This window comes from Vulpes lagopus, chromosome 1 (genome assembly GCF_018345385.1).
Source record: "Vulpes lagopus strain Blue_001 chromosome 1, ASM1834538v1, whole genome shotgun sequence".
Taxonomy (NCBI): domain Eukaryota; kingdom Metazoa; phylum Chordata; class Mammalia; order Carnivora; family Canidae; genus Vulpes; species Vulpes lagopus.
The window spans coordinates 70646449-70717361 of record NC_054824.1 but is presented as its reverse complement, the minus strand read 5'-3'; the positions used below and the strand labels follow the sequence as shown (position 1 = coordinate 70717361).

At 42.7% G+C, this 70913-nt stretch overlaps 3 protein-coding genes across 10 annotated transcripts; 1 reads left to right on the top strand and 2 right to left on the bottom strand.

Annotated features, from left to right (window-relative positions):
• Positions 1-25344: 25344 nt before the first annotated feature.
• LOC121501638 (HLA class II histocompatibility antigen, DM beta chain) lies at positions 25345-33992 on the bottom strand. The gene is made up of 6 exons (XM_041773928.1): positions 30696-33992; positions 29750-30031; positions 27789-28073; positions 26245-26361; positions 26054-26089; positions 25345-25703 (listed from the first exon to the last, which is right to left on the bottom strand). Exons 1-6 carry the CDS (start codon positions 30748-30750, stop codon positions 25687-25689), a joined length of 792 nt encoding a protein of 263 aa, XP_041629862.1. The 5' UTR covers positions 30751-33992; the 3' UTR covers positions 25345-25686.
• A 5490-nt stretch (positions 33993-39482) lies between these two features.
• On the bottom strand, positions 39483-56250 carry LOC121498409 (HLA class II histocompatibility antigen, DM alpha chain). Of its 3 annotated transcripts, none has more exons than XM_041768384.1 (5): positions 56015-56250; positions 41363-41647; positions 40464-40742; positions 40106-40232; positions 39483-39748 (listed from the first exon to the last, which is right to left on the bottom strand). In XM_041768384.1, coding segments are annotated over exons 1-5 (735 nt in total). In that variant the 5' UTR covers positions 56058-56250; the 3' UTR covers positions 39483-39747. The 3 variants fall into 3 exon arrangements, with proteins under 3 accessions (XP_041624318.1, XP_041624319.1, XP_041624317.1); XM_041768385.1 differs by lacking the exon at positions 56015-56250 and adding an exon at positions 55781-55965; XM_041768383.1 differs by lacking the exon at positions 56015-56250 and adding an exon at positions 42930-43105.
• Positions 56251-56272: 22 nt separating this feature from the next.
• On the top strand, positions 56273-68031 carry BRD2 (bromodomain containing 2). 6 transcript variants are annotated; one of them, XM_041768258.1, is made up of 14 exons: positions 57661-57908; positions 58047-58119; positions 59035-60344; positions 61936-62239; positions 62845-62982; positions 63468-63606; positions 63699-63913; positions 64006-64380; positions 64877-65005; positions 65202-65453; positions 65558-65823; positions 66432-66736; positions 67051-67173; positions 67284-68031. In XM_041768258.1, the coding sequence occupies exons 3-14, from the start codon at positions 60316-60318 to the stop codon at positions 67418-67420; spliced, it is 2412 nt and encodes an 803-aa protein (XP_041624192.1). In that variant the 5' UTR covers positions 57661-57908; positions 58047-58119; positions 59035-60315; the 3' UTR covers positions 67421-68031. The 6 variants fall into 6 exon arrangements, with proteins under 6 accessions (XP_041624185.1, XP_041624192.1, XP_041624201.1 ...); XM_041768251.1 differs by lacking the exons at positions 57661-57908; positions 58047-58119 and adding an exon at positions 56273-56494; XM_041768267.1 differs by lacking the exon at positions 58047-58119.
• The last annotated feature ends 2882 nt before the right edge of the window (positions 68032-70913 follow it).

Genomic DNA, 70913 nt, shown 5'->3' with positions numbered 1-70913 from the left:
GAGCTGTTTTTTTGAAGTGACAGTCTCACTTTGTTCATATTCAAGAAAATGTCTCCCATATACCCAAGTCTGAATAACCAATTTTCTGTCAGTTGTTTGTTTTTCCAAATGAAAAAAAAAATGTGTTACATAAAAAAAGTAGCTAATTCAGCTTGCAACTCAAAGTTTTCTCTGGATACAACCACCATATTTTAGTATATAGCAGAAGAGCTTGATGGGTATTTCTTATTTCATCACCGAATATTTCTTAAAATGTACTCAAGAGTTGAGATTTAATAGAAGTGATAATTATTTTTCCTTCATCAAGAACATTCTCTAGTGAAACTGACTTTTTAAAAACTGTGGGTGTGTCATAATAAAGAATATAATGAGTGCTAAAGCAATCTGATGCTCTTATCTTGATTCATGCCAAGGCGCTGGTAGTATTATCCACCATTGTTCTTACACTGTCAGTACACATGTGAATACAGGTGTTGCAGGAAAAACCATGAGGGTCAAAAAAGGTTGTACAACACTGTTAATGATTTAGCACCCCTGTGTCTATTGTCAAGCATTCACATAAAAAAAGGTCAATGATTAGTTAGCAATGATACCAAATGAGTACAAGCCGGACAGCATGTTTAGACACATCTATAGATCAGTCCATTTATGTTTGCAGTTAAATCATTAACTTGACAGGTTACTCTATCATTGGAAAGTGGTAGTACTATGCTTTCTTATACTGTCTTTTAATCAGGCAGGCATTCGTGAAACAATGCAACTGTTCAAGGCTTTATTGGTCTCTTTACTAGTATGTAAGCTCCTCTAGCCAATGTAATGTTATCCTGTAAGAGGCTTTTACAGAGCTTGAAACATCTACATTTAAAACATTTAAGTCCCTGCCCAGGTGAGCTTTGGACTCTTGATCTCAGGGTCTTGAGATCAGGCCCTGTGTCCAGCTACATACTGGGCATGGAGCCTACTTAAGATTCTCTCTCTACCCCACCCCACCCTCCACCACATGCAAGCTCTCTCTCTCTCTCTCAAAAAAAGAAAAATATCCTCTGATATATTTTTAAGCCATCCTTAAGTCCAAGAAAATGTATTATAAATATATTTTGTTTTATTTTAGAATAAAATATTCAATTCTAAAATAATAAATTTCATACAAAATTTTGAAAATTAAAAGTGGTTTTGGAAAATATTTTAATATTATTGCAAAACAAGATAAAATTAATTCTCATGTTTATGTATAGGTGCAGGAAAATCTTTGAGATTTAATAGTTATGATTTCCTGGAAGATAATGACATTACAGAGTATAGCTGATGTAACTGAAAAGAGCTGGTTGGAGCACAGGAGTAGTGAGAACAAATTGAGTTAATTTTTTAAAAAATATATGTATTTATATCCTAAACTCACTACCTTAGAAAATCCTTGAAAGTACAGTACACAATGTATTAACTGTTAGAACAATGATGTCATCCCATGCCTTTGGGAAACGCTACTGTTCACTCATGAGAGTGAAAGTGAAAAAGACAAAAAACATCTTTGTATTATAAATAGTTTTAACCTTGTGGACCTTATAAAAGAATCTCAGGAATCTCTCCTCCCCAGAGAGCCTCTGGCCATAATTTGAGAACTACTGCACAAGTCAGTTAATGGTGCTAAGAAAATTGGCTATGTCCACAGGAGGCGAAAATCAGAAGCCAATTTCACACCATACAAAAATAAATTTCAAATGAATTAAAGGTCTAAATGTGAATAAGTAAAGCTGTTGGAAGAAAATATAGAAGAATATCACTTTATTATCTCAGTGTAGATAGTCTGACAACAGCAAGTGCTGAAGGAGAGATGGAGAGAAATTAGAATTTGCATACACTCCTGGTGGAAAAGTTAAGTAATTTTCCTGCTTATTTCAACCACTTATTTCACATATGCAATACTGAATAAATTTTAAGGGTATGAATATCCTATAACCCAACAATTCTACTTCAGTTTATATGACCCAGAGCCTTAGAGAATCTTTCATCTATGTGCACAAGGAAATATGCATAAGGATGTTCATTGCAGCCTTGTTTATATTTAGTAGTCAGAGGATATCCATCAGTGGCTAAACAAGTGAATAAAATTGTGTTGTATTCATACAATATAAATTTCACAACCATTAAAATAAACTAAATGTACATGTATCATGAGGACAAGTCTCAAAACGTAATGAAGACTGATATGCACTCATTTTAAACCAGTAATTGCACTGAGGAGAGAAAAAAAAGGTAGCACTGAAGTCAGGTGGAAACAACACAACTGTGTTTGGGTAGTAGGTGCATTGGTATTGTTCCCCATATATTCTGTATTTGAAGTGTTTAATGTTAATTATAACAACATAAAATGTACCCCAGGTCCTTTGTGCTGTCAATTACAGAGTATCTGCTTCTCTTATCAAACTTTTTATTCTTATAATTGCTTTACAGGTAATAAAATAAGTTTTAAATTAATTCTGTCTAGTAACATAATCAGGTTTGTTAATTATGTCTAGTTCTTTGGGCAATAACAATTGACTTTGTTTCAGTGCTTAGTATTTTTTAAAATTCATTAGTTTGCTCATCTCTTTGATTTTTATTTTAATGTACCTTAATCATGACCTATTTTAAACATAAAGATTAATGGATATCCATTGCCCAAGCACCCAACTTTATTAAATCTTAATATTGTGCCTTGTTTCAAATCTATTTTTTAAGATGTTAATGTCTATAATACAGTTGATGTCTCTGGACCCTTCCATTTCTTTTTCTCCTTTGTCAGATGTGACGACCCAGCATGAAGTCGATTTTGTCATTACTATGCATGTTTTAATACTTCCACTAAATATTTGTGAATCCTTAGACATTATAAAGTATTGTTTTATATAGAGTTTTAAGTTTTATAAATTGGTATCGATGTGTATTCTACAGCCGTTTTTTTGTTGTTGTTGTTAACATATTTTTTAGTCTTATGTAGGTTGATCAGTGTAGTTCAGGTTTATCCACTTAAAGTGCTGTAGTGTGTACTATTGTATGAGTATGCCACAATTTATTAATCCATTCCAATCCTAATGGATTTTAGGTTGGTTTCTGGATTGTGGTTTGAGCGTGTGTTTGTCTTGCTTTGGCTTGGTCTCACTTGTTTTTGCTACAATGGACATTTATGTACATGTCGATTTGGGTATAAGAGTTTTATTAGGTTAAGTTTTGTTAAACATTTTTCTTAAATTTCAAGGATAATTTAGAAGCTAGTATTATCAACAGCAAAGAAACATTTATCTGGATTTTGGCAATTCTTTAGTGCCATTCCTTTTTTTCTTCCCGTTTGAGTAACAAACTTTTATCCCATTTACTTCCATATCTATATATCCATCCCTCATTTCACTTAGGAATTGGGAAATGCCTGGAATAATAGTCACCTTTTCAAGTAATAATAGTAACAATTTAACAATAGTTGTTTCTGAGTGGAAGAATTCAAGGGGAGTATTTCCTCTTATCTTGATACTTACCCTGTGTTGCTTGAATTTTTAGTTAACAGGCAGGTATCGCTTTTTTATAAAAATAGTACATTATTTCAAAAACTAAATCCATGAGTCTGAGTTAGAGTAAGTGATATGGTAGCTGGGCTGAACTCCTAAGTGGTGGCAAAAATGAGGGAGCTGAAAATTCAAAAGGATAGAGGAAAGGTAGGAATTTTCTGGACCCTGAAATCAATGGCTATTGCCACACTTCTCTAAAAGTTCTATATGAACATATAGGAAAAGAACCCTGGGAACTTTGGTAACTGTTCCAGAGAGAGGCTTGTTGTTTTATGAAAACCTGTAATAACTCCTTATGGAAAAGAATAATCACATATCATTTGCTATGTATTGGACTAACTGCCTCTACATAGTGGTGTGGTCTTGCGCAAGCCTTTTCTAGTTTGTCTAAGCTCTAGCTTTCTTTATCTATGATAGGATATGAGACTATATCTGAGGTGACTTCCATATGTAAATCTGCATTGAACCATTCTACTCAGATACCCCATTGGTTTGCTTAAAGGATAATTTTGTCCATTATTAAAAGCTTTGTTTCACCAAAATAGTAATTTACTGAATATTCATTGGTTTTAACTTTATTAACTTTAGTAAATGGTTCATCACAGAGTTCCTTTAAATGCTAAGATTTTCAAGTATATTTCAACCATTCAGAAGACATTTTTGAATATCCACTATGAATCTGATGCTATTTGAGTTGCCAGAGATACAAGAATGAGCAAGACAGATGCAGTCTCTTTATCACAAAGCTTATAGTTGAATGCATCTTATTTAAAATATGATTCAAGCGCCCCGCCCCGTGGCTCAGCGGTTTAGCGCCGCCTCCACCCCAGGGCGTGATCCTGGAGACCCAGAATTGAGTCCCACATCAGGCTCCCTGCATGGAGCCTGCTTCTTCCTGTGCCTGTGTCTCTCTCTGCCTCTCTCTCTCTCTCTCTCTCTCTCTCTCGAATAAACAAATAAAATCTAAAATAAATAAATAAATACGATTCAAGACTTTAAGGAACACAGCCAATCCATAAATCAATAAAGAGAAAAATTTCCAATATCATGTCACTGACAAACAGAGATGAATGTATATACATCTAAATTTTAAAACTTTTTTTTAAAGTAGACGGAGGTAGGGGGGTTGGGGGGTGTGGGGGGTGGGGATAAGCATAGTAAAATCCTTAAATTATTTTTTTAATCCTTAAATTAAAAAAAAAAATCATGGCAAATTTTAGCCCATAGATGTCAGCAAAGACCCACCTGTGGGCAGGAAAACATTTTGCCAGAGGAGATAGTGTTTAAATTTGTCTTATGTTTCTTTCCCTTCTGTTATATTCATTTTTGTGTTCACTGTAACTTTTTTTTTAAGATTTTATTTATTTATTTGACAGAGAGAAAGAGAGCACAAGTAGGGAGAGTGGCAGAGGGAGAGAGAGAAGCCCCCCTCAGCTCCCCACTGAGCAGGGAGCCCAATGAGATGCAAAGCTCGATCGGAAGGTAGATAGATGCTTAACTGACTGAGCTACCCAGGCACCCTGCCCTATTCTCTGTATCTTAATAGCCTATAGCATGTACCCAAAGCAATGTTTCCTATTATTTCATCTATTTATTGAAAATATATCGTTTTCTTAATTTCATTCAATTAATTTACTAGTTCTGGTAATCTAGGTTTGCTCTTCTCTCTACTTTAAAGGACCTTTTGTCTGTAATATGAAACCTAGTGCTTGATTGTATACAGGCACAAATTGTTTCCTGAAACACTGGTTTCCAAAATGGAGTATGCACACTACAGTGAATGCGCACAAAATCCTTCAGAGTATGAAAAGGAAATATTAGGATTTCTATTTATATATATTTGGCAACTTTTAAGCTTTCTATTTGTGTATGTTATGGTATGTATAATCAAGTCATATTACTAGTACATACGGATAAGTTATGATAATTTATAAATAAACATATGGACATAAGTACCAAAATATTTTTTACTGAGAGAGCAGTCTTAATCCATTTGGGTTGCTATAACAAAATACCAGAGACTGGGTAGCCTATGAACAACAGAAATTTATTTCCCATTGTTCTGGAGACTGAGAAGTTCAAGAGCAGGGTACCAACATGGTTTCATTCCAGTGAGAGCCCTCTTCCTGGTTAATAGCCAGCACCTTCTTACTGTGCCCTGAAATGGTGCAAGGGCCAAGAGAATTCTGGGAAGGCGTCTTTCACAAGAACACTCATTCAGGAGGGCTACATCCTCATGACCTAAGCACCTCCCAAGGGCCTCACTTCTTAATACAATCACATCAGGCAAAAGGATTTCAAGGTGTGAATTTGGGAAGACACACACTTATAGACTAGGAAGGGCTTTATGCTTAAAAAACAATGTGAACACCATAGTGCAAATGTGTGTTTTGTCTTGCCTACATAATCAGAGTGTGGGTTCTTCCAGTGAGTGATAGTGTCTTCTCTTACCTTTTCCAAGGGACCTTGTGCATGTAAATGCTAATATTTATGGGACTCCACTGACATACAATTCAGTTCTTCAAACCATCAGTCTGAGGACCATCCTCTGAACATGCTTTGGAAGCATTTTCATTAAAGCTAAGGCTATCTTAGAAAATGTTAATTAAAAATTAAAACGAGGACACCTGGGTGGCTCAGCGGTTGGCTCAGGTCATGATCCCCAGATCTGGGATCAAGTCCTGCATCGGGCTTCCTGCAAGGAGCCGGCTTCTCCCTCTGCCTGTATCTCTGCCTCTTTCTCTCAGTCTATGCCTCTAATGAATAAATAAATAAATCTTTAAAAAAATAAAAATTAAAACGAAAAGTATAACAAAGACATTTTCCTTTGTACCAGCAGAAAGAAGACTTAACGAAAAACTTCATTAGTAAAGGTAGAAGTCATACTGTAAGATAGCAGGGCACCTGGAAAGGATTAGATAAAGCGGTGCCAGCAGCCTTAAATCAAAGAATGTCTGGTTGCCCAGTTAATTCACGTTTGGTGTAATTTTTCGTTGATAAGAATAACTCATAACGAACCCAACCAGCTTACCTTTGATTTTTACACCTCGGTGTACAAAGGAATTTCTAGGATATAGCTTAGGTGCAAATTCAGTCTCACCCCCAGGGATTCTGAGTCAGCAGGTCAGAGGGTCCAGCATTTTCATCAAGTACCCCAGAAGACTCTAAGCTGGTTATCGGAGATGCCACTTCAAGGAAATGTCCTAGACAAGCGCATTCTTCCTTCTCAACCAGCCATGAGAATTTGATTTAAAAAAAACAGATCTAAGGGGCTCCTGGGTGCCAGCTAAGCATCCAACCATTGATCTCAGCTCAGGTCTTGATCTCAGGGTCATGAATTCAAGCCCCACATGGAATCAAAAAAAAAAAAAAAAAAAAAAGGCAGATCTAAGAATTCATTTAGCAGTCTGTTACTCTCACCACCTCTTATTGCCAACTATGATCAGAAGCATGAAACACAATTTGTTCTTCTTTCAGAGGTTATCACATTGCTAGCTGTGAGATGGTCCACATTGCTAGCTGTGAGATGCCTCGGGACTCGGCATGGCCTATGATCCTGGCACCCCAAGGCCAATCGCTGTTCCTTCGTGTGTCAGCTGGGCATTTTATGATATTTACTTAATAAATCATTACTCCGTCCTGAGCCTCCTTTCCTTCTGACCCAATTCATGTGGTATGGTTGATCCATTAGGTAGCCCATCTTCTGGCTTTCCTGTTTTCCCAATGGATGTGGACAAAGGAAATCCTGGAGCAGAGTGAGATGCCTCTCTGTGAAAATAGTAGAGACTCTCCTCTCCTAAGATCTTTAATAAAACATGCCCCAAAAGCCCTTCCCCTATATTTCCCCTTTCAGTGAATTAAACCACTGTCCACCTATTGTCCAAACCAGAAACCTAAGTCCAATCAGTTTTCAAGTCCCATCAAGTCTTTTGCTTTGAGTCATTTCATTGATTTTTATCTCCTTTGCTTCTAATTGTAATGGCATACATGAGTACTAAGTAGGGGGTTCAAAATTGGAGAGATGGAATTTGAATGAATGTTTTTGTAGGTATAATAAAAGCCATGATAGATTAGAGGAGAGAAGATAGAGGGAAAGTAGGACAAAGTAAAAAAAAATGTCCATGAAAGCACTTCGGAAAATTCAAAGCATTACACAAATGTAACATTTTATTATTAACCATGATTTAATTTTTGTTCCAATTCTGTCCTGAGAAATTTGGATGCTGTAAAAGAATTTTAAGGCTTTGGTCAAAAAACACTCTATGGTCTTCTAATTACTACTTGTTTATTTATAATAATTTCAGCAACAAAGTAAAAGTTATCTTACAGGAAAAAAACCTGCAATGCCCACCCTGTATAACTCAGCTATGGTGTTGGGTTCAAATTAATATGCACACTCAAAAAGCCATATGAGGGCAGCCCCGAGTGGCTCAGCGGTTTAGCGCCGCCTTCAGCGCCGGGCCTGATCCTGGAGACCGGGGATCGAGTCCCATGTCGGGCTTCCCGTATGGAGCCTGCTTCTCCCTCTGCCTGTGTCTCTGCCTCTCTCTCTCTGTGTCTCTCATGAATAAATAAAATCTTTAAAAAAAAAAAAAAAGCCATAGTGAATACTAGACCAGAACTTAGAAGGGTATAGGACATAAAACAGCATTCTTGTTTATCAGCCTGATAGCATTAAACATGTCTTCTCAGGAGTCTTTACAATAATCTAGGTATTGATTATTGTCCCCATTTTGTGTGGACATGCTTGGCTGTAACAGACAAAACCATAGGGGTGGATAGGAGGCATCCCAGGATAGAAAATCCTCACAAATTACAGGAACCACATGGTATAAGCCTGTGAATTCACATTCAAGCCAGCAAGCACATTCAGTTTCAAGAAACACCATACACAGAATCCAAGTTCTGTGTTTCCTGACAGGTTTTTATACATTTTTTTTGTCACATAAGCCCACAAATTTAATGCCTACTCCATCTTCCTCATGCAGATATAGTTCACCAAAAGGGGTCATTTCTACATTTAAAAGTGTTGCTTTGTAACACAATTGACATTCCTTGTTTATCTAAACCCAAGACATTCCAAAGAAACAGTAAAGATAAGATAAACTCGAGTTCATCTTCCTGTGGGAGAAAAAAACTGGTCTAATATTGCTGTTAACCCTTGGGCCCCCCAACAAACCTGGTTTGTTCCCCCTCAAAAGCTTATTCCAGTGAAGGCACTTCGTGGTAGCAGCTACTGAGCAAGCAGGGGGAAGAAATGAAATGGGGGTGCCCAGACAGGGAAAAACCTATCTTTTTTAACCTTCAGATACAAAGAATACAATGAATTCAACAAGCATTTGATGTAGATCTTGTGCCAAACATTGCCACAGAGGAAGATTCATCTGCATCCAAGATAAACTGAGGAGAAGAATGGGAGCAGAGGCCAATGGGAAGATAGGAAGCCACAGGACCAGCTAGAGATGGCTGCAGCAAATTGCTTGGAGGGCTCTGATATGTGCTAGGGAGACTTAAAAGAGCTAATTTGAAAGAATTCATAAATTCTACAGACGCTTCTAAGTTACAGAAAAGGAAGACACAGCCAAATACATCTTAAAGACCACGAGGCTAATACCATCTATCGGTGCTGTCGCCTCATCATACAGCTTCCCTCAAAACTAACCAGTATCTTCCTAGAAAGGAATTGCTGAAAGTCTTTGTCCTGAATTCTGCAAAGTAAAACATCCCTGAAGATGCACCCAGAAAGGGCTCAATGGAGTACACAGTCAGTGCTCAAACACATATCTCTCTCCTACTCGATGCCACACATACTCTTACCTCATGAATCTCCACATCTCCTTTCTCTCCTGCCACTGGAGCAGAGACAAATCAGAATTCCCACTCACCAGCCCATTTGGCACCAGGAAGAGAGACTCTTGGCACAGGCATGACAGCACACTAGTCCTGGCCACAGGTGTAAGACTCTGGTGATCAGGAAGCTTCTGACTGCCAGCCATTGGACGTCACCTGTCACTTTGAGAGCCAGAAATGAAACTTCTATTTCCTACTGAGATGGCAAATAAATAGGTTCAGGCTCTCCCTCACCCAAAATTAATTTTGCTAAAGCTATAGAAGCAAAGGGAAGCAAGCATTTGGAGAACCAGAAACAATGGCCACAACAAATATAAAATGCTTAGAACTTGCCAAGAAAGAGAGAACTGCCATCTTGAAACTGTGTGTAGGGAGTGGGGAGGGCTGCATTCAGGGATAGAAACAGCATTAGGAGGACAGACTGCAGGAAGATCTAAATTTTAGAATATTTTATATTCAACTCATATCTCCTTCACAATTGCCTTGAGACATCACTGCCTCCCCTTTACACATAAACAGAAATTAGAGCAGCACCTGTGCCTTGCTAAGTCAAGGAACTAAAGAAAATAGGTGTTAGCCTGGGGTATTCACTTCTCCATTATTTGCTACCATGGCCCCAGCTCCCAGAAAGCCTGCGTGTTCCCAGTTGTGCGATCCCTTAGAACTGACTAGTAGAGTGTCTGCAACCATGGAGAGTCACAGTGTTTCTGAGTTCTCTGCCAGGACTGGATCTGGAAGGACACAGACCTTCATCCTTTCCCCACTACACATCAACCCTACAAACTAACTGTTATCCCCACGGAGACATAAGCTCACAGACCAACAGAATTAGACCACTAAGGACTAAACCCGCTATAAAACAGAAATAAATCAAACACCATATACTGTCTAATGCAGAAGTGAGAAAAAGATGAAACAAGAACTTAAAATTAGATGGTAAATACACCAGCGCCTGGGTGGCTCAGTTGGTAAGCATCTGGCTCTTGATTTCAGCTCAGGTCACAATCTGAGGGTCATGAGTTTGAGCCCTCGACAGGCTCAGTGCAGAGTCAGCTTGAGATTCTCTCTCTCCGCCCCCCTACTCATGTGCACAATAAATAAACAAACAAATAATCTTTGGGGGCACCTGGGTGACTCAGTCAGTTAAGCATTTACTTTTGGTTCAGGTCATGATCTCCAGATCCCGGGATTGAGCCCCACGACAGGCTTCCTGCGTTAGTGGGGAGTCTATTTCTCCCTCTGCCTCTTATCCATCCCTCCTGCTCTTGCACACACACTCTCTCCCTCTCTCTGTCTCAAATAAATAAAATATTTTTTTAAAAAGTAAAAATAAATAGGGGTACCTGGGTGGCTCAGTGGTTGAGCGTCTGCCTTCAGTTCAGGTCATGATCCAGGAGTCCCAGGATCGAGTCCCACATCAGCTCCCCACAGGGAGCCTGCTTCTCCATCTGCCTATGTCTCTGCCTCTCTCTGTATGTCTCTCATGAATAAATAACATATTAAAAAAAGTAAAATAAATAATTTAAAAAAAATAAAGAAGTGTGTGTCTGTGTCTGTGTGTGTGTGTGTGTCCAGATTTTAAAATCTTCACTTGGTTGTAGGATTGGTATTTGGGTGAGAGAAGGAAGAAAATCAAAAAGACATGGCTCAGCGGTTTAGTGCCACCTTCGGCCTAGGGCCTGATCCTGGGGACCCAGGATTGAGTCCCAGTCAGGCTCCCTGCATGGAGCCGGCTTCTCCCTCTTCCTGTGTCTCTGCCTCTCTGTGTCTCTCATGAATAAATAAATAAACTCTTTAAAAAAAAAAAGGTCATGTAATGGATGTGTTAACCAATTTGATTGTGGTAAACATTTTGCTATGTATACATATATTAAATCATCACATTGTACAGGTTTTTATTTTTTTAAGCAGGCTCCACACCCAATGTGGAGCCCAACATGAGGCTTGAACTCACAACCCTGAGATCCAAGACCTGAGCTGAGATCAAGAGACAGAGGTTCAAATAACTGAGCCACTCAGAACCCTTATACTGTATAGTTTTTTTTAAAGTTACACACTGTAAGGGTCATCTGGGTGGTTCAGTCTATTGAACATCCGACTCTTAGGCTCAGGTCATGGCCTCAGGGTCATGAGATCAAGCCTGACATCCAGCTCCATGCAGAAAGTGGAGTCTACCTGAGATTCTCTCTGTTCCTCTCCCTTTCCCTCTGCCCCTCTCCCTTGCTCATTCACTCAAATGTTCTCTATAAAATAAATAAATAAAGTCTTTTTAAAAATATTACACTGTGGGGATCCCTGGGTGGCGCAGCGGTTTGGCGCCTGCCTTTGGTCCAGGGCGCGATCCTGGAGATCCGGGATCGAATCCCACGTCGGGCTCCCGGTGCATGGAGCCTGCTTCTCCCTCTGCCTGTGTCTCTGCCTCTCTCTCTATCTCTCTGTGACTATCATAAATAAATAAAAATTAAAAAAAAATATTACACTGTGCAGCTTAAATATATGTGATCTTTGTCAATCATATCTCCATAAAGCTGGAAGAAAAATTTAAAAATAAATGCATTAAAAGAGAAAATCAGAAGGACATAGAGTATGCTAAAGAATCTGGAGTCGGGGCAGCCCTGATGGCTGAGTGGTTTAGTGCCACTTTCAGCCCAGGGCCTGATACTGGAGTCCCAGGATTGAGTTCCACATGGGACTCCCTGCGTGGAGCCTGCTTCTCCCTCTGCCTGTGTCTCTGCCTCTCTCTCTCTCTGTCTCTCATAAATAAATAAATAAAATCTTAAAAAAAAAGAATTTGGGGTCAATACATAAATATTAAGATATTTAAGAAATTTATAAAGGCAAGTAAACATGAATATATGTCTTAAAGCCAACCATCATAAGAACTAAATCAGTAAATGTAACTTCCAATCTAGCAGGAAAAAAATCAGTCTATCAAATGGAAAGTGAGAAAAAGAAGGAAACAATATACATTAAATACAAACTCTGAAATGAGTTATAAAAATAAGTCTCAATATATCAGCAGTTATAAAAAGAATAAACTATATATATATTAAAAAAAAAAAGAACAAACTACGAGTCATTTAAATAAATGCACTTAAAGTGGGAAGATATGTAAAGGTTGAAATTAACAGGAGGAAAAGATTTACCAGGTGGCAAATATGACCTCAAAAAAGTTGGGCAACAATCTCAATACACAACAAAATACATTTCAAGGTTTTAAAAAAGTGCTTTGATAAAGGACCAAAAAAAGATTCTTATATAATTAAAAAGAAACAAGGAACAGTAATCATAAATGTATATAAAATCAAAAATACAGCCTCCAATTTATATAGCAATAACTGAAAGAACTACAAGCAGAATTGATTTTTTTAATTGCAGTGGTAATTTTAACAAACCCATGTCAAAAACGGATACATAGAAAAATAAGCAAATATCTTAAAGACCAGAACAATACAAGTATTTAAGCTCAGTTATTAATCAAGCCTTAACAAATAAGAAAATGAATTCTTCCAGATTACAAATGACTAAAGTAACAAAACAAGTGGCTGGAATGATTCTGGATTGCAGGGCAGGAAGCAAAGGGAGCGGGGAGACTATGAGGATCTTTACTGAGAAAGTTACTGAAATTTGAATATGTATTGTGGCTGAGATAATCGTATTATATCAAAGTTTAATTTCCAGGGTGTTACCATTCTCCTGTATTTATACAAAAGAATGTCCTTGCTAAGAGCAAGAAACACACTGAAATACTTAACAGGAGAGGGGTTTGATGTCTGCTACTCTGAAATAATTAGAAAAAAACATTAGAGAAACAGAAACAGAAAAAAAGACAGCAAACATAGAAAAATAGTAAAAATTACTGAATCTAGACAAAGTGTCATAGGAATTTTTTGTACTGTTCTTGTAATTTTTCGTAAATTTGAAATCACTGCAAAATTAAAAGTTTTAAATTTTCATAAACAGCGTTTGAATTAAAACCAGAATTATAAAGAACATAATAATTAGAACTGACCAGAAATTAAAACACTAGCTATCAAAATTTGTTAGATACAATTAAGGCAGAACTTAAAGGAAAACTTTTTACCTTTAAATATACTTTTCAACGGGATCCCTGGGTGGCACAGCGGTTTGGTGCCTGCCTTTGACCCAGGGCGCGATCCTGGAGACCCGGGATCAAATCCCACGTCAGGCTCCCGGTGCATGGAGCCTGCTTCTCCCTCTGCCTGTGTCTCTGCCTCTCTCTCTCTCTCTGTGACTATCATAAATAAATAAAAAATTAAAAAAAAATTTTAAATATACTTTTCAGGAAACAAACAAACAAAAAAACCTACGTAATAAAATTAGCTAAGCATTCAATTCAAAATTTAGGTAAAGAGGAATAGAACAAACCCAAAGAAAGGAGGAAGGAAATAAAAACGTTAAGAATATAGATAACAAAATTGAGAGCTAAAGGCAATTAATTGAAACAGAAGCTTGCCTTTGAAAAGATATATATATATATACACATATGAAAAGATACATATATCTTTATATATACATATATATATGTTGTATGTGTGTGTGTGTATATATATATGTTGTTCTGGAAAAGAGAATGAAAAACAAAAGCTGCCCAACTATTGTATAAAGGAATTTTTATTACAAGAATAAATAAGGAAATACAAGAAAATGTCCATGCTTTATAAAAGTAAACACAACACCCTAAGTAAGATATTAACTAAACAAAACCAACAGTAAATATATAACTATAGGATAATCAAATAGGGTTTATTATAGGAATGCAAAGATAAGTTTCACATAAAAAAAAAATCTCTCTCAGTGTAATCCCCATATTAGGATATTAAGAGAGAAATGTATGTATAATGTAACAAATCAATGATGAAAAATGATTTTTTAAATTACATCTACTTATGATTTTTTTATAAAATAAACTCTTAGACAACTAGGAATAAAAGAAATTATTTAACTTAATTTAGTAAAGGTTGTACATAAAAACCTACAGTGAGGATTTCTGGGAAGATGGAGTAGACCTATTTCTCCCTATTCCTCTCACTAAGTACAACTAAAAACCCTGGACATTTTATATAACACAAACATAAGAAGACTCTGAAAGGTAGAGATAAGAAGGCAGACCATATGGGACACCAGGACCTGGAGGAACGACACAATGGTGAGCAACTTGGGCTTTCTTTTTCCTGATACATCCCAAACTTGGAGCTGAAGAAAATAACAACTTGGAAAGGCCAACTGGCATAAAACAAAGAAACAAAAAGTCCCAAAAGCCTGATATGACTAGCCCAAAGGCTGATATCACTAGCCAACAGTCTAATTATCACTAGTCAAACATCTGATATCACTAGCCAAAGACCAGGACAGAGGCAACCTATCAAGACCAGAAACTTTTACAAAATAAACTGCTCTGTTCCAGGCAAACACCATAGAAATAACTATGGCCCCATTCCTATTCACACCAGAAAGGCAGAATGGGATACCTAGGCTTCCACCCTTCTGAGACTATAACAGGGCACCAAACATCACCCTGCAGTAGTATCCAAAAAAGTCAATTGGACACCAAGAATTCATTTCTTCAGACCAGTAATGAGGGACTCTCCCCAATACGTTAGAGGAATGGACTGTATGAGGAGAACTCTTACCCCTGTCCAACAATGATGATAATGGCCAAAGTTCTCCAAACACAATGAAAATTATAAAAGAGGAATCTTGAAACATTGAGAAACAAGAACAAGATAAGCAAAATATATGGGTAAATACAATAAATCTTCTCCTCTTGAGTTTTCTAAGTTACATTAGATGAAGCAAAAATTATAACAGTCTGATATGGTTCTAAATGTGTGTACAGGAAATATTTAAGACAATTTTACTACATATGAGGGAGGAGAGAGGTAAGGCTTCTACACTCCACTCAAACTGGTAAATGATGACACGAGTCGACAACAGCTAATGTATGCATAATGTAATACCTAGAGCAGCCACTAAAAAATGTTATACAAAGAGATATGCTCAAAATGACTGTAGAGGGGCAGCCCGGTGGCTCAGCGGTTTAGCACCACCTTCAGCCCAGGGCCTGATTCTGGAGACCCGGGACTGAGTCCCATGTGGAACCCCTGCATGGAGTCTGCTTCTCCCTCTGCCTGTGTCTCTGCCTCTCTCTGTGTGTCTCTCATGAATAAATAAAATCTTTAAAAATTTATTTTAAAAAAACACTGTAGATAAATAAAAATGGAATTATAAAGTGTTCAAATAAGCCACAGAAAAGCAGAAAAAAATAAACAGAAATGAGACAGAGAGAATAAGTAGAAAACAAAAAATTAAGTGGCAGAATTAAGCCCTAGCATATTGCTATGAATTGAATTATGTCCCTAAAGTCATACACCGAAGCCCTAACCCCCAATGTATTTGGAGATAGGGCCTTTGTGGAAATAATTAGGGCAAATGAGTTTGTAGAGTAGAGCCCTGATCTCATAAGATTAGTGCCCTTATAAGAAGAAATATCAGGCAGCTTATTCTTGTTTTCTCTCCCACTCTCCCTCTTGCATATGAAATAAAACCAGAAGGCAGCCATATGCAAGCCAGGAAGAGAGAACGCTTACCAATCATGCTAGCACTCTAATCTCAGACTTCCAGACTCCAGAAATATAAGAAAATAAATTTCTTTTGTTTAAGCCACCAAGTCTAGAGTATTTTGTTATGGCAGCCCAAGTAAATGAATATACATATCAACAATTATATTAAATGCAAATGGTCTAAAATTGTCAATTAAAGGCAAAAATTGGTAGAGTGGATTTTTAAAAAGTGAACCAAAGATAAAATATCTAAAAAAACAACAACAAAAAACCCAACTCAGTTCAATTCGAATATATGCAAGTTAAAAGTAAAAAGATAGAAAAAAATATATTATTCAATCATTAATCAAAGGGAAACAAGTGAGTATACTACTTCCAGATAAAATAAACTCTAGATTAAAGAAAATTATCCAAGACTGATTGGGACATTTTATGATAAAAAGGTCAACCTACCAAGAAGACAAAATAATCCTAAATGCTTATATGTAAAAAACTGTGCAAGCTGTAAAATATGTGAAGCAAAAACATAAAATCCACAGTTTTAGGGACATCTGAGTGGCTCAGTCAGTTACACCACTGACTCTGATTTCAGCTCAGGTCATGATCTCAGGGTCCTGGAATTGAGCCTCGCATTGGGCTCCCTGCTCAGCAAGAAGTCTGCTTCTCTCTGCCCTTCAGCATCTCTCCCCACTAGTGCTCTCTCTCTGTCTGTTTCTCTTTCAAATAAGTGAATAAAATCTTTAACAACAAAAAAGTAGTAATAAAATAAAATAAATCAAAGCCTATGAAACATAGGTAAAGCAGTGTTGAAGAGAAGTTATAGCATGAAAAGCCTATATTTTTTAAAAGGAAAAGTCTCCAATCAATAATCTAAAGCTCATACCTCAAGAATCTAGAAAAAGATCAAAGCCAAAGCAAGCAGAAGAAAGGAAATAATAAAGATAAAAGCACAATTCAATGAAATTGAAAACAGGGGGCACCTGGGTGGCTCATTTGCCTTTGGCTCAGGTCATGATCTCAGGTCCTACGATAGAGCCCCAAGTTGGACTCCCTGCTCAGCAGGGGTCTGCTTCTCCCTCTGCTCCTGCACCCTTGCTCATGCTCTCTCTCTCACTGTATCTATCTCAACTAAATACATAAAATCCTTTTTAAAAAATGAAATTGAAAACAGAAAAACAATAATGAAATTCAATGAAACAACAGATTCTTTGAAGAGATCAACTAATTGAAATTCTGGCAAGACCAACAAGGAAAGAGAAGATAGAAATCACTGATATCAGTAATGAAACAGGGAATGTCAATACAGACTCTGCAAATACCAAAAAGATAATAAGGGAATACTACAAACAACTCTATAAATATAAATTTGAGAATTTAAACAAAATGGACCAGTCTCTCAAAAAAGACAAACTATTACAACTTACCCAATAGGAAACAGGTCATTTGAATAGCCCTATATATTGAGTTTGGAATTTGAAATTTAAATTCCTGAAAGGGAAACTCTGAGCCCAGATGGTTTCATCTGGAGAATTCTACCAAACATCTAAAGAAGAATTGACAGAAATTCTATACAGTCTCTTACAGAAGAGGAGGAAACACTTTCCAATTCGTTTATGAAACTATTACCCTAATATCAAAACCAAATGGAAAAGAAAACTGCATACCTATATCCTGCATCAATATAACCACAAAATCCTTAACAAATTATCAGTAAATATGATTCAGGAATATGTATAAAAAAACAGTAAACACTACATTTATTGAGGTTTTTCCAGGGATGTGAAGCTGGTTCAAAATATTCAAAAATCAATCAATGTATTCTATCATATTATCAGGCTAAAGAAGAAAAATTATCAAATCAACATAATTATATCAATCAATGCAGGAAAAGCATTTGATTAAATGTAATGCCCATTCATAACAAAAACCCAGGAAAAGAATGGGCATAAAGCTAACATTCTCAACTTGTTTTTTAAAAAAAGAGAAAAAAAAATGAAAAAGGCCTACAGCTAACATTATACTTAATAGCAAAATACTGAATGTTTTTCCTGTCAGACAGGGACAAGGCAAGATATCCACTCTCACCACTCTTATTTAAAATGGTGTTAGAAGTTCTAGCCAGTAAATAATGCAAGAAAAAGAAAATGTAATCAGATCGGAGAAGGAGAACAGAAGCGGCAGCAGCTCAACCTAAGATGGATTATGGACTTAAATGTAAAAGATAATTTTTTTTAAATAGGGGAAATCTATTTTTCCCTAATGTAGGATGTAGAGCTAGGCAAAAAATTCTTAGAGTTGACAACAAAAACATGATTCATAAACGGAAATATTAATAAATTGCACCTCATCAAAATTAGAAACATTTGCTCTGTGAAAAACCTATAAAGAGGATGAAAAGACAAGCTACATGATGGAAGGAAATATTTGCAAACCATGTGTCCAAAACAGAATCAGTATCTAGAATATACAACAAACTGAAAATTCAACAGGAAAAAGCAAACACTCTAATTAGAAAATAGGAAGAAAAAAAAAAAAAAAAAAAAGAAAATAGGAAGAAATGAAGAGACATTTCACAGAGTAGGATACACACATGGCAAGTAAGCACATGAAACAATGTTCAACAATAGCCATTAAGGAAATGAAAATTAGAATGAGATATCACCACACACCTGTTAAAATGGCTAAAATAAAAAAACAGTGGCAATACCAAATGCTGGCAAGGATGCAGAAAAACTGGATTGCTCATACATTGCTGGTACAGCCACTTGGGAAAACACTTTGGTAGTTTCTTTAAACATTCAACTCCTGCATGATTCAGCAATTACACCACTGGGCATTTATCTTAGAGGAATGAAGACTTATGTCTACACGAAAACCTGTACATAAATGTTTAGAGCAGATTTATTCATATTATCTAAATACTGGAAACAATCCAAATATCCTTCAACCAACTGTGTTATATCCATACCCTGGAATACAACTCAGAAATAAGAAACTGTATATTTGCAACAACCTTCTATAATCTGTAGAGAAATATGTTGAGAGAAAAAAAAAACAATCCCAAAATGTTATATACTGTATGTTTTCATTTATAAAACATTTTTTAAATGACAAAATACAGAAATAGAGAACAGATTAGCAACTGCCAGAGGTTAAGGAGGATGTGGGGCAATAGGGAAGTGGGTGTGGCTCTAAAAGAGCAATATGAGGGATCCTTGTGATGATAGAAATGTTCTGTATTTTAACTGTATCGGTGTATCCCGATTGCTATATTGTACCAATGCTTTACAAGATGTCACCATCAGAGGAAACTGGGTAAAAGATACATGGGATCTGTTTGTACTTTTTTTTTTTACAACTGTGTGTGAATCTATAGTTATCTCAAATAACAAGTTTAGTTTTCTTTTTTTAAAGATTGTATTCATTTATTCATGAGAGACACACAGAGAGAGGCAGAGACACAGGCAGAGGTAGAAGCAGGCTCCCTGCAGGGAGCCCGATTGCAGGACTCAATCCCGGAACCCGGGAAGGCAGACACTCCGCCACTGAGCCACCCAGGCATCCCAATAAGTTTAATCTTTTAACAAGCCTACAGCAAACATTGTAATTAATGAAGAATATTTAGTTGCATTTCCCTTAACAATAATGCTCATTGGGATGCCTGGGTAGCTCAGCAGTTGAGCGTCTGCCTTTGACTCAGGATGTGATCCCAGAGTCCCGGGATCGAGTCCCATATCCGGCTCCCTGCATGGAGCCTGCTTCTCCCTCTGCCTGTGTCTCTGCCTGTCTCTCTCTCTCTTTCTTTCTATCATGAATAAAGAAATAAAATCTTAAAAAAAAAAACCAACACAATAATGCTCATTGTCACTGCTTCTATCTGGCATAGCCTTAGAGGTCCTGGTCAATGCTATGAAAAAGAAAACTAATTAAGAGTTTTAAGGATTTGAAGGGATACTCTCAGAGTTTGCTGATGATGCTATTACCTATCTGGAGAGAGAGGGAGGATATCAACAGCAAACAAACCACTGAAACCAGCAAGAGAATCCAGCGAGATTGTCTCATGTATGACCAACCCTCAAAAATTGGTTAACTTCTAATGTTTGCAAATTCTACATATGATAAGGCATTAATATCCAGAATAATAAAGAACCTCTATAACTCAACAGTAGCAACAAATAAAACCACATGGAAAAACAATTTAAAAGTGGACAAATGACATGAATAGGTATTTCTCTAAAGGTGATATGCAAACGGCTGACAAGTGTATATAAAAAGATGTTCAACATGACTAATCGTTAGAGAGATGCAAATCAAACCCACAATGAAATATCACTTCACACCATTAGAATGGCTACTATCAAAAAAAAAAAAGCGGGCACTTGAACAGATATTTGCATACCCATGTTCATAGCAGCATTATTCACAATGACCAAGAGGTGGAAGCAACCCAAATGTCCATCGACAGGTGAATACACAAACAAAATGTGCAATATATATATACAATGGAATAGTATTTGGCCTTAAGAAGGAAAGAAAATCCTGTCCCATGCTACAACATGGATGAACTTTAAGGATACTATGCTAAATGAAATAAGCCAGTCACAAAAAGACAAATACGGTATGATTGCACTTATATGAAGTATCTAACATAGTTAAATTCATAGAAACAGAAAGTGTGGTGATTACCAGGGCTGAGGAAAGAGCGAAATGGGGAGTTGTTGTTTAATGGGTACTGAAGTTCAGCTTTGCATAATGAGAAAGTTTTGGAGATTTGGTGCACAACAATGTGAATGTACTTAACACTACTGAAAGGTACACTTGAAAATGGTTAAGATGGTAAATTTTGTTATTTTTTAATACAACTTTGCAAATGTTGGTTACACTTCTCTACACCAGAAATAGCTGCTTTGAAAATAAAATTACAATAATATAATCAATCACAATGACAGCAAAGTCCATAATATTTCGAAGAAGTAACTGAGCATACAAGGACCCGATATGAAAAAGTAAATTTTAAAAAGCATAATAAAGAGCAAACAAGTCGATCTGAATACATGGGGAGATACCCTCTGTTTTTGCATTGGATGACTTATATTTTTAAAAAGCCAATTATCCCCAAACTGCTCAATAAATTCAGGATAACCTCAATCACAGTTCTAATTTAATTTTGAGGAACTTGAAAACCTTACAGTAAGATATATCAGAAAAAATAAAGATCCACAGTTACATAAACCTTGGCCTAGGGCAGGGGAGACTAGAAATGAGTATTTTCTCAGGTCCCCGAGCAGTAATAGTAGTCTTCTGTTATTACTGAGGTCTTGTCCCTGCCTGAGGCCTGAGGCCGAAGCCCAGGTTTTGCATCTTTCTACCCCTACCACCACCCCACTGCCACAACTTTGGTTTCTTTCCTTCAAGTCAACTCAATGTGCCAATTGTCCTACACCTGTCCTTCTAAAGATCCACATTTCTCCAAGCCAAGGTCTGTCCCAAGCGCTGGCATGTAGGACATCACAGTTTCCAGAGCTCCGTGGCTTCCCTTTGCTTTCAGCCTCGCTTGCTTTCAGCCTCGCTCTGAGAGCAGAGGGAGGCAGAGAGCGAGGTCAGGTTTTAACTCCGTTAGCCCCCTCTCAAGGTCACCTTAGACTGGCTGTGTTCCTTGACTGAAGGGCACTGTTGCCAGCAAGGTAGTGACACTAAATCCTGATAACCCCTCTAATCTCTTGCCTTTTTGGACTTTGGGGTAGTGACAGGTCAGCTGCTACCTCCAGTTATACTGCACTACCCTTTACCTACTTCTTTGTAAATACTTCTTTGTAAGTAGACTCTCCTTGAACTATCTTATTCTGAGTGTGCCATTTGTTTTCTGTTGATGCTCTGGGATAATGAAAGTCATTTCTTTCTTCATTCCCTGCCTCTGACCAGCCTGGCCAAGGGCTCATTTGCAATGGAAAAGTGCAAGAGAAAGGTTCCGGAGAGCAGGTCTAGTCTCCCACTGGGGAGCAATCCTTTTGGGTTTGGGGCCTTTCTGCTTTCTGTAGCCCTTGGGGATTGGTGTGGCAAAAGTAATTTTCCTAAATAAACATTGAGATCAGATACCAATCTTTTTCTGGCCTTTTCACATGACTATGTACATGAATAAGGAGACAAAGAGAATCTGGAATGCAAGTGCATGCTGTCACTCAGGAAAAAAGCACTGAGGATACACCCTCCCATGGTGTACTTGAGCTTTATTCCCAAGCTCTTATTGCTTTTATTTTTTTTTTAATTTGAGTATAGTTGACACACAATGTTGCATTTGTTTCAGGTGTATAACATAGTGATTGAACTCCTCTATAAGTTATGCTGCACTCACCGCAAGTGTAGCTACCATCTGTCACCACACAACGTTATTACGTTGACTATATTCCTCATTGACTATATTGACTATATTCCTCATTGACTATATTCCTCATGCTGTGTCTTTGATTCTCATGACTCATTCACTCCATGACTGGAAGCCTGTATCTCCCACTCCCTTTCACCCATGTTGCCCAGCCCCCCAGCCCCGCCCCTCTAGCACCCATCAGTCTGTTCTCTTGTATACATAGGTCTGATTCAGCTTTTTTTTTTATTCATGCGTTGAGGCTTTTTTTTTTTTAGATCCCACATATGATTGAAATTATATCAAAAGAAGAACCTCAAACTTGAGGTCAGCATAGTTCTCTGAAGTATTGCTATCTGCCCCAAGGGTTGAAGGGACTCCCTGCATTGTGCACGCCCTCATGAACACTTTTATGGGTGGAGAGTGGGACTAGATGACCTTAAAAGTCAATTCCAACTCCAAGTTCAGCTTTTAAAATGATCTAGACATTGAGAGAACCATGTATTATACCACCTGGATTAGATATAACCCAATAGCCCAACTACCTCTCCCCCCGCGCTCTCTCCCTCTGTCCCGGTCTCTGTCTCTCTCATACACACACTCCTCTTTTTGGTATTTGATTATGTTTAACATTCTACTCTCCTCACACAGCCCCAGAGCTGGCCTACCATTACCCTACTTCTACTTTCTATCCAAGCACCACTCATTCTCCCATGTAAGGACATGTAGTTCCTCCCTTTTCTCCCTAATCTGGCTTCTTGGATCCCAGGAGATCTACCCAGCACTTTTTCCTACTCCTTATCTGGAAGGGGACAGCTTTCCAAACAAAAACACACCAAGTTAGGGCAGAGGGAAGCTTGCCAGGAACCTCCAGAGGAGGACTGGAAGCTATCCAATTAGCTGACTCTCTCCTTCCTTCCCCTGGGGTCCTGTCACTTTGATTCCCACTGCTGTGGCCAGACCCAGACCCTTTGGATATGCAGCTTCTTCAAAATCAGCCAGGCATAGATACCACCCAAAGCCCTACACAGACCAGACTAGCATTTCAAAAGGAATTTGCTTTGTCAAACAAACAAAAACAAAAACCATGAATGGAAAAACGAAAATGAAACCACATACAACTTTAAACAGCACGTTTTTAAATCAAGTCAAGCAGAGATGGAAGATTATTTACATGATACACAAGCTCATCCATTACATGCTATATATAAATGCAAAAAAAGGGAAATACAAATCTGATAAAATTCCTAGAGATTAATTTCTGAGCCTACATTTGCCAATTAGCACAGTGCACAGCACTTCCCTCTTCCAACCTTATATGGCCTTGCTCAGAGAATAATCATTTTGTTTTTTTTAATATTTTTATTTATTATTATTTTTTCAATTTTTATTTATTTATAGTCACACAGAGAGAGAGAGAGGCAGAGACACAGGCAGAGGGAGAAGCAGGCTAAAACAGGACTCGATCCCAGATCTCCAGGATCACACCCTGGGCCAAAGGCAGGCACCAAACCGCTGCGCCACCCAGGGATCCCCGAGAATAATCATTTTGAATTCATGAGGACTCTCCCCTCCCATTGACTTCTCCAGCAAACTCTTTCCAGAACAAATGCTCTGATCACAAGGTTCCTTCTGGGGGAGACCATGGATGTAAAGGAAATCAATTCACTGGTTGTACAAACCCTGAGCACCTACTTTGGACTTAAAGTCTGTAAGAACTTCCTGTCTGTAAGTCTATAAGTCTGTAAGTGCTTCCCCCATTCTTCTGTAGGCCCCCATCAGCACAGAAACAGTCCAAGGATGGATAGTTTCTAGCCCCCAGGACCACTCCTCTCTCTCACACACATACACACACACACACACACACACACACACACACACACACTCATGGATACCAGCACATAAGAAGGTTCTGCAGTCTTCTGTCTCTTCCCCCAGCTCACCAGAGTCTGACCTTGAGTATTCCTACATAGCTACCCATATGCATATGTACATCAATAACCCCTCGTTCTCCCTCCACAATATTCCATTAGGCTAAGGTGCTTCAGTACTTGTCTTTACTTCTGGTTTCTCTTCCTTGCCTGAAGTCTCCTGCCCAACTGGGATTCCAAAAACAATGCCAGGCCCCAGCTTTCCGTGTCCAGCAGGTGTCGCCCCTCACTGGAAACAAAATGCACCTCTCTTCTACAGTGCAAAATTTGTACCCCAACAGTGGATGTCCCTTGGATTAGGGGTAAAAGGGAATGAAAGCATGGCTCTGAAGAGTGGCGTGCTCACTAGCATAAGGCCATCTACTTACTTCCAGTTAAGGTAGACAAACATCCTATATAGAGAATTTGTTCTTTGATCTTGGACAAGTTATTTACCTCTGAACCTTGCTTTCTTCATCTGTGACATGGAAGGAGACAATCTTTTCCTCTTGGCGTTATTGGAAGAAGTAAATGAGATACAAATACAAAGCCTTAGCCCAGCACCTAGGTCATGATAAGCACTTGAGCTATGGGCTCTTCCCCATTTAGGGTATGGAAGAAATAACTGCCCAGAACTCCCATCCCAAGTTAAGCTCTGCCCTTTGAGTCCTATCTGAGGATCTGTGTCAGGGTTGTGATGAGGATCAACGAAATAATGCACATAAGGCACTTGGTCCAATGCGTGGCCCAGAAAGTTGAGTAAGAGGTAATAACTACCATCACTACTGTGGGCTCAGTGTGTGCCAGCAACACTCTTAGCCATCTGTGAGTATGAACGCATTCAATCCTCCTAAGACCCTTTATGGGGCAAGTAAACTGTTAGCTCCCTGCCTCTCCCTTATCCTGTGACTCCATCCAACCACAGTTTAATTTCTTCTTATGAGTTACAGATCAGAAGACTGCCCCTAATTCTGTCATGTCTAGAGGGAATAATTAGGAGGAGGTACTGACTCCTCCAGTCAAGTAAGAGAGAATTAACCCCAACCCATAACTCTGCTCATGGGCCTTCCCCAGGGCCTCAGGAAAAAGCATAGAAAAACAACATTTCCACTGGAGTTTATTCCTCAGAGATGATCACCAATGACTCACTGGCTCCTGTGGCACAGTGTGGCCCCCGGAAGGGCCTTTAACCTCCCTCCCCAGATGATATTTGACCCAGAGATACAGCCTTGGACAATAAGTAGATTACAGAATATTCCCAGCAGTGAGTTCCCCCCAACTTGCTAAGGTCTACATGGGATGGGCTGGGAAGTTCAAAGATCTGGATGGAGAAACCATAGGATCCAAGAAATTTTGTAGGGTCTGAGGATGTTGGGGGGACATGGCAACATCATTAAGAGTTTGAATCTCCTCACTGGAGTAGAAGTTGTAGGATTCTGCCTCTAGGAAACATGTTGACCTGCAAAAGAAATAGAAAGGTGATAATGAGGCTTCAAACCAACCTGACCCCATCATCTGTCTCTATAACCATCCATGCAAGCCATACAATGGTATCAAAAATTCTAGATCACCAAGGAGCCACTTTCAATCGTCTCCCCTTCAATGCTCAATCAGATAGAAGAAAGGGGTGTAGGTGCTACTCTTCCCTGCCCCTAATACCAACAATGGCAATATAAATTATGCTCTTGGCTACATCCTGGTGGAACCTCACTCCTACTATAAGCACCATTAGCTGAGCCCAACACAGACTCCTGAGATCTCTCACTCCTCCAAAGGACCAATAGGCAAATGGACCAATAGAGATGTTACCTTCTGGATAACTGGTTCCAGGGAGAAAAACATAGCCTAGGAGAAGAAAATGTTTGATTAGAGGACAGTGGATAAAAGTGCCTGGCATCACTCACAGCAAATGAGGTAGCAATGGGAGAACCACTCACCAACAGAAAGTGAGCAGAAACTAGGAGCAAGATTGGCAACAGGAGATTAGGGGTGGCACTCACCAGAGGAGCCAGCTCTCCGCCAGCTGAGCAAACCAAGATAGAAGATGATGAAGCCCAGGCCCAGAGTCACTCCAGACACAGAAACCTTCACTATCTGCATTGGGGACAGCCCAGGTGCTGCAAAAATAGAAACTTACTAGAACCAATTTGTTGCTCATTGCTAGAGAAACTTAATTTAGTACAACCTCCACCTAGCAGGTGCAAAGGTGTTTTAGCCTAATACCAAGGGTCTAGCTCACACCAACCTACTCCCAAGGAAACAGACTTTCCTCAACATCCCCATCCTGTAGCTCTCTACTGGGGTAGCACTGGGGGACCCCCTCTCACCAGAGTTGGCACCCTACCTTCCAGGTCCTCTCTAATACAGTGGGACCTCTCAAGGCATCTTTTTTCCTTTCTTCACCCTGAAGTTCTCTCACCAAAGAATAAAGGACTCCTCATTCCCCTTTCCATTAACCCCATAGTGACAATTTCTGCTCCCTTATGTGCTCTACCTGAGTATTTGTCTATTAAAATGTCTTTCCACCTTTCTTAACTCTCAATGATCCCATTCATGAGTTATCTGAATACTGATGAATCTTTTCCTGTCCACATCGAGATTTCCGGAATCTGGCTCCATCCCACTCCATAGCTCCCACCTCCTGAAACCCATTGTACTCTGAATCCCACCCCACCTGGATTCCTTTCCCATGCTAAAATAAATATTCCATCACCAAGGGAAACTCTGGTGCATGATGAGAAGACTCCCAGGAGAGTTCAGGTGTGCTTGTGGGTTCCTCTCTCTGCTCTTCATGCCCTTCTCAGCTGCCCAGCAAGACAATACTCCCCAAAGGGGGAGCCCGGTCTCAATAGCCAGGCTGGGATTCTGTTCTCTAGCCCTCCAGAGATATCCCTCTTCATTTCTTCCCCTTCTCTTTCCCCATATATGTGTACCAAATCTCTTGGTACATTTAACTACTTCCAGTCCTGGGGTTCAAACAGTGCTCATTGATTCCTTGTTCATTAGCCTCCAAGCATGTAAACCAAAGTGTTTGCCAGCCATGGTTTTTACTTCCCTAACAGAGTAGCCCAAATTCAGTACCACCCCCACACCAAGAGAAAGTCCTGTTTCTTCTGAAACCTTTTTTATTCCTTCAATTCCCATTACTGATCAGACAACACAATAGTTGGAATCTGAGGATCCTAAAATGTTGCATGACAATTTTTGGTTTTGAAAACAAGGTCACCAAATCATATCCCCTTTTCAGGACAGCCATGCTGCTCCCTGCCACCCTTGGGCACACATAAAACAGCATCAACCACACCACTATGCCATCAATGACAGTAACTCTTTCTATTCCTGTATCCCATCGCCGCATTTCTGGTTATCAACCCTCTACCAGTTCCTCCAGACTTGCTTCTCATTCTCAGCCTCTCCCTCCCTGCTATATACCATGGACCTGTCCATGTCACTCCCTGTGCCAAAATGTTGGTGTTCCTTTTTTAGCCACCCTCTCGCAGCTCTCTGCTTCAACCCTAATTCCTCCCACCCACCATACACTTACTCCAGTCCTCACAAACAGGCTCAGGGGCCCCGATGTGCTCCACAACACAGGTATAGGTATCCTCATAAGAAGGGGTTGTAGCTAGATGGGAGACAGTCTGATATGTCCAGTCTCCATTGGGCTGGGCCATATTAAGGGCACTACTGTGAGAAGGGACAGGCTGCCCATTCTTCCTCCACGAGATGGTCACATCAGCTGGATAGAAGCCCCACACGTAGCAGGCCAGCATCACACTCTCCTTCGTGTTAAAAGGAGTGGATTTGGCTACTTGTACAGTTGGTGGCCCTGCATAGGGGGAAAACATAGTCAGGAAAGAGGACAACATTCTGGCTTTTTCTCCAACCTGGTTTCTTTCCTACTTCAATTTTTCCTGACTTCTGCCAACCTACCCTCCCCACCCCCACTCCATGCCTCCACATCCCTTTGGAAAAGAGGAGTTAGGATTTACTCCTGCTTTGCTCTTTCTTTCCTCCCATTCTTTCACTGCCCTTTCCTTTCTTTCCTGCTCCAAAATTACAGTTGATCACATTAAGTAGAAGCCAGTTCTGAATTGCAGGCTGTTCCAGAAGTCGCTGTATTTATCTCAAGTATATAAGCTAACAGTTGTCAAGAGTTGTAGGTTGAGGTTTGTAAAGGTACGAAAAGACATCTGCTCTCAAACCTAATTTAACAAACTAAGTGGCTTCAAATGAAGCAGCATTTTTTACTTCAGATAGTTTAAGGAAACGAGCCTCACTCAGATCTAATGCTCTTAAATTTGGAATTGTGTAATCCAAATTTATGGAATTGTTAATATTGCCATTCTCTACTACTTTATTCGCCTAGATGACCCTCTTGCTTGCCTCTATCTTGGTGCTGTTCAAAACAGAATCTTAAATAAAAATCCAAGAAATTGTGTTAAAATGCAGATTCCCTAGGTTGCATCCCAAAATATTTTCACCAAGTGGATCTGTAGTGACATTCAAGGGCTTGCATTATTTTCTTTTAAGAATGAAATTTTTAGAAGATTGTATTTATTTATTTTAGAGTGAGGGACCAAAGTAGCAAGAGAGAGCACAAGCAGGGAGGAGAGGGAGAAGCAGGCTTCCCGCTGAGAAGGGAACCCAACATGGGGCTCGATCCCAGGACCCGGATCATGACCTAAGGCAGACACTAACCAACTGGGCCACCAAGGCACCCCAAGGTCTTGTATTTTTAACAAACATCTTCCCTAGGCAATTCTGAGAAAAGTGGCCCAGAAATCACACCTTAAGACACATTACTCTGTCTTGTGGAGGTCTTCATTTTTCTTTTACCAATCTCAAGTCATTGGAAGGGCTTTGGGGCAAGAAAGCATGTTGAGGGATCCCTGGGTGGTGCAGCGGTTTGGCGCCTGCCTTTGGCCCAGGGCGTGATCCTGGGGACCCGGGATCGAATCCCACGTCGGGCTCCCGGTGCATGGAGCCTGCTTCTCCCTCTGCCTGTGTCTCTGCCTCTCTCTCTCTCTCTCTCTTTGTGGCTATCATAAATAAATAAAATAAAATAAAATTAAAAAAAAAAAGAAAGCATGTTGAAATCCCCTGGAAAGCTTTCTAAATATTCCTATGCCTGGGCCCATCCCAGACCTAGAATATCAGAACCTATGATAAAGAGGCATGAGCATTTGGAGAAAAGGCATTCTGGCTATTCTTACACATTCCTGGTTGAACTTAATTCTGCATCCTGAGATACCCTGAATAGAAGGAAAGCATGCTTACTTTCTCAATAGCTCCCTAGTGGCCTCTTTATTCACCCATCCCCTTCAACAACCTTTTGAGGGTCAACACTCACTCTTTCTATATTCCAGGTCCATACATTTTCTGCTTGTTTCCTCCCCAAATCTCAAATCTCTTACCTATGGAGGGATGGAGCGATCCTCCCTGGCCTCCCTCCCCTCTCCAACTGTGCTTCCCGATAGCCCCTTTGCACCCCTCTCTCCTTACGTGTTCTGTGGGTCAGTGATCCCCAGAAGGACTGGGTATGTGTGGCACAGTCCTGGAGCCCATTAGACAAGCGCTGGTGCAGGTATTCCTGTTGGTTGAGGTAATCTGAGAGGTAATTGGCCAAGACATTCAGTGTCCCAAATTCATAAGGGACCATTTTGGCCTCATCTGGATCCCAGCAGGTCAGCAAATCCTTATTGAAGGAGACACAATATGTGAAATCCTTTGGAGTCCCATCATCATCCAACAGACAGGAGCTTTCCACGTGAGCTATAAAGCTACCTACAGAAACCAGAGAAGGACGGCAGCTCAAAGACTTCTGCAGGAAGCCCAAGCCTCAGTTACACCTAATGAGTGGGGTGTAGTTTTCCTGCCTCAGGTAGCATCTAGAGACCACGCTCATGTACTGGAGTCTCTGAGAGCACAAATTAAGGGAATAGCAGAGAAGTAGTAGTACAGAGAAGTAGTAGCAGAGAAGTTTTCAGATGCTATTTCCTCTTTATGAGACTAAGTATGGGAACAAGAATAGACCAAAATTATTTGCTAGTTCAAGCAAAGCTTACCCAGGACAAGGCCATCAGTAGAGCAAATTATTGAATGAGAAAGGGGTCAAGAGAAAGAGTCAGCTTTGTTGTATGCTGTATATATTAAATATTCACTCCAATATATATTTATGAAGCACACACACATATTATGTGCTAGGAGCTGAGGATGCATCAGTAAACAAGAGAGATATTGCCCTTGCCCCCACTCCAGGAAATGATATGTATTACACAAATAATTATACAAGCTTAATTATATTAAGATCACTACAAAGATAGAAAGGTACAAAGTGCTATCAGAGTACATACTGGAGAGACAAACTAGTCTGGGATGTCTGAATCCAACTGACCCCCCTGTCCCAAAGGAGCAGAGGAAGGGAAGGTCCCAGGCAGGAAACCCTTACCTTCTCCGGTAGAGCCCAGACTGAGGCCCAGCAGCAATGGTAGGAGTGTGGTCATGCTTTGCTCTAGGAACACTCCAGGAATTCAGTCCCCCTGGACCAGTTCTTCCAGGGTCTTTGAATCCTCACCTGCTCCAGTAGCCCAGCCTGGGTAGATGTTCTCCAGACCCTGAGTGAAATACCGTATTGCCCCGGCTCCTTGATCCCCACTAAATGAATGATTTGGAGCCACCCATCCCCTAGATACTAAACCCGTTCCAACCACCTCTTCTAAGTCAGTCCCAAACTAAGAGTTGTCAGATTGGTTAGAGAGGCGAGGACAAATACAGAGACAAATCGCTGAGTGCTTTAGCCTAGCGTCATCAGTTACCAGGTAAATCTTATCCTGCCTTAGGCTTTAAACAACTCCTTCCCTTAACTCTTTCCTTGTGGGAAAGACCAGTCTGTAGGTGGATTTCCTTAATCAGTGGAAAAAATAATTCCAATAGTCCCAGAACATTTGTAGCCTGGGTAGCCCAATGGTTTAACTGTTTCCTTTCAATATCCTTCCAAAAGACTGGGACTAGATAACTTCTCATGTCCCTTAGAGGGAGGTTACTCAGATTTTGAGCAACCCTTGGTCTGTCCTTTTACCTGGAGATGGAGGTGGGATGGTGAAAGGCCCTTCCGGAGCTGTGGCAGAGCCAGGAATACTAAGATGGAAGGAGGTATTAGGAGAGTACAGAGTTATCTCGCCTCAAAGCACAACTGCAGAATAAGGGAAGCAGCTCCACTTCAGAGGTCGGAGACAGACTGGAAAATCCCTCCCTGGGATTCCATTGCTTTTTTTGTTCTAGCCAGCAGAACTTCATTTCATCCTTTCTGCTTTTTGGAGCCAGGAAATCCTATCCTCCACCACTCAGCTATCTTAGGGCAGACCGCAGGACAACTCCACTTAAACCCTTGATAAATAGCTGGTAATGGATCAGTTCCCAAAGCTCAACTGCCTCCCCAAACTCAACATTCAACAGTGTGTCTCTCCCACTGAGCCTATCTGTCCCAGAGCAGGTCCCTGCATATGAAGCCACTAGAAAAATAAGACAAAGCTTCTGTCCTTTACTTCCCCTGGAAAAGGCAGATTTTAACTGGCAATTCATTCTCCTATTCCACTGTGAAGTATACAGCTGGTGGCTTTTTCTATCACAAATATAAAACCCTAAATTGGCTTCTCTCTATTCCCCAGTGGCTTCAGAGCTGTGTCTCCTCACCTTAGTTTCTGCAAGCTTTTGGATTTGATTTAGTAGTGAGCTAAATGAAAGAGGATTAGGAGACCCTTGATACCACACTTACCTATTCCCCTCCCCAAAGTCCCTAATCTCAAGAGAATCAATATTTATGAAGAAAAAGAAGCATGTACCAAAAATGAATAGAAAGATGAAAATAAGAAACAAAAGACTTGTGTAACTAATCAAGATTAACTGAAGTCGTGTCCATGTTTCCCAGCACCCCCACTCTCAACCCTACCTTCATTATAAGATGTTTCTATACTCTACCTCCTCAATAAGCCATCAGGTGAGCTAGAATGGGCAGAAAATTGGGTGGTGGGTCCAAAATGTGTTGAGCTTCAACTTTGGAACTGATACTATACTAGGTAGGCCCTTCCCATGTCATCTCATATAATCTTAAAAGACCTAAGTGTCTTCATTCTTACAGTTTTGAAAACAGGTCCAAAGATTCACACACAGGTGCACACACGCAAGCATGCCCACACACTCACTACATCTTGAGGCTGAGGTGACCCATGTAAAGGTGGCCAGCGCTGACCTCCACTGAGAGAAAGATAAAGGGAAAGCCACTTGATCTGTTCAAGTCTTAGCTTCCCCGTTCTCAGAATTCCTTCTGTTCTTAGAACAAGTATCTCCTGGCTTTCTCTTTTAACAGTTTCAAAACTGTGCAAACTCTTCCCCCCAACCATCTGCATACACACACTTCCCCTTTACATTCTTCCTCCTCCCCCTAGGTAGGCGGTGAGCCTAACCTTGCAGGAACCAGGGCTTGGGATCCTTTCCAATGTCTACCAAGACTGCACTGGCACAGGAATGCTTGCGGTGAGGTCCCGTGCCTGCACAGGGTTGGCCACATGCCAGGGAGCTGAGGCCACGCGGAGTTCCCTCTTGAGTCTGAGTGTCTGCCCCGGCAGCCAAAGGAGATGTGAAACCATTTGTGAGGCAGCAGCAGGAACTGCAGAAGATTTCACTTCTCTATTAATAAGAAGACTGAGAGTACCTTTTAGAATAAAGCAAGACAGAAAACCCAGAGACCTGTGCTCAGTGATTTCTTCATTCTCCTCTTCCTCCTAATTTTACGGACATAGGTAACACATCAACCCAAAAGAACATTTTAGGTGCCCTGTCCATTGTGATTGAATAACTATTTCTGTAGTGCCAGGACCACCAGAACCATAGGAATGAGGGAGCTGTAGCCGCGTTCCCACATGCTGTCCCTCTTTTACTGGCACTACCCAAGCTCCAAGAGCCAGTCCTCTCCTTTCACACACCTCTCCCCCTGGGCTGTCCACCACGTGCCACAAGTGGACTAACCACAGTGTTCCTGTGCAGAGCATTACAAGAAATACCCAACTAGGAAATATGGACTCTGCCCCCACGCCATTTGCTTTTAGGTCAATTGGTGAATAAGAAAAAACATTTGTAAAGAGAAGAGTTGATGTTAAAGCAAGTAAGCAATAAGGCCAGTGTACTTCGAAGAGAAAAGAGAAACCATTGAGGGCATGGTGGACAGAAAGTCCTCTCCACTGAGGGGTGCTGGAGGTGAGAACCAAATACTGGGCTGAAGCCACGTCCAGAAGAGAAAGGCAGTTGGCATCGCAGTCCTGATATATAACTCCACAAGCTTGGCAATGTTATGAGGTGCTGCTGGGGGTCTACCAGGAGCTTGGATTGACTAAAACAAAAAGGAACTACAGTAACATCATGGGCATCACACACTGAAGGAAGTCACAAATGTGGTCTCATGCTCTTCCTGAGAGCATGGCCCTAATTATAAATCCCTTCTAGGTACTTCCTTATGTTGCTCCCTGTAAATTCTCAGGTTCCTCTTCTGGACAGATGGTTTTAACTCAAGCCTCAATTTTATAAACTCAAAAATTGTTCAACTCATCAATCATTTGTGATCTACAACCCGTAGTGTGAGACCACATTTGTGACTTCCTTCAGTGTCTTCTCAAAGAAGACAGTGTCTTCTCAAAGACCTGCACCCTGCCAGGATTACATTATTTCCCAGTCTGTCCAACCTTGTCCCTACCCACCCCCACCTCACCTCTGTCCTCCCACTCTCTCTTCTCTATGGGATTCACTGCTCCAGACCCTGACCTTGGGTTACAGTTGCTGTAACTAGCCCATTATCCTTCCCTCCTGCAGCGGAATGATTTGAACGGCTAGGGAATATTCTACCTCCTTTGCTACCGCAACTCTTGAATAATATCATTATCTCCATCTTAACTATGATAAAATGGAGGCAGAGAGAGGTCAGCAACCATCCAGATTTATCCAGACATGAATAGAACCATGATTTGAACTGAGGATTTAGGATTCTAAAATCTATACTCCTAATAATCAGTTAGAAAACAACTGAACATTGCTAGCCATTTATAATAGTAACAAAAACCATAATGTGTTTAGAAATTAACATTAAAAAGTATAAGAACTTTATGAATAGAAGGGAAAACTTTATTAAAGTACATAAATGAACACCTCAGAAAGTGAAAACATATTCATGGATGGGGCATCCTAACATAACAAGGAAGTCAATTTCTTCCCATATCACTAACCTAAATGCTGTCCTAACCAAATCATAGCAAGATTTGGGGAGAACTTGGCAAAGTGATTCTAAAACATACATGGAAATCAAATCCATGAATATCTTAGACAATTCTGAAAAGAAGAGCAAAATAGGATTTAGGGAGGGGTGAAGTGATAGAGAAATGAAACCAGCCCTGCCAAATATTAAAACACATGAAAAGCCGTAATAATTAAGACAATATGACACTGACATAGGAACTGACAAAACAATGGACTGAATAATTCAGAGACAAATCCATACATATAGGGAAATTTGGTATAAAATCCCTGGGAATAAAAAATAAAATAATAATAAAATAAAATAAAATAAAATCCCTGGGAATAAATGGAATATTTAGTAAGTGATATTAAGAAGATCAATTTACTATCTGAGAGGAAAAGAAAGTTGTGTCCTTATTCCCAACATATAGAAAAACTCCAGAGCAAAAAAGATCTGAATGTGAAAGGAAAACAATAACACGAATGGAAGAAAGCATAGTGAAATATCATATATGGCCAAATAAATATAAGGCAAAGGTTTTCCACCCAAAACTACTCATCAGAAAAAAAGACAATTACCTCATACATAAGTCCTCAGGTTTTTTTCCTTCTCAGACTAGGACCACTCTTTCAAAGCTGTTTGGAAAAGACACATTATCCTAAAATGATGTCAATAAATATAAGAAGGGGACTCCACACTGTTTTATATAGTGGCTGCACCAATTTACAGTCCTACCTACAGACCACACACCGGTCAACAACAATATGGAGATTCCTCAAAAAATTAAAAATAGAACTGCCACATGATCCAGCAATTCCACTTCTGAGTATTTATTCAAAGAAAATGAAAACACTCACTCAAAAGGAGATATGCACCCCTATGTTCATTAGGCATTATTTACAACAGCCAAGGCATGGAAATGACTTAAGTGTCCATTAGTGGCTAGATGGACAACTTATCCATATGGCTGTACACACATAAATACACAATGAAATGTGATTCAGCCTAAAAAAAAACAAGGAAACCTTTCCATTTATGACAACATGAATGGAACCCAAGGGCATTATGCAAAGTAAAATAAGCCAGAGAAAGACCAATAACATATAATTTCTCTTATATATGGAATCTAAAAAAAATGAAAAATTAAAATAGAAAGAAAGAGTTCGGGGCAGCCCGGGTGGCCTAGCAGTTTAGCGCTGCCTTCAACCCGGGTGTGATCCTGGAGACCTGGGATGGAGTCTCCTTGCATGGAGCCTGCTTCTCCCTCTGCCTGTGTCTCTGCCACTCTCTCTCTCTCTCTCTCTCTCTCTCTCTCTCTCTCGTGAATAAATAAATAAAATATTTAAAAAAGAAAAAAGAGTTCACAGATGAACAGGTTGATAGTTGTGGGGGGCAGGGGAGATAAATAATGAAATATTTTTGGTATTTATTTTATTTAAAGAAAGTATTTTTAAAAATAAATAAAGAATTTGGAAGTCATTCACATAATCAAAAAATACACAAGAATAAAAATAAATTCGTTTGGGGTGCCTGTATAGTGCTGTAGGTTGAGGGATCGACTCAGTTTTGGCTCAAGTTGTGATCTCAGGATGTCGAGATCAAGCCCCACATGGGGCTCCATACTCAGCAAGCATGGGGTCTACTTAAGACACTCTTTGCAAATTAATTAATTAATTAATTATAAAAATTTTTAAAAAGACACTCTTTCCCTCTGTCCCTCCCCCTTGAACACATGCACATGCTCTCTCTCTCAAATCTTTTAAAAAATGAAAATAAATTTGTTTTATGACATTCAAGTGGAAACAGCACCATCTTTATATTAATACATTGAGCAATAAAATATGTGATTTTAATCTCATGAGTTAGTAACTAAATAAAGATAGCTAGCAGACGTTTTACTAACTTCTACATCCCTCAAATTCTATATATTGAATTGGTCAAAAAACTTTTAAAATATTCTCATTGAGAAAACTAAGTATTGGGGCTCCTGGGTGGCTCAGGGGTTGAGCATCTGCATTTTGTTCAGGTCCTGATCCCGGGGCCTTGGGATTGAATCCTGCAATAGGCTCCCCGCAGGGAGTCTGCTTCTCCCTCTGCCTATATCTCTGCGTCTGTGTGTGTGTGTCTCTCATGAATAAATAAATCCTTTAAAAAAAAAAATAAAGAAAACTGAGTATCATTTTATCACTTTATATTCCAGCAAAAATTGTAACTTTACTGCCTTGGGGTTGGGAAGGATTTCTTAAGATTATAAAAGCACAAATCATGAAGGTTCTGACTGTCCGTCAAAATTAAATAATTCTATTCAGGAAAGAAACATATACAAATTTAACTGATAAGCAGCAAACTGGAAGAAGGCATTTGCGATATTGATACTGACATAAAATTGTTACAAAGACTATATAAGAAATTCCCACGAATTCACAAGAAAATGCAATTTTTTAAATAGACAAAAGATATGACTCAGCAATTCACAGAGAGAAAACAATGAAAAGATCCCCGACCACAGTAGTAACACGAGGAAGGCAAATTAAAATACACCCACCATACTGCCATATTGCCAACATTTCAAAGTTAAATAATTTCAAGTGTTAGTGAATAAATGAAAATGAGACCCACCTTCCCTGTTGATGGAAGGATAAACTGTTTATAATCCCTGAATTACATAAATTACAAACTAGTTAGGTGAAAAAAATTAACATATGAAACAAGGCAGTATATCCTTGAAAGCAGTCTGGATCAAAGTGCATTAAGTCTTAGTAAAGCTCAATAAAGATTATTTAAAGCTGCAGGGAGGGCACTTGGCTGGCTCAGTCATAAGAGCATGCAATGCTTGATCTTGGGGCTGAGTTTGAGCCCCACATTGGGTGCAGAAATTACTTAAATTTACTTAAATAAATAAGCTTTTTTTAAAAAAAGTCTGCAGGATGAGGGATAAGTTCATGGAAGAAGTGGAATTTAGGTGGGATCTATAGCATTGGTTAAGCTGGGAACAAGGGGAGCAGAATAAAGAAGGAATTACAGTGAGAGGAAGCCTGTGTGCCCTAAAGGGAACACAGACACAGTACAGTCAAAGAAGAGTGGTGAAACCAGATTCATTCAAGAGTAAGGATACCTGTTGGGAAGGGGGACACCAGACTAGAGAGGGTCTTTAGTGCTTCTTGAGTATTTCAAGTGACAGTATCATAGAATGTTTGACCAGAGAGCATCTAATGTGAAGCCCATCATTTTACAAATGTGGAATTTGAGGTCCACAAAGGGGGTGTAACTTGTCTAAGGTCACACAGTGTAATAAACGCAGTCTGAAGACATGACTGGCAAGAAATTTCTAGATAAGTTGGAGAATAGATAAAAATCAAGAAGAACTACAAAGGAGTAAGACACATGTAGAATGGTAAAGAGAAAAGAAAAATAAAAATATCTCAAAGGGAGAAAATATAATACTTGAATGTAGATTCGAAGTAGGTTCCAGAAAAAAAGAAAGAAGTCAGTCATGCTGCTAAGTTTCCCTATGGAAATCCTTGCTCAATTATTGATCAGCTTTTCCATGTGCCAAACACTGTTCTAAAGCATTCTACAGATATTGCCTTATTTAGGTTTCACAACAACACTATTAAGGTGAACACCTTTGTTATCATCCTTTTACAGAAAATAATGCCAAGGCACAGAGAGGTTAAGTAACTTGCCCAAGGTCACACAGCTGAAATTTGACAGTCAAAATTGAATCCTTGGCAGCCTGGTTCCTGAGCATACTATTAGGCAGAAAGCATGCTGCTATTAGAAATGAGATGGGGGGGATCCCTGGGTGGCGCAGCGGTTTGGCGCCTGCCTTTGGCCCGGGGCGCGATCCCGGAGACCCGGGATCGAATCCCACGTCAGGCTCCCGGTGCATGGAGCCTGCTTCTCCCTCTGCCTGTGTCTCTGCCTCTCTCTCTCTGTGTGACTATCATAAATAAATAAAAATTAAAAAAAAAAAAAAAGAAAAAAAAAAAGAAATGAGATGGGGGAGGGGCACCTGGGTGGCTCAGTGGTTGAGCATCTGCCTTTGGCTCTGGTCATGATTCCCAGGTCCTGGGATTGAGTCCCGCATCAGTCTCCCTGCAGGGAGCCCGCTTCTCCCTCTGCCTATGTTTACGCCTCTCTCTTTATGTCTCTCATGAATAACTAAAAAAAAACTAAAAAAAAAAAAAAAAAAGGAAATGAGATGGGATAGAGGAGGTGCCAACTCCTGAGAATTGGATCTTTCCCTTAGATTCTGGTACAATGTGAAGAACAGAGACTCTCTGACCAATACCAAAATAATTTCACTCTTCACTTTAATGCCACCCCCTCCTCCAAAGTAACCCCCAGACCCTAAAGAAAGCAAGAAAAAAAGAGTATGCAAAGTAATTTACCACCAGTAGTCACGTGACCCCTGCCCCCACTATCTGCTCAGGGCAGCACCACCATAGTTCTCCTTGGATGATCCACTCTGGCCAAAGAACAAATTGTTTAGAGGGACACATGAATTGTGGGCCCCTTCAGGTTGTTTCAGGAGCTTGAATATACGGTTTTCACAGAACCAACATGATTGAGTTAGAACAGCATTTGAAAGCTTATTTTTCCCATTCCTGACCTCCCATTTTCCCAGCTACAGTGAAGGTTGAAAGGAGTTATATATTTCCCAAGGCAGCTTATACTAGCCATAAACATTTTCACAAACAGTAAAATGAAAAAAAATATCCGCAATCAGCTTCCTCCACGGTTTTGTGAGCAGATTATCAGAAAATAGCTCTGCCTTCATTTTTCATGCATTTTGCACAAACGGAGAGGAGTAAAAGCCATTGTATGGTGCTGAGACCAGGGAACAGGAGTCAACTGAGGAGCTAGGGGTTTTCCCATTTCCCTCCCTAATGAGGGCAAGCTGCATTCAAGTTAAAGCAAGTTGAACTTGAAATGACAATCCATGCAATATTAAGAAATAAGATTTATTGCCTTGAAGTGGGAAGGAACGTGGTTGTGATAAGTAAGCCGTTCTGGGTACCCCTGGGTGCAAGTCCAGGGACAGTAGAGCCCCAGCTGAGAAACTTGTATATATCCTCACGCATACACTCCCAGAGGCGTCCTGGGGACTCCTGCTCTGAGAAAGGGAGATCCTGGGCAGGATGCCAGAAACGTGAGTTCCCACTGCAGGCATGGTTGACCCTGCTGGCACCAGATTCTGGTCAGGAACTATCAATCTGAGGAGAGAGAAGGATGGAGGAAAGCCATCAGGAGGACCGCCCCCTCCTCCACAAAGGCCTCTCCCTGCCTGCTGCATATCCCATACAAGTTGATCTCTCTTTGGCCCCAAGTTATCTCCAAGCACCCCTCCTATAGTTCCCCATATCACTCCTCTCCCACTCAAAGCCATGCCTGTGATCCTATAACTGTGTGTGTATGTATGTATGTACGTAACTGGGATTCCAACCAGGAGGATGTCCATGGTACCAACACAGGCCTCCCTATACCACAGGATGACCTTGGGCATGCCCCCACATGCACCGCTGTATGTGGCTCCCATGGTTTGCCCACCCTCTCCAGACACCCTGATGTACCATGAGCAAGGCTTTCGGAAGTACACGATGAGGACTAAGCCAACAATGATGCCCAGCATACCCAGGCCAAAGGCTATACCACACAGCACATTCTCCAGAAGATCAGAGGGCAGCGCATCATGGGGCACTGGAGAAAAAGAGGAGCAAGTCATCCTGGAGCCTTGGTCGGTGAGTCCCCACCCAGGGGAATGACTTGGGGGGCAGGGATTAAAGAGAAGAAACAGAGGCATGAAAAACTGAAGCTGCTCAGGGTGAGAATGGACTTAAGCAAAGTGCAAGTAGAGAAAGAAAGCCCTCCCATGGGTCCATCCTTTTTTGTCCCCAAAAGAAAGCAGGCTTCCAAGGAGAAATTTCTCACCCCAATAGGCAATTGCCGTGTAGTTGTCAATCTCATGAGTCACCACGCAGGAGAAAAGATCAGAGGGTGCCGGTGTAAAGTTTAAGTAAGAAAAGGCCTGGAAGCTGAATCCATCAACAGCGGACACAAAAGTGGGCCCCATTCTTTCCACAGGGTCCAAGTGATGCCACCAGTTCACCGTCAACGTGGGTGGGAAGAGATTACTGATAAAACAGACCAGCATGTTGGGTTTGCCAAACTCCAGGGGCTTCAACGTGAACACGTCAACCATAGGAATCCCTGGTGGGAGGATTGAGGTGTGAGGGAAAGAAGTAACTAGTTTACATGGCACCCCTAAGTTTGGAAGGGATGTGGCATACAGAGGGGAGTGTAGAGACAGAGTCAGTGGGAATGGGCTTTGGAAGGAGAGATGAGGGAGGAGCTTGGGTTCTGAGGGAGGTCTTCTTCCAGGCAAGTACCAGACCTTGACTAGAGGCAGAGCTAGACCCAGGCTACTCTGGGACCCTCCATCGTGACTTCCTGCAGCACTTCCTGTCTACAGTTCACACCATCATCTAATCACATGCATGCTATCTTCTCACTGAAGCACAGGCACATCATTAGATACTTCCTTTCTCCCCTTCCATCCTACTGAGCATAGCAACACAAGCTCTAACATTCCGTAGGCATCAACTGGTCCCTATTGCATTCATTAAATTCAATACACAGTTCTGAACACCTACTATGTCCTGAGCACAAGTCTTTGTCCCACAACAAAAACAGAGTGCAGACCATAGCTGGTAAGGGGAGACCCAGACGACATTCGAGGAGGGGGCTGGTGTGAAAGGGAATAATTCAGTGTACAGGTTGAGGAGGTTAAGAATGTAGCCCCTCTCTCCGCCCCCCGAAACACCCCTGACCTCTAGACACAGGGATTTGCCCTTCAAGTTTTGGTCCTATTTCCTCAATCATAGCTTGGCAGAATGCTTTGTCAAAGGAAATGGTGGGCATATCTCCAGACTTCTGAGCCCAGTCAGCAAATTCAGGCAGGCGAGGCACTCGAGTGTTCTGGGAAAAGTTGAAGGAGAAAAGCTGGTCTCCATCATAGGCTTCCAAAAGTCCGATGCTGGGACTCCAGTTCTGGCAGTACATCGTGTGCAAGAACGTGTGGTTTTGCAGTTCATCCCGCCATGCTAGAGTAGGAGCTGCAAAGGAAACAAGGTAAGTCAGGGAGGTGGGAGTGTCCTCCTCCTCTTTAGCTTAGAAAACAGCAAGACCTGCTTCAGGCAGAGGGGTAGGATTGGGGTGTGACCCCTTCTTGTGTCTGTTATTTAGGCTCTCCCTCCCAATGAGGGTGAAGAAGAAATCACAGGATCTCTCCAAACTTCCCCTGCCCATAAAAAGGCCAACTGTCTAAAGTTGTAAAAGTAAAAAAAAAAAAAAAAAGGTCTAAAGCAACAAATTTGGAGTCACAAGGTTGGGTTGCCTGTTCGTGTGTTACATGAGGGATCTGGCCAAGGAAGTAATTGAAAGTTGAAATCTAGCCTGCACTCCGCTCACCAAGCATGCCACATGGCACAGGGCTGCATCCTCCCAAAAAAGATACTTTTGTCTAAATCACAGAAGGCCACTATGTTAACTTGTGAAGGACTTCGATGGGTTCCCCCATCTTAGAAGGGAGGGTAAATTAAGGAATGGTCATGGCCTCCCCAAGCCACACATGACACTGCCCCATCTTACCCCCAGAAAACATGATTAGCTAAAAAACCAATCTCCAGGTTTCTCTTCAGCTGCTTCATCAGCACCAGACCTCTCTGAAAACCTCCTCATCTCCCTCAGCCCTCCAGCCCCTGCAATGACAGGAGTGGGAGGACCCAAAGTTGTAGGCAATAATCTCTATCCTTTGGAATTCCTGGCAAGAACCTCCCCACACACAGGAGCAGGAAACTTTCTATCCAGTACTCAATATCTAGAATAATAGATATTTAGAGGAAGAGGGATCTTCAGATTATTCATCCAATCCACCCGTCCTTTACAAGGAAGGAAACTAAGGACCAATAAAAGTTAAGAGACTTTCAAGAACCACAAGGTGAGTTGATGACAGAGTGCAGAGCAGATACCTAAATAGGACAGTAACATAATATTTACTTTGTTCAAATCCCAGCTCTGCCACTTTCCAACTGCATGAATTTGAATACATTACCGAGAGTCTCTTAGTCTCATTTTTTTTCCATTTGTAAAATGGATATAATAATCTCTTTTAAGAGATTGTTTCGAGTGCAATATATAAAGCACCTCTGACATTGTTTGGCCATCCATCCATAGTTGATCTCTTTTCCAATTCTGCTATTGTTTCCACTACTCCATAATACTTCCTGCCACTTACAAAGCACAGGGCTTCAAATGGAAAGAAGACTTCAAACGCTCTGGGCAGTTCGCTAGGCTCTGACCTGTCAGGATTGAAGTAAAGGTGAGGTATTGTCATACCTTCAGGGGCGGTCCGGGAGTAGGGCAGCAGCCACAGGAGGTGTAACAGCCTTAGCAGTGCAGCTCCCTGCCTCTGCTCATGATCCATATCTTCACACCACACCATGGGCTAAGACCTACCAACCAGCTGACCCAGGGCCCCAAACTCCTTCCCCAGATCATGTTCCACCAGCTATTTCCAATAGTTGCCTTTATCACTTGATTAAACCAATCACAGAAGTGTAGGGTTTAACATCATCAGTTGCTGGGGAGAGACACAGTGCCAGCAACCTCTTCTAAGACTTGGCTCTTTCACCAGGCCAGAGTCGGGTGTGTAACTGGGCTGGGGAGACAATGGAGGGATGTCTGCCTCCTGCTGGGGATCCCTCTGTAGTACCAAGCTGTCAGCTTAAGCCAGTAACCTAGGCAATGGGCTCTTCAGAGCAGCACCACCTCCTGGCAGTTGGCTGCAGTGGGGAAGCTCCTCTTCCCACGGCAAACTCCCAGGGCTCTTCAGACCCCGCCTCCTCCTCCCTCCAGCCCTCCTTCCTCTTTTTCTCTCTGAGAGGTGTTCTTCGGTCATTAGCTCTATTTCATTCTGCAGAAATACATGGAAAATTTAATAAGTACTAGTATTGGGTCCAGTGCTAGAAATACAAAGATGAATAAAGGGTATTCCTGCTTTCAAAGAGCTTAAAGTCTAGTTGGCGGGGTGGGGGAGTCAATGAATAAATAATTACACAACAATGTAATGTTTCCAACAAGAATGTGCTCAGTGTTTTAAAAGTAGTAACTTTATGAGGATGGAACATAATCCAGGCTTCTGAGAATCTTGAAAGAAAAACAATTTGACCAGTAGAACCCGAAGGAAGAGAAAAGCATTCTAGGGCAAGGGCCAGGCGAATATGTGAAAGCAAAGGCATTCAGAGCTCCTTCCCTTGGAGACATCTGTGTGGCTGGATGTGAATGGTGTGGAGACTACTGATTGTGTCCCTGTTTGGTAGTAGTGCATGGAGGAGTGTCAAGATGAGCTGGAAATTTAAGCAAGAGCCAGATCACATAGGCCATGTTATAACACGAAGAGGGTCTGGCTTTTAGAGGTATTAAAACTGAGGAGTGACCCAATTATTTTAAATTTTAGAAAAACTGGTCTTCAAAAATTTCAAAGGATGGACTGGAGCTTAGAAAAAATTGAGCTAAAACTGCTGGTCAGTCTATATTATATTACATCAAAATAAGAAGTTGCACACACCCACACACCACTCTTTTTTAGCAATATAGCAATAATTTAGGTGAGAATTGATAAGAACCTGAATTAAGTCATGAACAGAGGCGATGGAGGGAATAGAATATTGAGATAATTAGGAGACAGAATCTAAAGGGCTTGGCTACTGATTAGCCAAGCAGAGGAGTCAAGGCCAACACTAAGATTTCTAGATTAGCTGGCTGGGTGGGTAGTCAGTAATGAAATAGAAAAGGAGCCACAGAAGCAGATTTGATGAAGAAGAGGATGAGTTTAGTGTTTTACATGTAGAATGTGAGATGCTAGTGGAAGAACCATGCAGGAGACATAAGGTATATGGGTATAGAACTGAAGCATGGGCTGAAAAAACTCAATTTGGGAGTCATGAGCACAAATGTTGAAGCATAAACAGTGGATAAGATCATGCAAGTAGACTGTGCAGACAGAACAGGAAGTGGCATGATGTAAGTCTGCATGGATTCCAACCCCAACCCTCTTACCAGTTATCATCCAGGATCTAGTTGGGAATATAGAACCACTCTAGGTCTTCCAGACTCAGGGAATTTAATACAGGAAATCAGTCACAAAGGTGTTAAAAGGGCAAGAAGTACAAAAAGGAAAAGGTGTCTGGAGGTACAAATAGAGGAATATCTAGAAATCAGAAGCTATTCTTCCTCTGACATGGAATCCACGTCCATGCCTGCTGTTGCCCTGGGACCAACACCATCATAGCTAGTTCTGGATCTGCTGAAAAGGTTCCATCTTCTTCAAGGCTGGATCATTGAGAAGATGCTTTCTCTACCTAGGAGGCTTACGTCCAGAATCACCCATTCTTACTGCTGCCATATCTACCAGCAACTGTCACTCTGTTAGAAACTAAAGCAGGAAGCTTCTCAGTTTCCCCTGCCTTCATATCCCTTGCCAGTGCCTCCTATTGACAGAATATAATGGGAAGCCAACCAGCTAATAAGCCTGAGAAGTACATGCTTTACAGATGCCTTGGCCAAGCAGTTCAGAACACAGTATAGGAGGGCGAGCCTGGCACTAACACCAGAAAATAACCAGTACACGGACATGGACCAATTTGTAGAGATTCGGTGACACCAGGAGCATCCAGATAGCCATGAGAGCTAAGAGAACAAGGAAGGAGCAGATTCAGAGAAGCAGAGGTGTTCCATGAAGAAGGACAAGGTCAATATTATAAAATGCTACCCAGAAGTCAAGGAAGGCCTAGAAGTGTCCTTAGATTTGGTAATTATGAAATGGTTGACAAATGTATTGAGAGCAGTTTCAGTGTTGTAGTGGGAGTTGACTCCAGATTGTGGTGGGCTAAGAAGCAAGTGGGAGGTGAGGGAGAAAACTGTCACAGTATATGCTGGGAAGTCTAATAGAGAAGAAAAAGAGAGAAAGACAGAAGGGATGGGGGAAGAAGCAGTGAGAAACATCTAATGTGGCAATTAAGTAACCTTAGAAATCAATCTATGTGAATATAGTCCCTCAGTATCTCAGACTTTCAAAATCCATACTCCCTTTTGAAAAATAAATATCAGCAGCAATAATAGCCAAAACCCAAAACAACCCCATGATCTCCTGGATATTTTGAAACACTAATGTGTATATATGTGCAAGCACATATATGAGTTTGTGTGGTGGGGGGCAGGCAGAGTGGCAAGGCTGGAGTAGGGTTTGGAAATCATTGTGTTACGCTCCGAAAAACAGAACATTTTCCCAACGTCCCACTCTTTGTAGACTAATCCATCAACAGTTCCTGCAGTGGGAAGGTTGAGGCCTTTTAGGGAAGCAGAAAGGAAGTTTATGACATCATCAGGACCATAGGGGGAGACATAGTGCACACAGCCACCTAGAGTCTAAGGCAGGAGAATCCGAAAACCTCTGTGAAGGATCAGATAGGAAATATTCTAGGCTTTGTGAGCCATTCATCTCTGTGTTATGCACTCAGCTGCAAGTGCACAAACAGCCACAGACAACATGTCAATGTTGAAAGAGCATGGCTATGCTGGATTCCTCCCAGCTTCCTCCCACACTTCCTGGGCATCTCCTTCTCAGTCTCCTTCGTGGACCACTTTCTTTCAGTCATTCTGAAAACACCATTTAGGTGGTGTTCCCTAGAGTTTTGTTCTTAACCTTCTTTTTTTACTTATGGACACTGGAATTTAAATTTCATACAATTTTCATGACATCATTCTTTTGCTTTTCTTCCAACCATTTAAAAATGTAACCATTTCTCTTAGTTCTTGGGCCACTTAAAAGATGGTGGGCTGGATTTTGCTCCATACTATAGTTTTCTGAACACCATTCTCTGTATGTGGTCAGAATTGAGATGGGGACTCAAAATAAAACAAAGAAGGGCTCCATTTCCCCTTGGGGGTGGCTACTGATTAATGATTGTGGCCCAGACAGGACAGATTGTTTGGAAGGAGGTCTGAGGGGACATGAGGAAGAAGACTAGGTAGGAAGGCTAGGAACAGGTATAGCAGTCACTGCAACTACTCTGCGTGAGAGGAAAGAAATAAAAGGGTACAAGTTCTTCACATATTAGAGTGTAGACAAGATCAAGGTGAGCAGATATATAACCACCCATCATCAAGACTCTGGCCAGGTGTGGTCAACTCTTCTCTCCCAGTAAAGAGTAACAAGTTCAAACAGTTAGGACTATCCTTCCCTCTATGCAATCCTGTCAGTACTCTCCAACAAGTTCTGTAACAGGTATCTCAGAGAGTCTCTAATTAGTTTGCAGAAGTAATTGCATGCAAGAGGAGCAAGGCAATTGGTTCTGTATCCCAGTAACTCACTGTATATTTTGGTCATTAAATAGGAATGTCCCTGAAAATAATGGCACCTGTGAATCTAGTAGGTCATGGCTTTCTAACACAGCTCACTCATCCCTTTCTAGCCCCATTTATTTTTCCTAGAAGGCCAAATTTCCTGAAAAGGGCATGGGTTTCCATATTTCCACTTTTATACTTGCCATTTATGCTGTAACTCTCAACAATGAGACTGTTCACCAATATTTTTGAGTTGTTAAATCAAATGAACTCTTTGCAACATTTGACACTGTTGGCCATGCCCTCCTTCCTAAAATGGCCTATTTTTTGGCATCATGAATGGCACTCTCTCCTAGTCTTTTTGCTCCTACTTCTTTGGCGTCCTCTTCTCTGTCTTCTTTGTGGACTCCTTTCTTAACAGCTGGTGTTCCCTGGAGTTTTGTCCTCAACCTTTTCTCTTCTTACATTTGTCCTGGATGGCATGCCTTCAGTTGCCTCCTATTTGCTGATGTCTTCCAAATTTACTCCTTGTGCTCAGTTCTTTCCCTGAATTTCATACCACCCATATACTCAACTGCCTTTCAACCTCCACAGCAGTTCTCAAACTGTATTCTCCACAAAAGTGTCCCTCAAGAAATTTTTTGGACTGTAAACTTGATAGTAGCAATTTTTAAAAAGATTTTATTTATTTATTCATGAGAGACACACAGAGAGAGGCAGAGACATAGGTAGAGGGAGAAGCAGGCTCCCCACAGGGAGTCCGGGACTCTGGGATCATGCCCTGAGCTGAAGACAGATGCTCAACCACTCAGCCACCCAGGCGTCTCGATAGTAACAATTTTTTATTTTTAAATTTACCTCAACACAGAGGTAATAAGATGCCAAATACATAATAATCTCATTATGTAATCATTTATTATATTGAATAAAACTCTTCGAGATGTAGACAATAGACACCAATTCTGGCTAACTTAACTTTTAAAATGGCAATTTACTGGAAGGATACTGAGCTAAATTCATAAAATCAAAAGAAGAATGGAATAAGCTAGCCTCAGGAAGGAAAGCCTCAGGGGTCTTAGCAGCAAGAGTTGAGCTGCTGTTAATTACGCCTCACCCTTAAAGACTTCCAGCCACCATCTCCCAAGTTTCACATTGCTGGGAGAGATGATCTGACTGGCTCAGCTTGTATTAGTGTGTATCTCCGGATCAATTAGCTGTGGCCAGGCACAATATCACCCCTATGTATCACAGTTATTCCCAGAGAAGGGAAAATCATCATGAACCAAAAACCACCTCAATACGCTATCTTCAACATATGACATGCTGGACAATTGCATGACATCATCTGAGACATTAACACAAGGTTAAATCTGTGTATTAATGCTCAGATAGCATTTTCCAACTGCCTGAGTGATATATGTCTTCCACTTGATTTCTGGTCTGTCACAAGTCTTGGCACAAATTCAAAACATACTCATAATATGATTCAGTGTTGATTTAGTAATAATAAAAATTTTTACATTCCACTAATTGATTTCTTTTAGATCTATGACTAAAATAATTTTTTTTTAATTTTATGGTGAAAAATTTCAAACAGGGGCGCCTAAGTGCTCAGTTGGTTAAGCATCTGACTCTTTATTTCAGCTTAGGTCACGATCTCAGGGTCATAGGATGGAGCCCTGTGTCAGGCTCTGCGCTCAGCAGAGTCTGCTTGTCCCTCTCTCTCTGCTCCTCCCTCTGCTGTCCTCCCACCTCTATCTCTAAATAAGTGAAAACTTTTTTTAAAACTTTCAAACAAACATAAAAGAGAATATAATAAATCCTCATTTTACTCTCATGAGCTTCAATACTTTTCAACCTTCTAAAACTCTTCCATTCTTGTTTCATCTATTCTGTTCCATGTCCTTTTTTTTTTTTTTTTTTTCTTTTCTGGGCTATTTTAAACAAATTCTGCCATTATATTTCTCAGATAACTTTTCTTTTAACAGAATACAATACTATTACCACAACCAACCAAATTAAAAACAATTGTTTAATTTCATTTAAACCAATCTGTGCTCATTTTTTCCCAGTGATCTCAAAAATGTCTAAATTCTAAATGAAAAGCAGTGTGTTATGATTTCCAAACTGCATTCATTTCAAAAGTATTGGCAAGTTTTTTCTTTCTTTCTTTCTTTCTTTCTTTTTTTTTTTTTTTTTTTTGAAGATTTTACTTATTTGAGAGAGAGATAGAGAGGGAGGGGGAGAGAGAGAGAATGAGCGAGCAGAGGGGAGAGGCAGAAGAGAGAGGGAAGAGGAGACTCCCCGCTGAGCAAGGAGCCTAATGCGGGGGGACTTGATCCCAGGATCTGGAGATCATGACCTGAGCCAAGGGAGATGTTTAACCATCTGAGCCATCTAGGTCATTTGCATTAGGTCTCAAAAACCCCTGTTGATGGTTCAATAAAGAATTCTAATAGGCATATGAAGTCTAGCAATTACAATCTTGAATACCCTTCCATCTCAAAATTTACAAAACTAAGCTCATTACCCTCCTTCCCAACAAGTTCCAACTCCTATATTCAAGACCTCAGTAAATAACTTGACTATCCAATCAATCATCTAAGCCACAAATCTATGAGTCAACCTTGACCACTTCATCTTCCTCAAATCTTCTCATCCAATTGTTTAGCAAGTCCTATCAATTCTACCTTGTTAATATCTCTTGCATCTGTCCTCTTTTCTTCCCATTCCCACTGGCTCAGGCCTTCATTGATTTGTTTGCTTTTCCCTGGATTACTTTAACTTTCTTCTTCTTGATCTGTCTCCATTCTTATTTTCTAGTGCTGCCAAAGGAATCGTTTTATTATGCATATTTCATCACATCATACTTTTGTACAAAAACCTTCAATGATTGTCTGTAATCTGCTTCCTTAGTATGATCCTTAATGACCTGAACTCCATTTAACCTATGTCTGTATGTCCTTTGAGATGAAATCTCACTTCCCTCAGGAAGCCTTGGAACCTGGAGCAGGGATTAGTGGCTTCTTCTGTATGCTGCCACAGCTCCCTGTGCTTGCCATTACCATCATTTTTCTTGTATTACTCTCTCTATATATGTGCTTCACAGTCATCTCACCCTCACTGCAAGATTCTTAAGGAACCATGTCCTATTCTTTTTTTTTTCACACTCTTAGCATCTACCAAGAAGATACATCAACAAGTAACTGTTCACTGGATGAATGTGTGGTGTTACTGAAGATGATGAAACTGAGACTAAAGAGCCCTCAAGCATTAGATGAATGATAGACAATCCCTTCAAACACAGTCAATAGTAGGTCTTACCAGTCATGCCTATGGGCTACCCTGCAAATACTTTCACCCCCACTGCCTTCCCTGTGCAACCCACCATTCTCCACACTCTTCCCATTCCATTCTAGGTCCTTCCCAAGCTACATGCCAACTGCCATTTTCTTCCTACTCCCTTCCACCTCCTGTTTCAGAGAGTGAACCTAGTCATCCATCTCCCATTTACCCTCATTCCCAGCTCAATATATCTCTTCACATTCATGAATGAATGTTCATTCTTTCTTTTAGCTACTTTATTAGGATGTAGCAACTCTGTCAACTACAAGGTTGGAATTTATTATTCCATATATAAATAAGAAAACTGTGGCTCAAAGAGGTTTGTTTGTTTATTTATTTAGCAAGTATGTATTGACCACCCTCTATCTGCCTGGCAGGATGCTGGACACCAGACACCTACCATCATCACACTTATAATCTAGTGAAAATATAGATATTAAACAAATCTAAAAATGCAAATTGTAAAAGGAAGGAAAAAAACTGAGATCTGTTAGACTAACTGGAATGGGGAACCTAATGATACTGAGATCTGAAGGGTGAGTAGGAGTTAGGCAGAGTGGGAAGAATGCTCCTCTTGGAGGGAACAGCAGTAGCGTAAGCCATGAAGACAGGCAAGAGACTAGCTCCTTCAAGGAAGTGAAAGATCAGTGCGGCTGGAGCATAATCAGCAAGTAGAAGATGGTAGATGAGGCCAGAGTCAGGCAGAAGCAAGACCACGTGGGACCTTGTGGACCAGGGAGGCTTGAGCCCCCTTCTAAGCATAGATAGTCCTGAGACTGCGACTACTTTATTCCTTCTCATCTCACATGTGAATGCATGCTAGCTGACCTTGCCAAACAGATCTCCCTATAAAGGTAGCTCTCACTTCCCCTCTTAGAAAAGTTAAATAGTTCCCTTCTTTCTACTATATTCAGTCTGGATTACTTGGCCTGGGTTTTCAGGTTGCCCATGCTCTGTATTCTATCCCCAGCTTACAGAAAATGCTCTCCAATATCAGTAATGACCCCCAATAACCAATCCATGAGTTTTCCTTCTTTGTCTGCAGAATATCACTTTCTCATTCAATCAGAACAAGGTTCTTAACTTGCAATTCCACAAGCCACAAAATTCAGGGGTCATGAAAGTGGATGGAATTTTTTAAAGTCACTTTTATTTCCAATAACATCAAACTGAAATTTAAGTTTATGAATGTAGAAAGCAAATCTTTGTAGTACTAGCAGTACCTGCAATGTTTCCATCAACAGAAATCAATTAATATTTTCATGTCACATACAGATATCTCAAAATATCTCTATAATTTAAGAAGTTGTTAGACTTGCCAATAAATCATTTTATTTGTTACTTAAGAACCACATGTATTATATTAACATGGAAGCACATATTACTGGATCATCACACATTTCTTTAAACATAATTCTGATAATTATGTATTTTATTTATATGTTTACAAATGGTATTGTCAAACAAGGTCCTAAGGCTCTAGCAGACTGTCAAAGAAGACCATGGCACAAACAAGCACAACAACTCCTGATTAGTCATTTATTCAACAAACATGAAGCCCTTACTGGGGCCTTGTCTTGTTCTGGCATCTTCATATTATGTAATTTTGCTTTTCTTTCTTGTTTGATGCTCTTCCGTTGGTTCTACTTCCTATTCTGTTCCCTGAATGAGGATCTAACCCAAAGTTCAATCTTGAACTTTTTCTATTCTATTTTATACTTCCTTATAAATCTCATCTACCTGCATGACTGAATCAAACATCAATTCAAAGACAACTCCCAAATCTACCTCTCCTGATCTTTTTTCTCAACTTTAGTCCTAGATCTTAAACTACCTGCTGTGTTTAGCAACCAGAAAAACAGATCATCCATGGGCAGACTACTTGGGTTCACAGCCCAGCTTAAGATCACTTACTAAAAGTGTGACCACAAGTAAATTATTTAACATCTATTGCTTCAATTGCTTCATTTGAAAAATGGGGATGATAATAATAGCATCTACTTCATAAGGTTATAAGAAAGGAATTAAAAGAGTTAATACATATAACAGCACTGGGGCACCTGGGTAGCTCAGTTGGTTAAATTTCAGACTCTTGGCTTTGGCTCAGGTTATGATCTCAGGGCCATGAGACCTAGCCTTCATTGGGCTCGTGCTCAGCAGAGTCTGCTTGAGATTTTCTCTCCCTCTCATCTCCCACCCCTACAAGTGTTCTAAATAAATAAATAAATTTTTAAAAAGAAAAAAAAATACATGTAAAGCACTTTTAACAGCCCCAAACACATTTCAAGTATTCAACAAATGTGAGCTATCACCGGTCTCATCTCCTTTCAACCCGACATTTGTATTCGGTGTTTATTAACAGGTATCATGCTAGCTACTGGGAATATGAAGACAGGGTTCTTATCTAACGACATAACATGGGTCAAGGAATTGCTCAAATGACTCCCCAGCTAGTCCAAGCTTAATGGCACTAGAAATCTTTTTACAACACTGCCTCAGATAAATTTATCTTCCAATCTTCTCTTCTCTTGCTTTACCTCTTATGGCTTATATCCTATTCTGGCCAGACTGGAGTGCTCTGCTCTCTGTGAAGATGGCCTGTGCTGTTCTGCTTCTGTCTTTCCTCACACCATTCCAATGTCTCAATTATATACTTGACAGAAATGATGACTTACAATGATTATTTCCCCAATACTATGAATGATGCCCCATAAACATACATTACAATTTCATCTAAGTCACATACTTAAGAATTCATTCCCTTCAACATTTGCTCACTTTGTGAGCACCTCACATTGACCAGTTACTCTGCCAAGAGCTGTGAATATTTTTTTAAAAAAGAATACAATATGGGGATCCTTGGGTAGCTCAGAGGTTTGGCGCCTGCCTTTGGCCCAGGGCGTGATCCTGGGGTCCTGGGATCTGCGTCCCGCGTTGGGCTCCCTGCATGGGACCTGCTTCTCCCTCTGCCTGTGTCTTTGCCTCTGTGTCTCTCATGAATAAATAAAATCTAAAAAATAAAACAACAGCAACAAAAAAAAAACAACAATATGACCGTGTTCTCAAGATCAAAGTCTAGTAAAGAAACATGTAATCACATAAACACCACTCACTATGAAAGGTGCAATCATAAGAGGAAGGGACACCAAGGAATGAACAGTCAGCTCAATTTGGGAGGCAAAAGTAGGCTTTTTAGATGATGGATTTGGAGCTTAGATTGATTGGAGAAGTTTATTCCGTATAAGAGAGCAGTATGTGTAAAATACAGAGGTATAAACCAAAATGGTCTGTCTGGGGAACAGTTCATTATGGCTGGAACATAGGGCCCAAGGGAAAGTGGCCACACACAAAACTAGACAGGACTTTCTGGTAAGCATAGGCATTTGGGCTTTTTCACACAGGCAATAAGGAATTAATACGGGATTTAAGCAGTAGCATATGGCCAGAGCTGTGTTTCAGAAAGCTCAGTCCTGGCAGTATTGTGGCAGAGGCAGGGAAGAAAATCTAAAGCAGTACTGTTGAATAGAACTTTCTGCAATAATGGAAATGTTCTATCACTCCTGTTGTCCAATATGACAGCCACTAACCACATGTGGCTAATGAAAACTTGAAATGTGACTAGTGCTACTGAGGAACTTAAGAATTTAATATTAATTTAAATAGCAACATGCGCCTAGTGGCCACTATACTGGACAATACAGCTTTAGAGAGAGGGAAATCAGTTGGGAAGCTGTTGATGTAGCTCAGGTGATAGGACTATGACAGAATGTGATTCAGTAAATACTTAAGAGGCAAAATAGTAAGTTTTGTGGGTATAAAGTTGTGTATGGGGGGGGGGGGAAGAACCCAAGAATGGGTTCCTAGATTCCAGGCTTTGTGACTGAATAGCTGCAATTAACCAAGTTAATACAGAAGCAGATCTAGCATGCATAGACTGCATCAATTTTAAACTTGTTTAAGTGCCCGAGAGTTAATCAAGAGGTAATATTTAGTTCGAAGTTTAGCTCAGACAAATCTTTTGAACTTAAGGCTCAGCATGTGTAAAGACACATGTTTAAGAGGCTTAGAGCCATTGAGTGAGATTAGAGAAGATGAACAGAACTAGAAGCAAACTAAGGCAAAAATCCTGACAAACATCATCAACCCATTAGAAGAAGCTAGAGTCCACAAAAGAAATGAGCAGTTGGACAAGCAGGAAAAGAAACAGGTGAGAATGGCCACAGAAGGGGCGTCTGGGTGGCTCAGTTGGTTAAGCTTCTGCCTTCAGCTCAGGTCTTGATCCCTGGTCCTGGGATCCAGGCTGTAGTCCCTGCTCTGCAGGGAACCTGCTTCTCTCTCTCCTGCTTTCCAGGTTTGTGTTCTGTCAAATAAATAAATCTTTAAAAAAAAAAAAAAAAAGGAATGACCACAGAAATCAAGGGTGTAGAGAATTTCAGGAAGGAAATATGATCAAATGTCTAATGTTTCAGAGGTCAAGTAAGGTGAGAACTGAAAAGTTCATCGTGACTGCCAATCAGGTCCTCGGTGACATCTGCCAGAACGGTTTCAATAATGGAAGAAATGGACTTAAGAGTGGGAATGGGGCTTAGGAAAAATTTAGATGATATTTTCAGGTCTCGACTGTGCAGGATAGCTCAGAGTAAATAGTCTACAAGGGAACACAGTATTGGTAGGGTTTTCCTTTTTTGAGGCTGGCAAACCAATACAGGAGGAAAGTTTAAAATACTAATGGGAACGAAATGGAGGATAGCTTTAGAGTGATAGGCTAAAGTTGACCAGGTCTAAAGAAAAGGAATTCCCTTACATCCAAGAGAGGATTTCTAGTACAATACTAAAGGGTTACAGGCAAGGCCCAGTTTACAGGAGGGAGATGGAAAATCCCGGGTCCTGCCGCAGATTGGCTCTTCTGTTCTTCTGGTGGTGAATAGGGGTTATGAACTACAGTGAGGATTTGAACCCATACACTGAGGGTCAAGGGAGAGATTACTGGCTATAAACAAGTAAAATGTTTGCTTTAGGTGGCAATAGAATCACCATAATATCCTTAGATTTTTATGAGATTGATTTAAAATTTAGAGAACAGAGGGCGAAGCCTCAGGAAAAAGTAGTTTTAAATGAAATAGAGCACGAGATCAGTAAAGAAGTGAAAGTGATCAGAAGGCTCTGAATTTTGTGGAAGGAATGAGTCGAGGCTGGCAGGCGTCAGTGAAGCGATGAAGTCAGTCTAGGTAGGTTCAGGGGAAGTAAGAGGCTGTAAGGCTGCTTAAGACAAAGCTGCCGGAAAAAACGCCCCCATCTACCGTTCTCAGCTCATTTCCCGCCCGCGGCACCAGGAAGGTGATAAACCCCCTTTCCCTTTGTCGAACTACACCAGGGGAAGGCCCCACCCTGCAAGCCCTCACATCCCCAGACGCGGGCCCCACGCTCCCTCACTGACAAGAGCTTCGCGGCGCGCGTTTTTTCCTAGACTGTACAGAGCGAACCAAGCGGCAACTTACACCTGGGTAAAAGGAACCAAAGCACGCCGCCCCCGGCTAACGGTGAGGCCACCGATACTGAGGGAGGAGGGGCCGCTCAGACCAGAGATAAGCGCGTCGCGCCCGCTTCCGCCCCACCCACTGCGCGCGCTCTCAGGCCCAGCGAGGGAGCGGCCGGGCCTCCGGACGCATGCGCTCCGCTGCTCTCCCCCGCCGACTCCAATGCTCCTTTCCCCTCCCCCAATCGGAGCTCACCCTTGCGCCTGCGCAGTGCACGTTCTCGGGCTGTGGCAGCCATGCTGAACCCGTACGGAGAGGCTAGTGGGGGGGACGGGGTCGACGACAGCGGGATAGGAAGCCGGGGATGTGGAGAAGCAGCGGCATTAGAGCGCCCCGGCTCTCTGGAGATAGGTCAGGGCCATGCAGCCTCTTTGGCCTCTTGCGCGACCCCCAGAAACCTACGGAAAACTGTTCCTCGTGGGGGGGAGGAGGGACGGCTGGCACGTGACCCGGGTCAGCCAATCTGAGTGTTGCTGACGTGGCGGCGCAGCCCCGACGATCTCCCCACCCCCCCAGCTCACTCGGGAAGGGAGGGGCTGGGGGTTACGCCCCCTCCCCCAACACAGCTTCGGTGTCCCGGGGGGGTGACACCCCGGATTACGTCCTCTTTCCCCCCTCCCCCCGCACCAAGCCGAGGGGAACGTTGGCTCCCCCCTGGAAGATTCCAGGTTCCAGGTGAGAAGGGGCCCTTGGGGGGGCGGGGATGTTGCTAGTTATTTAAAAGCTTAACCAATGGTGGGGAGTCCGGGGGATAATTCTTGGGGTTCAGAGAAGAACCTGAGGGTGGGAGGGTTTGTCCTTCAAACAGTTTACAGCCAATGGGAGCGTGAAGGGGGGCGAGCGGGAGAGGGCCCCTCAGATGGGGGAGGGGAATGGCCAACCTCGTGCCTCCGTACCAATTGGAGGGCAAAGGGGCGTGGGGGCGGTGTGTCCCCCCCCCCATTCCATTCGTCCCCTGGGGGTAGAGGAGTCCGGAGCCAGGTGAGGTTTCTTTTTGGCGGCCGGAGGAGAGAGGTGACCTAGAGGGCTGAGGAGTGGGAGTGGTGACCGTATCGCCTACTCTTGGATGTGAATGGGCAACCTAGGTTGTGAACTGAGATTGTTCCCGGGCGCCCACTCCCTGTCTCCCCAGACTCCGGAAGGAGCGTTTCTGTGCTTTTGTGTCAGCGGTAGGAAGCTCGCAGTCCCCACATGGCATGTTGGAGGTTACGCTTCGAGTCGCTTATCGAGTTTGTGTGCATTCACGTGGACACGGCCTGTGGAGCCTTCTGCACAAACCGTTGCCTCGGCGGGGTCTTAGAAGGCTCAGCATGTGTTACCCCAGGCCGGGGAGGGCTTACAGGCTGAAAGCTTGGGGTTCGCTTGGGAACAGAAGCCAAGCCCAAGGTGGGTGCGGGGAGGGCTGTAGAAAGCGTGGTTCAGACAGGAGTGAGTCTTAGGACCTGAAATGATTTCACAGCTCCCAAGGTTTCGGGTTTCTCCAGGGTGGCGTCTTCTGCCTCCTCCATCCCCTCCCCCATTCCTGAACAGTTCTCTCCTTGTGTACTGCGGGGGAGGGAACGAAAAGGAGGAGAGAGTTACTTTTCCAAATTCCTGACTAGCTGTTAGCCTCCCCTGTGACTCATGGGGGGGGGGGGGGAGGTTGGGAGGGAGCAGGGCGCAGTGATTTTCCGGAATGCGGGAAAGTAAGCCAGAGTAAGGTCTGGCTGCCCTTTCGCTTTCAAAGACCCAGCATTTTCGCGACCTCCTAAGTTTTTCTTCCCGGCCGGTCCCCCTAATGGGCCTCTGCAAACTTGCGAGGCCTCGGGTGGAGAACTGCAGATTTAGGAGGCTGGGCCACTAGGGGGAGGGGTGGGGGGAGGGGAGCAGGCCTCAGCAAAGTTGCTGTGTCATTGCCCTCCCTACTGCAGCCACCCGCGCCATCCCGCATGTACTTGTGGGGCCGAAGCCTGGTCCCTGCGTGGGGGAGCGCGGTGGTACTAGGGGAAGAGGCTTCCCTCCCGGTGTGCACTTCTCCCCGCAGGGTTTGCCCGACCGGGCTGGTCGAGAAGACGTGAGGTTGGCGGCCATTTTAGACGCAGTGACCGAGGTTAGGGCTCAAGAGCTCCTGCGAAAGGAGGGTGATGTGGTCGGAGCGCAAGGACCTAGGCCCTCACGAGCCTTTCCGGGGTGGAGGTGGAGGTGGAGGCGCTTACGTTCGTTGATTTACATTAATTTCCTTTCTCAGATATGCAGTCAGTTTTCTATCTTCGTATCCAGAGAAGGGGAGCTGGAGAGGGAGACCTCCCGCTAAAGCCCAGGTTGGGGATAATTCTCCCAGAAGGGGTGCGGGGGTTGGGCGGGGGGCCCAGAGACGGCTCGAGAGAGCCGGGTCTTGCATTCTCGATCTTGACTCCCAACATAGTCTAGCCCTGTGCGGGTAACCGAATTGTGGGGAAGTTAGTGAGTGGGTTGGGGGAGGGGGCGAGACTGAGCTCCCAAAATGGCTCCTGCCCCTCCTCGGAGGCGGACAGCCCGGGGGGAAGGGGAGGAGGGGAGAGAAAGGAGGGGGAGGGTTAATCTGAGCTGCAGCCGCCGCCTCCGCTCGCCCTCCTCCCTGGCGCTGACCGATGGACCGGCCGCTCCGTGGGGAGGACTCCGGACCCTCGTGGGGGGATGGGGGGCCCTGCCGCCCCCGAGGCGGAGGGACCCTAAGAGGGGGGATTCGGGCCTGCCCTCGGGGTTGGGGAGGGCCGGGAGCTTGGGAAGAGGTCTGAGCTCGTCAGAGGGGACCTCGCAGAACTTGTTTTTTCGGCTCTGAGCCGGACACCGGAATGAAGTTTGGGGCGGAGGTGGGTTTCATTTTACAGAGAAATGGGTATGTTTGGAGATTTTGCTCTCACTTTAGGGCTGCTGGGATTTTGCCGAGCAGGCGGATACTTTATGGGCAACTGTGAAGGGATTGGGGAAGTGCTTGGGTGTGCGTTTGGGGAATATCCTAGACTTGGTTGTCTTGTGGGTAAGCTAAGCCTTTGAGAGCCCGTGGATTCTTTGTGCCTTTGTCTTCCGATTATTTGACCTGGGGAAAGGGAAGGATTTTTTAGACTGCAGCAGGCCTGTATTTTTTATTGTGGAGCTCCAGAACGTTAGATCCTTTTGCTACGTTCGGGAGCCCTTAGTTCTCCGCCAGAGAGCAGGCCGCGGCTTCTAAGATGGCGTCTTCTTCCTCCTTTCAGATTGCTCACAGCAGCGGCCTCTTCGCCGAGAATCACCGCCCGCCAGGCGTCCTGCGGCCACACCCTGGCGGGCCCCGGCTGGCTACGCCCACGCGGCCCCTTCAGTCCCGTCGGCCTGGCCAATGGAGGATCTGCAAATGTCACGACCTGCCCGGGCTTGGCAGTCGCCGGTCGCACCGGGCCTGGACGCCTGGGAAGACTTTGTTGGAAGGGGAGGCGGGGAGAAGGCGCTGCACCCATGCCAGCCTCTCTCCCTGGAGTCGTCGAACCACAGCGCAGCCAATTGGCTCAGAGATGTGGCGGTTTGCCGGTTCCCTATGGGTCTATGCGGTACTCTTCTGCCTAGTGACTGACACCTTGGAAATGAAGCCTATGACGTCATCGCTCCAGCAAACCAATAGGAAACGCTCCCGCGGAGAGGTGTTCCGCCCCTTTCGGCTCTGCTTCTTCACGCGCGTGAGCGAGCGTGCGCGCGCGGAGGGGGTGGGGGAAATCTCGAACACGGTGGCGCGCATGAGCGGCGAAGCTCCTCCTCCCTGCCTATATATAAAGGGCTGGCGCGGGGCTCGGCGGCGCCATTTCGCGCTGGAGTGGAGCATCCTCTAGAACGAGCTGGAGGATTCTGCCTACTGATAGCCTTCGAGTCGTCGGGGGCCGCCATTGCAATCCACGTCCATCCGTTTGGAAATGGCCTTCGTCTCGGCCTATGACCGGTCCCGGCGGACAGTACAGACCCCATAGAAGCCCCCGACGCTCCCCTTTTTCGGGCCCCGCCCAATCCTCGGAGTCTGTCCACCCCCTCTACTCCGCCCTCAAGAGGATTTCAAAGATGGAGGCGGCGGCTCCCTAAACCACTTTTCGTGTTCATCCGCCTCCATCCGAGATCGAAACGGGACCTCGTCCGCTGCGGGCAGTCCCAGCAGGAAGAGGGGATCCTTGCAGATCAACAGCGGGCAGTATTGACGACGGTGTCCGGGATTGGGGGCCGTCCTAGTGTTTGAGGAGTCCGTCCCCCCTTGCCCGCCTCTGCTGAGGCCGCCGCCATTTTCTCGCTGTCCGCCTCCCGCGGAGCGCGCCAAGCTGCTGGGAGCTCTCCGAGAAGCAGCGGAGAAGACTGCTTTCGTGCCGGCCCGACGGGGGCGGGAGTTGTCGACTGGAGGGCCAAGGGCAGGGGCCCTCCACCCCCCCACTTCCCGGGTTATGCTGGACCGGGCGGTAAGGGGAACCGAGGCCACCCGGACTTTCCGCGGCTGAGGGCAGCGCCGGTTCCCCGTGGTCAGGATGCTGCAAAACGTGACTCCCCACAGCAAGTAGGTTCTCGCGATCCGCGTGTGGGAAGATGTTGGCTGCGGCACGGGGACGTGGAGCGTCGGGTTCGGAGGACGGACGGAACCGACTCTGGGCTCGTTGCTATTCCATGGCGCGACTGTTGGCTTGGGGGCTCGCGGAGGGGGTTGGGTGACGGTTTTGGAACGGTGGTCGAGGGTCAGGTACTGCGTATGGAGGGAGTACAGGTTGTCCATTTATACGTTACTTTTCTCGCCGTGGTCCAATCTAACCTAGTCGAACAGAGCTAGGTTGGCGGCGGAATGTAAAGGGAAAGGACAACGTTGAGTGGGTAGCCGGTCCTGCAGGTGGTGGGTCTGGTGTGTAGCAACGGTTTATCATAGGTCTTTCAGGGTGTTGAGTGGCCACATCAAGCACCTTATGGGGTTGCCATGGTGATAGAGCCTGACTGGCGACGGAGATGGCCAGAGTGGGGCAAAGGGATTACTTTTAGTCTATGGGTTTGTGTGTCCAGCCTAGGTCATTGAGTATTCTTTCAATGACTGAGTCAGTTTTGCGTTGAGGATTTGTTTGCATGCGTTTTCCTTGGAGGGGATGTTTTGGATAGCTCTGAGAGTTACATTCGGGGCAGGAGGGTGGAGCTAAGGATTTTAGTCCAGCTCTGCGGATGTAAACAATGAGATCTCCCATGTAGTGTTTGTAGTCCTGGGCCCTGGGATATCCCTGGTCGTGACTAGTAGAGAGAATGTAAGTTTGAAGCACTTTGGCTGTCGATTCCCAGAGTCTGGTGCTAGAGTGGGAGCCGTTAATGTAATTTTTTTGGCGGGGTGGTGGGTGGTCCATCACTATCCAGCTGAAATGTGCTGACCTTGACTGGGGACTGGGCCGGGTCTATTTTTGAGTCTTTTGGAGGAGGGAGAGGAATTCGAGTAATTTCTGGGGTCTGGCAGTTGGATTATTCCAGGCCCTGAAGTCTGACAAATGCCCCCCTTGTCTCAAAATATGTTGGTAAGGTTTTCCGTTAGGTTTCTGATTCATTCTCTACTAAAAATTAAACAGAGCTTGTGGGGAGGATGATGGTGTGTTCTCTTGTGCCCAGATGGATTCTTAGGTGTCTCATCAGCATTTTGTGAAATTTGCTTCCTATTTTGTTCCGCTTTTCACTCGTTTCCCTCAGGCTCAACCACCATGGCAACCACCAAGCCCCTAGTGAGGAGGAAGCTTGGGGCTTGTGCTTCTTTGCTCCACCCATTTTGCTTAAGTCCCATCCTGTAAAGCTCGTGGTTCGTAGATGCTTTGCTGTTATTCTATATGAGAAATTGTCTTGGGGCATTACTTTTAAAGGAGTGATAAATAAATAAATAAATAATAAAGCTTGTCAGAGTCTGTAAGGTGGAATCTGGATAAGTGTACTCAACATAGAGAAATAAAAAGTGGGGGAGGGGCAAGAACAAAATCTCCAGATTGTTGGGATATACTGGCTGTGGTTAAGATCCACTTCCATAAGCTTGATTGTTTCTCACCAAATTCAAAACCTGGATTTATTATGTAGTATAAGTGGCAGTACTGATTTTCATAAAATTACAACATCTAATTATGTCTCCCATTTCGCAGGCTCCCTGGGGAGGGGAATGCAGGGTTACTGGGGCTGGGCCCAGAGGCAGCAGCGCCAGGGAAAAGGATTCGGAAGCCTTCTCTGTTGTATGAGGGATTTGAGAGCCCTACGATGGCTTCAGTGCCAGCTTTACAACTGACCCCTGCCAACCCACCACCCCCGGAGGTGTCCAATCCCAAAAAGCCAGGACGGGTTACCAACCAGCTTCAATACCTGCACAAGGTGGTGATGAAGGCTCTGTGGAAACATCAGTTTGCATGGCCCTTTAGGCAGCCTGTGGATGCCGTCAAACTGGGTCTGCCGGTGAGTAGGGATACTGGAGTTGGGAGGTATTGGGAATGAAGAAGTATGTGTGTGAGTGGAGGTGGGCTGCTTAGTATAGGTGCTGCGGCCCCTAGGGAGTTCCCATCTCTCCTGTAGGGCAGGTAGCCACCAGATATCTGGATTCTTGGTCCTTTGTGATTATTGATCCAACCGCTTGCTATCTTGGCATCTCTCATTGTGCCCCCTCCATGTGTCCTTCCTTAACTTTGTGCCCTGGCTCCATTTTACAGATTCCCACCCCAGGTTGGGAGAGGACCACGGTGGCCAAAATTCTTAGCTTCTTCCTCTCCCTCATGCAGCCCATGGATAGCCAGCCCCAGAGGTAATGTTTCAGGATGGGAAACCTTGCAGAGTGGGTGGGAGATGGGTGGTTAGGGAAAGGCATAGATAGGGGCCTCCAACCGGGTGTTAAGAATCTCATTCCATTTTTTTCTCTGTCCTTAGTTTAATTGGGGCCGCAGTTTAGGGGAGTACGTATTTTGCATAGGGGATGTGTATGTGTGTGTGTGTGTGTGTGCTGGGGTCAGTAGTTTGTCTAGGAAAACTGGCATTTTCAGTGACTGATCTAGTGTTTCTTTCTTTAGGATTATCACAAAATCATAAAACAGCCTATGGACATGGGTACCATTAAGAGGAGACTTGAAAACAACTATTACTGGGCTGCTTCAGAATGTATGCAGGATTTTAACACCATGTTCACCAATTGTTATATCTACAACAAGGTGAGTTTTTTTTATATGTGTTTATTAATAGAGAGTGCTTATGTTATTGCTTATTTTGTTGGTATAATGTTTGAAGGTGTTCTCAAAGTAGGTAGGATCTAGAAAATCTGAGCTCCAAAGGATACCCCTGAGCACAGTGATGGGATGTGGCTTCAGAAATCTGAAGTTGAAGGTTATTTAAGTAGAACATTTTCATACTTGGGGATGATGACCCTGTTTCTCAAAAGAAATCTCCAGAGAGAGATTATTGCTGAGTAGAGCAGAATGTATTCTCCTTGAGAGTTTCATTCCCTTACATTTGAACTTTGCATATTGGACAATTGGGAGGATATGGAGATAAGCGGCCCAACCAGTGTGGTGGTTCTTAGTACTTATGACAAAGTTGGAGAGGTGATGGTAGTATTTGGACCTAGGAATAGGAATGCCTTTGAGAAAACTGGTGTGTCTGCCTTTAACTGGCATTTGAATCTTTTTGTTTCCTGTAGCCCACTGATGATATTGTCCTGATGGCACAAACATTGGAAAAGATCTTCCTACAGAAAGTGGCATCAATGCCACAAGAGGAACAAGAGCTTGTGGTGACCATCCCTAAGAACAGCCACAAGAAGGGGGCCAAATTAGCAGGTAGGAAGAATCACAGTTTTCCTAATGGAGATAAGATGGGGAAGATAACAGAACTAATCTTTTTTTTTCTCCCCCCCCCCCCCCCCCCCCAGCACTCCAGGGCAGCATCACCAGTGCCCACCAGGTGCCGGCTGTTTCTTCTGTGTCTCACACAGCTCTATATACTCCACCACCTGAGATACCTACCACTGTCCTCAACATTCCCCACCCATCAGTCATCTCTTCTCCCCTTCTCAAGTCGTTACACTCTGCTGGACCCCAGCTCCTTGCCGTCTCTGCAGCTCCCCCAGCCCAGCCCCTTGCCAAGGTACAGATGTGTGGATTTCTTTGGGGAATGGGAAGGGAAAGGTCTTGGATGAGGTGGACCCTAAAAGGCTCACATCTTGTTTTTCTCTACAGAAAAAAGGCGTAAAGCGGAAAGCAGATACTACCACACCTACTCCTACAGCCATCCTGGCTCCTGGTTCCCCAGCCAGCCCCCCTGGGAGTCTTGAGCCTAAGGCAGCACGTCTTCCCCCTATGCGTAGAGAGAGCGGCCGCCCCATCAAGCCCCCACGCAAAGACTTGCCTGACTCTCAGCAACAACACCAGAGCTCCAAGAAAGGAAAGCTGTCAGAACAGTTAAAACATTGCAATGGCATTTTGAAAGAGTTGCTCTCTAAGAAGCATGCTGCCTATGCCTGGCCTTTCTATAAACCAGTGGACGCTTCTGCTCTTGGCCTGCATGACTACCATGACATCATTAAGCACCCCATGGACCTCAGCACTGTCAAGGTACCCACTGCATGGGGCAGATGGGATGCTCAGGCAGTGATTGGAACTTTGGGTTCAATAAAACAATCAGTGACTTCTTACAGGCACACGGCAATCTTGATTCTTGGTATTTTATTTTTAAAAACAACGGGACAGGAGGTTAAGTACTTGATAATAGTATATTTTTGGGAGTTGAAAACTGTATGGTGAGTTTTGTTTTCAAAGCAATACTAATGTCTAAGTGCTATTTAGGAGAATTGGGTTAGGGGAGTAAGGGATTGGAAGGATAGGCCACCCATCCACCCCTATCACTTAGAAATGGTTTTTTTTTCTAGACGTAGATATTTCTTCAACCCACCCAAATTCCTTTGACTTCACACTTGAACCCCAGGGCATAGATCTTTAAGGTCATCCCTACTGTGCTCTCGAGAGAGGGCTACTCTTGCGGTGTCTGGGGTTGGCAGGGAAAGGTGAGTCTTCCTGCCTGTGCAGCTTCTGATGCTGCCTCCTTCTGCAGCGGAAGATGGAGAATCGTGATTACCGGGATGCACAGGAGTTTGCTGCTGATGTGCGGCTTATGTTCTCCAACTGCTATAAGTACAATCCACCAGACCACGATGTTGTGGCCATGGCACGAAAGCTACAGGTGAGTGTCACAGTTGGAATTTGAAGAACAAATGAGTCTGGGGTAGGGAGCTTTTTGTCCTCTGCTGTACCACCTTATTGTGAGGCTCTCCCAGTATATACAGTTTGTAAATTGGAGCTGTACCATGACACTGGGTGGCTGGGTATAATCGGGGGACCATTCACTAGTGTGGTTCTGAGGATGCCTTTTTCCCTAGGATGTATTTGAGTTCCGTTACGCCAAGATGCCGGATGAACCACTGGAACCAGGGCCTTTACCAGCCTCTACTGCCTTGCCACCTGGGTTAGCCAAATCCTCTTCAGAATCCTCCAGCGAGGAAAGTAGCAGTGAGAGCTCTTCTGAAGAAGACGAGGAAGAAGACGAAGAAGAGGAGGAGGAAGAAGAGGAGAGTGAAAGCTCGGACTCCGAGGAAGAAAGGGCTCATAGACTGGCTGAACTACAGGAGCAGGTATCTTGTCACTCGGTTTATTTTGTGAAGTTGTTTATTTTCTTTGTTACTCCTTTTATTCTGCTTTATTTTTCTGATTGTACATCTGAATTTTTGGTCTCCAGCTTAGGGCAGTACATGAACAACTGGCTGCCCTGTCCCAAGGCCCAATATCCAAGCCAAAGCGGAAGAGAGAAAAAAAAGAGAAAAAGAAGAAACGGAAGGCAGAGAAGCATCGAGGCCGAGCTGGGGTTGATGAAGATGACAAGGGATCTCGGGCACCCCGCCCGTCTCAGCCCAAGAAGTCCAAGAAAGCGAGTGGCAGTGGGGGTGGCAGTGCTGCTACACTAGGTCCCCCTGGCTTTGGACCTTCTGGAGGAAGTGGTACCAAGTAAGTTATAAGAGAGCAGGAAGCAGAGACCAGCTTGGCTATTACTATAATCTCAGGGTGGAGTGTGTGTGTGTGTGTGAAGTTTTATCTAAGCCAGAGGTCAACAAATTTTTAATTGGCAAGGTAACAAGTACTGATTTTGAGAACTGTAGAGTTCCAAAGTTAGTTCACCCTGGTGGAATAATGCAAAAGCAGCCATAGATGTTATGGAAGCATGGGTTTAGAACTATTCTAATAAAACTGTATTTACATGAAAACTAGTGACTAGCCAGATTTGTCTTCTAGTTTGTCTATTCCTTCTCTCTGCACCAATAAATGTGTAGTTTTTCTTGTTTTCCACAAGTAGTAGTTTAGGGAGCAAAAAGATGAGTTTCTGTCAGTATACCAACATCTAGTTCTCAAAGCCCAAGATAAATGTAAAGTGCTTGACATGTGAGAAGGTCTATTCTAGTATCTCAACTCTAATTGGCTCACCATTACCCTTTTCCCTTGTGGGAAAACTGAAGCTTCACTCTGGCAGGAAATTAAGACTTCTGGATTTAAATAGTGGGAATGTGTCGGGAGAGATTAGTGATGCTTCCCTAATTGATAATTTTTTGCCTATATAGACTGCCCAAAAAGGCCACAAAGACAGCCCCACCTGCCCTGCCTACAGGCTATGATTCAGAAGAGGAGGAAGAAAGCAGACCCATGAGTTACGACGAAAAGCGACAGTTGAGTTTGGACATCAACAAATTACCTGGGGAGAAATTGGGTCGAGTTGTGCACATAATTCAGGCCAGAGAGCCCTCTTTGCGTGACTCAAACCCAGAAGAGATTGAGATCGATTTTGAAACCCTCAAGCCATCCACGCTTAGAGAGCTTGAGCGATATGTCCTTTCCTGCTTACGAAAGAAACCTCGAAAGCCCTATAGTGAGTATGAAAATGACTCTTTAGCACATTAATCCAGAAATCCTCAAGTAATTCTGAGGACAGTGCAGAAGAGGGTACTAGGGTATGCTTGCAGTCCTGATTGTCCACTTCTGAAGGTGTGGGGATTTGTTGGTTTCCTGATCAGGAAAGGAACTTTGCCGAAGGGAAACTGGGGGAAAATTAGGAAGACAAACCATGAGAGACTCCTGACTGGAAAACAAAGGATTGCAGAAGGTGGGGGGGGGGGGGCATAGGGTGACTAGGTGACGGGCACTTTATGGCAATCCTTAGACCTGGAATGTTTCTTACTCTAGCCATTAAGAAACCTGTGGGAAAGACCAAGGAAGAGCTGGCTTTGGAAAAGAAGCGGGAACTAGAAAAGCGATTACAAGATGTTAGTGGGCAGCTCAATTCCACCAAAAAGCCTCCCAAGAAAGGTAAGTATTCCTGTAGGTACTATAGATTCACCACATCCCCCTTTCTTGACTCTTTCTTTGACAAATGGAGATCAGACTTGTACAATTTACCCTTCAATTTTGTTACGCAGCAAGTGAGAAAACTGAGTCCTCGTCGGCGCAGCAAGTAGCAGTGTCACGCCTCAGCGCTTCCAGCTCCAGCTCAGATTCCAGCTCCTCCTCCTCATCATCCTCTTCTTCAGACACCAGTGATTCAGACTCAGGCTAAGGGGCCAGGCCAGATGGGGCAGGAGGCTCCGCAGGACCGGACCCTTATACCACCCTGCCCTGCCCCTTCCCCCCCTTTGCTGTGATACTTCCTCATCTCCTCCCCCCTCCCTCCCACTGTAGGAGAGCTGGCTCTGCAAGGGGGAGGGGTGCAGGGACATTTACTGAAGGAGGGACTTAAATGGACAAAGTAAGATGGAGTTCCCAGCCCCATTGAGAGTGACCTCTTGGGCATAGAGCCCCCATTCGAAATGACTGGGGGCGGGGCACGGGTACAGGGTGAGAGTGGGCAAAGGCCCTGATCCAGGGTTAACCTGAGGCCATAGCTGCCCTGTTCACTTGTAAAGGCCCTGTTTTGAGGTTGTTTGTTCTAATTTATTTTAAGCTAGGTAAGTCTGAGGGGTGTGGGGCCATGGTCCCCTCGGCCTCCATGGGGAGGGAAGAAGGGGGAGCTCTTTTTTTACGTTGACTTTTTTTTCTACTCTGTTTTCCCTTTTCCTTCTGCTCCATTTGGGGCCCCTGGGGGTTTCAGTCATCTCCCCATTTGGTCCCCTGGATTGTCTTTCTTTGTCTGTTGATTCTAACTTGTAAATAAAGAAAATATTATTCAAATTTTGAGTTACCGTAATAATGTTTGCTTTGTAGTGTTTCAAAAGGAACGTAATAGAGTATTGAGGAAAATATTTTTGAAGTGAGGAAAGGGGAAGAGACATCTTGTGGTTGGATTGCCTTAGTTGTTACCCCAGTAGTAGGCTGTTGGCTGTGCTGATAAGTCAGTTCATTTACTTTATGTAAAGTGAATCCTAAATAACACTCAGGTTCATGGTTTGTTCTGGTTTAGTGTTTGGTTTTGTTGTTAAGATTCATTTATTTAAAGAGAGCACAAGTGGGAGGGGCAGAGGAAGAGCAAATCAATCCTAAGCAGACTCTACACTGATTGCCAAGCCTGACTTAGGCTCAGTCTCCCAACCTGAGCTGAAACCAAGGGGTGCTTAACCAGTTGCACCGCTCAGGTGCCCCTGGTCTGGTTTAAATAGAGGAAAAGCTAAGGTGTCTGGCTCATTTGATACTTTCATTAAGTTTAGGATTCAGGGTTTAAGATGGGTTCTTGAGGTTTTTTTCCTTTACATAAAATTCTGTATGTATGGATTGTCTTCTGAATACACTTGAACCAAATGTGAATAGAATGAAAACTAACCACAACAGCAGGTGTTTTTGTGTTCTGCATCTGACTTGAGAAGGCAGTTGTGCTTACTTTTATAAGCTTTGGCCTCAAATTCCAGATTTATGGCCCTCGGGCACAGTACATTAATAGAACACAATACAGCAATTTTTTGCCAAATCCAGATCACAATCCCTCTCCATAAACTTAATCCCTTGTCTTGCTGAGGAAGGAGTCTAGTTCAGGGAACTGAGACACGTGGGTTCTGGAACTGGGGACTTAAAAGACATTATAGCTTAGTATAATAGGCCACTGCAAAAAATGAACTTGGAAGTGTAAGGGCTAGGAATTTTTTTTTTTTCTTTAAGATTTATTTATTCAGAGAGAGAGGCAGAGACTGGCAGAGGGAGAAGCAGGCTCCATGCAGGAACCCCGACGGAATCTATCCTGGGTCTCCAGGATCACACCCTGGGCTGCAGGCAGCGCAAAACCGCTGCACCACCGGGGCTGCCCTAGGAATTGTCAATGTAGAGGAAATATTCTGCTCTGAATAATGTTGCTAGAAAGGAGAAAGTACAGGGTGGAATCTGATTTGGAGATGGTAGTAAAAGATTTTGGAATCAATAAATTGGCTGTAGCAGGGATTCTTAACCCTTACCACATGTATTAGGGCTCCAGTAAAGCTTTTTAAAAATACTGCAGTAATTTCAACTTTGTCTTTATGAATTTTTTTTTTTTTTTATGATAGTCACAGAGAGAGAGGCAGAGACACAGGCAGAGGGAGAAGCAGGCTCCATGCACCGGGAGCCTGATGTGGGATTCGATCCCGGGTCTCCAGGATCGCGCCCTGGGCCAAAGGCAGGCGCCAAACTGCTGCACCACCCAGGGATCCCTGTCTTTATGAATTCTAAGTTGAGGCTTGGGCGATAACTACCCAAAAGTTCAGGAGATGGTAATGTCTCACCAGGGTTGAGAACCACTGAAGTGTTTTTGGAAAGCCCTTAGCTTGAAAAGGGACAAAGAAACCCTCAGTTGGGCTTTTGGGCCAACTTAACTGTACAGTTCAGAGAATGAATCTTGGAACTTCTGAGCTCTGATCTTGAAAAATGATAGAAAAGATTGAGGGTGTTTTTGTGGCTCAGGCATCTAACCAGCCCAGGTTATGATCCCGGGGTCCTGGGATCAATCCCTGCATCCGATCCCTGCTCGTGGGGAGCCTGCTTCTATCCCCTGCTAGTTCTCTTACTCTCTAAAGTGAAATCTTTAATAAAAAAAAAAAAACTTGGCATACTTTTAATAGAATTTGTTGTGGGGGTGGAATAAAATCTAAAAAGTAACATGATTTGTTACAGGCATGTATATAATATGTCCAGGATTATATCTCATTTCAAAAAGAATGCAAAGTGAGTTGGATTAGTTGAGGGTGGAGGCTAGCTGCAGAATCTTAAGGTAGTATGGCTGTGTCGCCTTGCATTCGTGTACTCTTAAGACTAGTCTGGGAAAGTGAATTTCAACTATCAAAATGGGAGTTTCTGATGTCTTTGGCAGCTCCTTAGTAGAAGTATAACCTGAACTGGGAACAAGTGCTGTCAGAATGGGCAGATTGGCTCATCCCCTTGACTGCAGAACCACTTGAGATGGAGTTTCCAGACCTGTGTTAGACTTCCTACTCTGCCATATCAGGCCATTTTCAAGTGTACATGGATTTCCTGAGACTCAAAATTTTTTGGTAGAATCCTTGCTGTGGTCTCTGACCCATAGTTTGGTAAATCTGTCCTTTGATTTACTTTTCTCCCCTCAGTTGAATTTTTGCTGGTCCAAGCCCCAGCTTTATCCCATACACTTTAGGCATGGTAATAGTTTTGAAGAGGCAGAGTGGTAGCTTGGTTCAAATTCCTGTCTTCCAAAGTAATCAATCTGTAGCCTAACAGGACACAAATGTAGAGTCCTGTGGGTATCCCTCCCATGTTCTTCCCAGCTCTTGAAATCATGGGTTCCACTGCCTGACTCTTAGGCCATTTGCTCTAATGTCTCCTGTGGGAGCTTTTTTAATCAGTCAACACATTTTACAGAGTTCCTTGGTTGCCTTTTAACAACCAGGTCAATAGACCAGACACGGCTAAGCTCTGCCAAGTCGAGCATGGGGTTGAAAATTAGAGCACAAGCCCTGCCCTCAAGAAGCTTGCTCTGTCAAAGTTGAACTCTTAACACGATCCATATATGGTGCTGATGGTCTCCAAGATAAAGGCATGAATTGGTCTTCCCAGACACTTCCTGCTTATTAGAGTATGCCAATGTGTGGATCCCAGTCTCCACCCCTGCCAACCTTGCT

Bases quoted from the DNA above. Each gene is read 5' to 3' on its own strand.
- BRD2 (XM_041768251.1), top strand. From the start codon at position 60,316: ATGCTGCAAAACGTGACTCCCCACAGCAA. The intron at 62,983-63,467 runs GTGAGTTTTTTT...TGTTTCCTGTAG, and splicing joins ATTGTTATATCTACAACAAG to CCCACTGATGATATTGTCCT. The intron at 63,914-64,005 runs GTACAGATGTGT...TTTTCTCTACAG, and splicing joins CAGCCCAGCCCCTTGCCAAG to AAAAAAGGCGTAAAGCGGAA.
- LOC121498409 (XM_041768383.1), bottom strand. From the start codon at position 43,035: ATGGTGTGGTGTGAAGATATGGATCATGAGCAGAGGCAGGGAGCTGCA. The intron at 41,648-42,929 runs GTATGACAATAC...TTTCCTTTGCAG, and splicing joins CTCCCGGACCGCCCCTGAAG to CTCCTACTCTAGCATGGCGG. The intron at 40,233-40,463 runs GTGAGAAATTTC...CTTTTTCTCCAG, and splicing joins CACGGCAATTGCCTATTGGG to TGCCCCATGATGCGCTGCCC.
- LOC121501638 (XM_041773928.1), bottom strand. From the start codon at position 30,750: ATGACCACACTCCTACCATTGCTGCTGGGCCTCAGTCTGGGCTCTACC. The intron at 26,362-27,788 runs GTAAGTGTATGG...CTATTTTTGCAG, and splicing joins GCCTGTTTGTGAGGACTGGA to CACCTGGGCTGTCCCCAATG. The intron at 26,090-26,244 runs GTGAGTGCCACC...TTCTTCTCCTAG, and splicing joins GCGGAGAGCTGGCTCCTCTG to GCTATGTTTTTCTCCCTGGA.